General features: G+C 45.1%; 1 protein-coding gene across 1 annotated transcript; it reads right to left on the bottom strand.

Moving 5' to 3' along the window:
* Positions 1-42,201: 42,201 nt before the first annotated feature.
* Positions 42,202-69,422, bottom strand: CUNH2orf42 (chromosome unknown C2orf42 homolog). The gene is made up of 9 exons (XM_088470832.1): positions 69,252-69,422; positions 59,998-60,833; positions 59,113-59,238; positions 57,429-57,521; positions 55,087-55,191; positions 49,220-49,327; positions 48,887-48,987; positions 47,384-47,543; positions 42,202-43,192 (listed from the first exon to the last, which is right to left on the bottom strand). Exons 2-9 carry the CDS (start codon positions 60,818-60,820, stop codon positions 42,981-42,983), a joined length of 1,728 nt encoding a protein of 575 aa, XP_088326958.1. The 5' UTR covers positions 60,821-60,833; positions 69,252-69,422; the 3' UTR covers positions 42,202-42,980.
* Positions 69,423-72,089: the final 2,667 nt, after the last annotated feature.

Here is a 72,089-nt window from a genome sequence, read left to right as displayed (position 1 = left end):
CATTCTGTATGATTGTATTGATTAATACTGTAGATTCTCAACACAGACCTCATTCCTCATCATAGGTTTTGAGAACTTGGATTATTTGGTTTTTAATGTCTTGCAAAGCACATTTCTTTACATACATAATGTGGTCCAAAAAATGAAACTTAAATGAATCCATTTTCCTGGGAAACGAATTAGCCCTTACATAAAAGGAGTACCAATTTCTATTATTATTATTATTATTATCCTTTATTTATATGGCGCCACAAGTATTCCGCAGCGCCTTACATAGTACATAAAACTAATAGGTGAACAAGAAACAAGTAACTTACAGTACATTATAGTGCAGGACAAAGACACAATTTATATACATTGCTGCAATAGTGATTAAACACTCACAATAAGCTGCCGGGAGTTGGCAGTCACGTGTTAGGTGCCCGTATGGGGAGTAAGGAGTAGAAGAAAATGTAAAGATTAGCACATGAGGGAAGAGGTCCCTGCTCGAGAGAGCTTACTAACAATCCAAAATAACAACAGATATGTCTATTGATGTATCAATGAGGGGGATTTGATTTCCCTTAGCTGATTGATTAGATTTGTGATTGGTTGGGTCATAGTGCTACATGCTGGCCATTTAAACTTGCTAGAACTTGTAGTTTTATGTAAGTTCCCTGAAGAATTGGAATCAGTGAAACGCATAGGTTAATTAACTCCACCAACCAGATTTGTATTTTTTGGATAACTTTATTTTTGGTTGATCTTAAAGCAGTCTAAGAATATACCATCACATAAAGAATTCATGAAACATGTCTCCTTGTTAAGGCCAGGGTCAAATAGTGCTCCATTATAACATCTGCTTATTTTAAATTATTATAATGGCAATACGATAATATTTTCAGATATAATGCATCAAATATGACCCCGCTTTTTTTTATATATATTTAATTTGGTTGTTGATTTGAAAGTACATCACACATCTGCTGACAGGAGCCAAGTTCTGGTGAACTATTTGTGAGGGCTTGGGGATCACACAGAGAGCAGACTCTTTTATATGGGTTCTGAACGGGATCCTGGCGGTCAGAATCCTGAAGCCGATATCCCGACAGGGTTAGGATGCCGACACCTGTCGGTTCCGAACCTGCCCCCTCTCCCTACCCCTAACCCTCCCTTCCTGGTGCCTAAACCTAACCTCCCCATCTAGTGCTTAAACCTAACCTCCCCCTCCACTAACCCTAAACCTAACCCTCCCCCATTAATGGCTACCCCTAACCCTCCCCCTAGTGCCTAAACCCTAACGCTAACCCTGACCCCGCTACTTACCTCCGGGATGCCGGTGTCGGGACTCTGACAGGTGTTGGGATTCCAGTGCTTGTATTCTGAGCGCCGGAATCCAAGCGGTCGGTATTATAACCGCATCCCTTTTATATAATGTGTGTTTATTAATATAATGCAGATTAATGTAAGCTGTTATTTGCAATACAACAGTATAAGGAATAACATAGCAAGTTATATACATATATGTATATATATATATATATATATATATAAAGAAAAAAGAAAAAAAAAGATCACTGGGAAGCGATTATTTTGTAGCTAAGGAAAGAAGAGTGAAACACACAGTGAGGATAGTCCCCTCCAGAGACATCACATGTGGCAGGTGCACAAGTGGGAAAATGGGCTCCATGTACAAATTATTCCAGTAAAGAGATTACGTTAGAGTATGGAGAAGCTGTCAGGGGCATATAAAGCAAGGTCAGCAGCACTCAGTAGAGGTCATGGCAGAAAGATCAATAGAGCAAAGATGATATAGGGCTCTGTGGAAAGAATGGTGCAGTGGCTCACACGTCTATATTCTTAAAGGGACATTGCATCATAGGTGTTCTCAGTATCCAGGACTATGTAGGTGTCATTTTCTTGTAGCCAGCTATCAAGACTGAAGGGTCTATTTACTAAGCAGTGTTAGGAGACAGAGTGATAAGAAAGTGATAAGGTGCCAGCCAATCAGCTCCCAACTGTCATTTTTCAAACACAGCCTGTGAGATGACGGTTGGGAGCTGATTGGCTGGCACCTTATCACTTTCTTATCACTTTCCACTGTCTCCTAACACTGCTCAGTAAATAGACCCCTGAATGTAATAGGTGCTCTGGCTGTACTGTAACCTGAAATACTTCTATATATTTTTATTCTTTAACAGAATACCCCTTCCTGCTACAGGATCACAATAACTATAATTATACAAAGTAATCTTTTATTCTATTTGCAAAGCAAAGCGTCCCCGTTAGTTATACATGCTCCATATTAAGTCAGCTGTGTAGATCTACTCTATATCATTATGTTATTTTCTGTAACATATTTCCTGACTGTAAAGCATTTATCACATGTCAGATAACACATAGCATAACATTCTGCTCTCAGGATCCTTCCTGACATATCCGGCCTTTTATATCACAGACCTGTTCTTGGAAGTACGTAATGGAAAAACAAAACAAATTCAATTACATGCGGCCAACATGATATGTCTTAATGTCATCTGCTAGCTTGTGGTCTCCAGGGGAAAATGTAATATACGTTTATATTGTATATGGCGGGCACATAACAGAGGTGCAAAATCTGAGCCCGTGTTTGTTTTGGTGGCTGCCAAATTGTCAGAAATGCATTGGATTATAATGTGAACCAACTACAATGGCATGGCACACTGGTACATGTAGTGCTAGCTAAACGATATAGCTCACACGCACACTATTTACATGTTAGAAATGACAAAAATGTGTAGGACACAACTGATACAGCACACACGTTCAGTGATACAGTAATAAGTGTCTATGGACAGACAGGTCTGTTAAATACATTAGTATCAACAATGACAATGTCGACACCACAATGCTGACAGTTATGATGTCAACATTGTTAAAGCTACCCATACTCAGTGGTGAAATCTTCACCACTGCGATGTCTGGCCGCCCACATCACCATCTATAATGGTAGAAAATCTTTGCTGATTTTTCGGGGCACTTCTATGGGGTGCAAAGGAAAATCAGCACAGATAAATGGTCGTGTAGTGTACTCCACAGCCATTCCGCAGCCACTAGATGCCCATCGCCTGGAATTCAACCACCCCAAAAGGCTGCTGATGTACAAAGCAAGAAACCACTAAGAGTTGGTCATGGTAATTGTAACAAGGAAAAACATGTTTTAGAAGAGAGATAAAGGGCCCATACATCAGTAATCAGACAACCACAATTTAACTATTCTACGATTTTCTGCCTGATTTAATGATTTTTTTAAATCTACCAATCTACACCCATACATTACAGATCTTTTTCAGTGATTTACAGATAATTTTCAGGAAAGACAGATCTGCCCATCATGAAAGGCTCATCATACGGCAAATGAGCTGATCGTTACCATACACTAGAAATCTATGGCCCAAATTGGTCAGTGAAATCCAACATTTTGGACAACCTGATTTACTGATTTTGATAACGTTTTGGTCAGAATTGGCGATTGGTGTACCCCATACATTGCTGATTTTTTTCACCCCAATCCTCTGCAGATGTATGGGGGCATTTAGGGGGATATTTATTAAAAAATAATTGAGGAAAATCCCCCGAAAACACCAGTTTTCAGAAGGTACCCGCAAATATTATGGATCTTCGAAATGTAACAAGGAGGGATATCTCCAATATCTTCTGCGGTCCCTCATTTCTAACTGCAAAGCAGCCCCCATAGCGTAAGCGGTCACTCTGCTTCCAGCTCTCCGCCTGGACAGGCTCTTATCGGAGCCCAAGAGTTCTTTGCTAAATTCGCGTGAACATTTTAATTTTTTTACAAATTTAGGCAAAAATATATTTATCACATCCACATTAAACATGTGGATTGTGGTAAATAGGGCCGTCTATGCATTAAATTTGGCCTTGAACAATTTGTTGCTTCTACTTGCATCCCCTGGTTACATTCATTTACAAACCATGATTTTATTTAGGTATGAATACTGTTGTTTTTTTTTCAGTTTGAAGTCATTCAGAATATCGTCACCATGTCCACATTGTCCGAATGTTGACAGCCAGAATGTCCAGTATGTGGACATTTAATATGTTGACATACTGGACATGTCAACATACTGAACACATCAACATCCTGAATGTCGACCAACATCAGACCATGTCGGCATCATGCGGTCAACATTCTAAATGTCAACATAATATAGCACAGCCGTTTCTCTTGTATAGCATGGTAACTACAGGCCATGGGGCCTTCATAGCTTATTATGTCAGAGAAGAGAAGTTACTTTCGATAAAAACGCATCACTGCAATTCTGGTCTTCCATGGGTGCATCTGAGCTTTTTAGGGTTTCCCCTCCATGTTGCAGAAGGGGATCAAAGTGGACCCTGCTATAAAGGTGAGGGGGCTGTTCAGTGCACGTCTGTGTTCAAGTCTGGATATCCTTAAAACCTGGACTGTTGAGAGTGACGTGAGGACCGAATATGTGAAGTACCGATACAGAGTATAAACATATCTCTGCAGTACTAAGGGTTAACTGAGTCCAAGAGTAAAAAAGAAGAAGACACAGCTACCAGTGACAAGGTCTGAGTTAAAATCAATAAATGTATCCAGAGGCGGAATGGTTCATCGATGGATGAGTGCTACAGGATCCTGGGGGAGTGCAGGGTCTTCCTCAGCCAGTAGCAGCCACCTCCACGGCAGTTCCACCACTGAATAAATAGGAGTTGAGGGGGAAGGGGCTGTAAAAGCCCAGGATGGCTTCTTAATAAATGTTGTGTAAATGCTGTTTAAAAAAAAAACAAAAAAACAAAGAGACAGGTGTGCTGTAATCAGGCTTTGTAGGAGCTGCCATAACCATAAAGTGTCAGCAAAAGAAAAAACAAAATTTGCGAATCAGCTGATTAATATCAAACATAGATGTAATTCTCATACATGCTCATTGTCAGAAGGAGAACATGAGAGCATCTTATTAATATGTTTTCTTTATGGGCCTAAAGTGAGGATTGCCAGATAAATATATTCTATCATTTCAGATCCATTCTGTGATATGAAAGCAAATAGCATTCTCTATTAGCTCTATGTAACAGTGCTCTGGGGATCCTCGGTGAAGGGAAACTATAATTATGCAGCCTCTGACTCTGCAGACTAATTGTCTTAATGATTAAAACAAGAATTGGTTTCTACAAATAAACAGCAATAAACCTTGGGCAAGAAATGGAGACAGTATTGGTCAGTTCTAATTACCATCTGGGTAGAAAACATATAAGCAGTCAGGCACGGGCACTGAAACCTTATGAAAGTGTTATTTGGTGATGAAATAGGGTACAATGAATAGCGGTCGTCTATATCATTGCACAACTACAATGGGTGCAGCTGCTATGGGGACCCCAGAGCACTGAGATGGGAAGTGGAGGGAGTACTACTTACCCGGGCCAGGCAGGCTGGAGGGCCCCGGGTCAGTAGCACATTAGGCAGGAGAGAGAGAGGGGACAGCTGCTTCTCAGTGGTAGCAGTCCTTCTTCCTAGCCCAGCAGACGCTGCTGAGAAGGGTCCAGCCACCTCTCTCTCGCGGTTTTTGACACCTGAAGGTCACACGTGCACATGGCCACCGATCACTCACTGCGGATCCCTCTGGACCTCTTTCCCATATGAAGGAATGGGTGCCTGGGAAAGATATTTGAAGATGGCGTTGATGCTCGCAAGCAAAATCTGAAAACTTTTAGATTTCAGAGTTTGCCCAATATTAAGCGGTCCAATTGGGCCCCTAATAATAAATGTGTAACGGCCTCATTAGTGATGATGATTAGGCCTCTTAACAAACTCACTAAATATAAATAAATATAAATATAGTCTTCATTCTAGCACCCTGCACCTGTCCCCTCCCATGCAGTTCCTCTTTCCTGCCTTGGGTGTCGCTTTCTGCTCTGGTGCTTCTAGACCACTCAGATGATGCAATAAACCTCTGATACACAGACCCTAGTGTGCTAGAAGCAACAGAACAGAGCGCAACACCCCAGGCAGGTAAGAGGAACTGCACTGGTTATGACAGGTGCAGGGTGCTAGAATGAGCATCATAAATATAAGAATACCACTTTTATCTACACTTTATCAAGCAAAATGCTGCTTATAATGTAACACAGTTGTTTAGCAGCTAATAATGGAGACTGTAGTGTTTCTATAACATTTGTGCATTTTACTTTTACTGACCTGTTCTAGAACATTCTAGAGGTCACACATACATGTTAGTTTATTTTAGCGATGGCCATTGGTAACAGATGGTTCACAGACATCAGTGGTTTCAGAATAATGGTGATTTTCATGGGGGTGATGGTTGGTACCTTGCTTGCTTCATGCTGATGGTGGTTTTCCAATATTTCCTGCTGTGTACGCCTCAAGGAGAAATGTTGGTGTCCATGGCTGAGTTCCTTTATGTATGCACAAACTAATTCACTCCGATGGTCTGGGCCTACCAAAAAGGAGAGGCTATGCCCCCAAAATGATGTGGCCTCCCCCCTTTTATCTATACTGCATTACAGCATCTATAGAAAGTGTCAGTGTGGCGATGCCCTACTCTTATACAGTATATGCTGCTTCTAATACCACTTTTATAACAAAGTTCCGGGTTCCAATCCGGATCAGACTTGGAACCTGCCCCATTCATACTGCGGGATGCCGACCCAGGATATTCCCGAGAAGTCACCGTCCACACCGGAGCCGGGTCTGCAGTGACTTGGCTCTTCCGGCGTTGCAGTAGATGCTTGGAGATTATGTAATCTACAAGCGCCACTGAAGCCGGCCAACTGGGTGGCATGCATCACGATCCGAGTCATCGTGACCCGGATTGCGCCGTTTATACTGCAGAGTGCCACAGGAATGACCCGTGGCCAACCCTGCAAAGTACCTGAGTTGGATCCCCAAGTCCCTGGTGGATCCTTTTACACAGACAAAAACCCAGGTTGACAACAATCCACCCGGGATTTTTTGGTCGGCTTAAAATGGGTATAAATTAACAATGCTGATCTGCTCAAACTCAAACAAAAATAAGGCTAACTAGAGTCTCATTTATTCATTAATATAATAACATGCAATAATAATATCAATTCAAAGAAATCACACAAAAAATATATAAAAGATACAAGTAGACTTTAGAACAAATAAACAATTAACCTCACAACTGAGAGCAAAGGACTAATTGAAAATGTCCAAATTGGGAGTATAATGATTAATACTCCAAGCCACAGAGTGAAACCATTCAGTCCTGGAGAAATCCTGGTATTAATTAAAAGGCTTATTAAAATTAGCTTAAATATCCAATGTGTAGAGCCATAGTAAATGCCAATGTTGCTTTAACTTCAAAGAGACTCCATATGGGGATCAACAGCCAAGTAGTGCACCTGTGGTAAGAAAGATGTTAAGCACACTAATATCCTTATAATTATGTGTGCAATGTGCCAATTGTCAGTCCAGAGCATAGACACAGTCAGTATTATCCAGCATCAGTTATTGTGCCTACTCAATCTCCCCTTTAGATAGAAACTGCACCCAAAAGCTGATGCTACTCAGACTCCTTACTGCAGCATCAGCTTGGAGATCCCTCAATAGGAGAAGCTGGAGCCACTAGTAGCGGGAGCTTAACATGTTTCTCCGCCGTTTTCTGGCGGTTTCCTCAGATGTCAAGCAAAAGAGGAATCACGGAGCAAAACATAATGCAGGGACAAGATTTGCAGAAATAATGCAGGAACTAATAGAATTATAGAACTAAAACAATTCCAAACTATAATACAATAGAAATAATCCAAAAAAAGGGTTTAAGGAACTAGGCCAAAGGCAGGCAAATGCATCTACTAGTCAAGGAACTAAATATACTGTATACAATTTTATTAAAACATTTTGATGGTACGAGTTGTTATATCCAAGGGAGTCCAGGAAAGATTGTGCAATAGGCAGGTATGATTGTGCATAGGTGGGTTGCTGTAACCTATTGCTGTAATTGTAGAGTGATTGTCTGGCATTTTGCTTTCTCCCAGGGAATGCTGGCATAAAATTGGTGCTGGCATAAATTTCTGTGCCATCCAAGGTGAGTGCGTTGCTCCTTATTGAGTAATTTAGCCAATATGTCTTTAGCCTCAATGCTCAGCTCTTCTAGGTTTAATGCTTCCTCTCCCATTATTAATCGTACTATCATTTGCCTTGAATCCCACTGGATGGAAACTTTCTTGTTAATATTTTAATAAACGACTCCAAAAGCTCATCTGCTGCAAAGCCATAGGGCTCATTATCTAATATCCCGGGCACCATGTATGATAGTGATCCTACAATTCCAGTGATTGTTTCTGCCCCAAAAGCATTTCCTGCGACAAGACCAAAATAGCATATTCGGAAGTGTCACTTTCTATCAATGACAGTTTCCAGTTTAAGATCTCTATGAATTATTACCAAGTTCTGTAAGCATTTCATCCCACACACAGGGCCTCATTCAGAGGCGGTCGGAGGATGCAAGCGGTCGCTCAGAAACTGGGCGGCCACTTGCATCCTTACCGCCCGCCTCTGTTGCGGTCGTTAGGCTGTGGGTTAACACCCACAGCTCTAACGACCGCTCCGGTGATGGTTGCGATGGTCAGAGACCATCGCGACCATCGGGGCTTACGACGAGACCCTAGGGTAGGGTCTCCCTTGTCGTAAGCCCCGGAGAGCTTCTGGCTCTGTCTGAGCCGGAAGCTCTCCACTGACATCACTAGTGATGTCAGTGGGGCCTCCCCCAAACGGCAGGCGTTCCCATAGGAACGCCTCCGTTTGGGCTGCCACCCCACCGGCCCGCCTTCCAAACGGGGCGAGCTCTCAATCAACATTGACAGCTCGCCCCCTTTGGATCGAGACCTGCTACGACCGGCACTGTCGGTTTTAGCGCGTCTCATGCATGCGCACAACGGCGCCGTCGTGCGCATGCTCTGTGGGGGGCCATCGACCCGGTACGAGCGCATCGGCGCTAACGACCGGGTCTGAATGACCCCCACAATCTCAGCAGAAGATAATAACGTAGTGGTATTGTCCAGAGAGCCCATACTAGTTATATGGTCTCCTAGTGCTCTCCTGCTCAGCTGTTCCATTACTATATTAGCATATTTCATAGTGACAGAGATAGGGCTCTCCGGATGCTGCCTGCAGTAAGTGTTTCTCTCTCGGTGGGCTTTCCTTCTTTTTCTTAAGAATAACTATTACAGCCATCATGATGTTGTTACCTGGGAGAGATGCCGGCATCACACTCACGACTGCACCTCAGCTGAGCTCTCGGTGGAATTGGTACTGGGACACTACCAGTAGTAGAGGCCTTCCCAGTGCTCCATTCTCAGGTGTTGTCTTCTCTCAGTCTTCCTCCGGATTAGTCACTCTCTAGCCTTCTTTTCCCTAGTATACTTCTTTCAGGTCTCTCTGCGATTGTACTCCCCTGTCTGGTCTTATCTCCATTTCTCTTCACCTTCTTATGCCATTTAGTTTCTTTAGTATCCTCTAGTTTTTTGTGACTGTTTTTTTAAATATGATAATGTTCAATACTATTTACATCTCGCCTCCTTCTTACTCTTCCTCTCTGCCCTCCCGAAGGGGAGGCAGAATGCTCTGCAGCTGGCCCCATCCCTCCCCTCATGCCACACAGTGTCACCAGGAAGCAGAGCACTTTTATTTCCTGAGGAGGGCGTGGCCACACCTCCCATGATTAGGTCACGTACCCTGAGAGTAATGGGACCCGGAATGGCTCTCTACGGCGTGCCCATGGTTGGGGATAGGGGGGGAGGCATCTAAACCGTACAGGGGAGTGCCTGGGGACAGCCCAACAGCTTGTTACGCCCACAGAGTGATGAAAATGGGGCGCATGTTGCAAGGCCACGGAGCTTTTTTGACTGCACACCGAGGGCGCATGTAGATGGTCCCTCTCCTCACCTCCCATATGTTGGGAGGCATGCAGTGTGTATATATCTGTATGTATCTATGAAACAATGAGTATGAAGAGAGAGGGAGTGGAGGGTTATCAAAAGCCAGATATGAGTAGAAAGTATATTTAACAAACAAGATCCACACTAAATTTACACATACTGTATGCACATTCAGAAAAGCCAGATCCACTCTAAATATATAGGAAACGTCGAATCCACATAAAGTACATTGAAAAAGCTGGATCCACATCCATACTAAATAAATTGAAAAAGCCACCATGATCCCCTATAGAGAAGAGCTGACGACACGATTCCTTAGCAAAAAAAAATGCGTTTTCAGAGGAAATCTGGAAATCCGGTATCTGATTTATTTGAGCCTCATAATATTTACTCTGTGACCTGCAAAATAATTTCTTAAGGCACACATCCACTAGACGATTAAATAGAGCGATTAAACGATATCATTCAATCGTTCATTAATCGTTCGCAAATTGATAACGTCAGGTTCAGCATGTTAGGAGATGATTGATGTGCCTACAATGAACGACTGCTCGTTCAGTGTAGGCTCATCGCAGACTGATAAATGACTGCACGATTACAATGCTGTAATCGTGCAGGCGTTTTGATGTCTTTTAGTGGATGGGCACCTTTAGTGGTTGGGTGGGGAACTTTTTTTCTGCCGAGGGCCATTTTGATATATATAACTTTATTTGCAGGGCCTGGTGCAGGTCATGCCCCCTCCATGTGACATCTCCCGGGGCGGGGCCATAATCCCTGGTGGTTACAGCAATGCCTGCAGCATCCTGAGGATGCTCTGGGGAGCTGTAAGGGCAGCGGTGTGACCGTCTGAAGCATCCTAAAGACACCTCAGGTGGCACTGCTGCAGGTTCTGGCTGCATGGTGCCTTTCTAGGCACCCTGCTAGCCAGATGAGGCTAGCAGAAAAAAGCTCAGAGGGCCAGACCAAATGATTCCGGGCCCCATCCCTGCTTTAGTGTAATGGTTGTCATGCTATTAACTTGCTATGCCTGAAATTATTTTATTATAAACGTTTTTGTCTGCTATTCTGCTTATTGATGTCATCCATTTTATTCAAAAATTACATTAAGTAAATATTAATGATTATATTATAAAGATTAGAATAATATTCTAGAATAGTATCCTTGTGTGTTTGCATGACGGAAAGGTTAGAGTAATTAGATATATTTGGAATGAATTAAGATGCATATTTAATAATTATATATATATATATATATATATATATATATATATTAGGGGTGTGCACCGGCCACTCTTCGTGTTTTGTGTTTTGGTTTTGGATCTGGATCTTTCTTCGTGTTTTGGATCAGGATTGGTTTTGCCAAAACCACCCTTCCGTGTTTTGGGTTCTGGGTTTTGTGTTTTGGATCTGTATTTTTTTGAAAAAAAGCATAAAAACAGCTAAAATCACAGAATTTGTGGGTTTTTCTGCTCCTAAGCTATTATTAACCTCAATAACCTTAATTTCCACTCATTTCCAGTCTATTCTGAACACCTCACACCTCACAATAGTGTTTTTATGTCCAAAAGGTTGCACCGAGATAGCTGGATGACTATGCTAAGAGATACGAGTGGGCGGCACAAACACGTGGTCCATCTAGGAGTGGCACTGCAGTGGCAGACAGGATGGCAGTTTGAAAAACTAGGCCCCAAACTATGCATAATGCAAAGAACAAAAAAGAGGTGCAAGATGGAATTGTCCTTGGGCCCTCCCACCCACCCTTATGTTGTATAAACAGGACATGCACACTTTAACAAACCAAACATTTCAGCGCCAGGGTCTGCCACACGACTGTGGCTGAAATGATTGGTTCGTTTGGGCCCCCACAAAACAAGCTGGCAATTAATCTGTCCCTGCACAAACTGGCTCTACGGAGGCAAGATGTCGTCCTCATCCTCCTCATCCTCACCCTCTTCAGTGTTGTGTACATCCTCATCCTCACAGAGTATTAATTCGTCCCCGCTGGAATCCACATCCACAGGTCCCTCTGTACGTTCTGGAGGCTGGTCTCCCTGGAAGAGTTGATAATTCATTTTATGAACATCATCTTCTCCACATTTTGTGGAAGCAACCTCCTACGCCTTTCGCTGACAAGGTTCCCGGCTGCACTAAACACTCTTTCGGAGTACACACTGGAGGGGGGGCAACTCAGGTAAAATAGAGCCAGTTTGTACAGGGACCTCCAAATTGCTTCTTTTTCCTGCCAGTACAGGTACGGACTGTCTGACATGCCTACTTGGATGCTGTCACCGATGTAATCCTTTAACAGACAGACGCACGCTTGTCGCTGCTGCTTTGAGGATGCAAGTGCGGCTACAGCCCACACAATTCACAAAGACATTAAAAAAATATTTTTTTATTTTTTGGAGCACTTTGAGAGTTACACCACCCTTTAACAGACAGACGCACGCTTGTCGCTGCTGCTTTGAGGATGCAAGTGCGGCTACATCGCACACAAGTCACAAACACATTAAAAAAATATTTTTTTATTTTTTGGAGCACTTTGAGAGTTACACCACCCTTTAACAGACAGACGCACGCTTGTCGCTGCTGCTTTGAGGATGCAAGTGCGGCTACAGCCCACACAATTCACAAAGACAGAAAAAAAAGAACAATATTTTTATTGTTTGTGTAGCACACTTTGAGGGTGTCACCACCCTTTAACAGACAGACGCACGCTTGTCGCTGCAGCTTTGAGGATGCAAGTGCAGCTACAGCCCACACAATTCACAAAGACAGAAAAAAAAAGAAGAATATTTTTATTGTTTGTGTAGCACACTTTGAGGGTGTCACCACCCTTTAACAGACAGACGCACGCTTGTCGCTGCTGCTTTGAGGATGCAAGTGCGGCTACATCGCACACAAGTCACAAACACATTAAAAAAATAGTTTTTTATTTTTTGGAGCACTTTGAGAGTTACACCACCCTTTAACAGACAGACGCACGCTTGTCGCTGCTGCTTTGAGGATGCAAGTGCGGCTACAGCCCACACAATTCACAAAGACAGAAAAAAGAAGAAAATTTTTATTGTTTGTGTAGCACACTTTGAGGGTGTCACCACCCTTTAACAGACAGACGCACGCTTGTCGCTACTGCTTTGAGGACAGTATCATATGCAGTGACAGTAGACTTGTCAGAAATTGTTAGCACGTCCTTCAGTCCGGACCAGATCTCCAAACCAGCCCTTGACTTATGACACAGGCGCACGCTTGGCGCTGCTACTATGTTGATGCACGTGCGGCTACATCGCACACAAGTCACAAACACATTAAAAAAATAGTTTTTTATTTTTTGGAGCACTTTGAGGGTTACACCACCCTTTAACAGACAGACGCACGCTTGTCGCTGCTGCTTTGAGGATGCAAGTGCGGCTACAGCCCACACAATTCACAAAGACAGAAAAAAGAAGAATATTTTTATTGTTTGTGGAGCGCACTTTGAGGGTTACACCATCCTTTAACAGACAGACGCACGCTTGTCGCTGCTGCTTTGAGGATGCAGGTGGAATCTAGACGGGATTTGGAACCGGGGACACACTACCTCCATCAATTGTCTAAATCCCACTGCACTAATGGCGGATACCGGACGCAAGTCTAACACCAACATAGCAGTCAAGGCCTCAGTTATTCGTTTTGCTTCAGGATGACTGCTGTCGTACTTCATCCTCATCGCTAGGGACTGTTGGAGGGTCAATTGTTTAGTAAAAGTAGTGATGTTCCTACTTCCTCTCTGGGATGATGAACAACTCCCAGCAGCAGCAGCAACAGCACTAGGAGGAAGTGGTTCTTGATCTTTCCCTATTTTATTTTTATCGGAGAAAGTTTGGTCCTCCATTTATGTTATATTGATATATACGTGCAGCTAAAGCGCACACAAACACAGAAAATATTTTTTTATTTTTGCTGGAGAGTAGTGCACTTTGTGGGTTACACCACCCTTTAAGAAATGAGCCAGCCGGCTCTTTACTTATGGGACACAGGCGCACGCTTGGCGCTGCTCCTTTGTTGATGCACGTGCAGCCACAGCGCACACAATTCACAAACACAGAAAATATTATTTTTTTTGGTTTGGACTGGAGTGTACTTTGGGGGTTACAGCACCCTTTAACGGTCAAGCCAGCCGGCCCTTTACTTATGACACAGGCGCACGCTTGGCACTACTTTGTTGATGCACGTGCGGCTACTGCGCACTCAATTCACAAACACAGAAAAATATTTTTTTTTTGGTTTGGACTGGAGTGTACTTTGGGGGTTACAGCACCCTTCAACGGTCAAGCCAGCCGGCCCTTTACTTATGACACAGGCGCACGCTTGGCACTACTTTGTTGATGCACGTGCGGCTACTGCGCACACAATTCACAAACACAGAAAATAATTTTTTTTTTGGTTTGGACTGGAGTGTACTTTGGGGGTTACAGCACCCTTTAACGGTCAAGCCAGCCGGCCCTTTACTTATGACACAGGCGCACACTTGGTACTACTTTGTTGATGCACGTACGGCTACTGCGCACACAATTCACAAACACAGAAAATATAAATTTTTTTGGTTTGGACTGGAGTGTACTTTGGGGGTTACAGCACCCTTTAACGGTCAAGCCAGCCGGCCCTTTACTTATGACACAGGCGCACGCTTGGCACTATTTTGTTGATGCACGTGCGGCTACTGCGCACACAATTCACAAACACAGAAAAAAAATTTTTTTGGGGTTTGGACTGGAGTGTACTTTGGGGGTTACAGCACCCTTTAACGGTCAAGCCAGCCGGCCCTTTACTTATGACACAGGCGCACGCTTGGCACTACTTTGTTGATGCACGTGCGGCTACTGCGCACACAATTCACAAACACAGAAAATAATTTTTTTTTTGGTTTGGACTGGAGTGTACTTTGGGGGTTACAGCACCCTTTAACGGTCAAGCCAGCCGGCCCTTTACTTATGACACAGGCGCACGCTTGGCACTACTTTGTTGATGCACGTACGGCTACTGCGCACACAATTCACAAACACAGAAAATATATATTGTTTTGGTTTGGACTGGAGTGTACTTTGGGGGTTACAGCACCCTTTAACGGTCAAGCCAGCCGGCCCTTTACTTATGACACTTGCGCACGCTTGGCACTACTTTGTTGATGCACGTACGGCGACTGCGCACACAATTCACAAACACAGAAAATATAAATTTTTTTGGTTTGGACTGGAGTGTACTTTGGGGGTTACAGCACCCTTTAACGGTCAAGCCAGCTGGCCCTTTACTTATGACACAGGCGCACGCTTGGCACTACTTTGTTGATGCACGTGCGGCTACTGCGCACACAATTCACAAACACAGAAAATATATATTTTTTTGGTTTGGACTGGAGTGTACTTTGGGGGTTACAGCACCCTTTAATGGTCAAGCCAGCCGGCCCTTTACTTATGACACAGGCGCACGCTTGGCACTACTTTGTTGATGCACGTGCGGCTACTGCGCACACAATTCACAAACACAGAAAATATATATTTTTTTGGTTTGGACTGGAGTGTACTTTGGGGGTTACAGCACCCTTTAACGGTCAAGCCAGCCGGCCCTTTACTTATGACACAGGCGCACGCTTGGCACTACTTTGTTGATGCACGTACGGCTACTGCGCACACAATTCACAAACACAGAAAACATACATTTTTTTGGTTTGGACTGGAGTGTACTTTGGGGGTTACAGCACCCTTTAACGGTCAAGCCAGCCGGCCCTTTACTTATGACACAGGCGCACGCTTGGCACTACTTTGTTGATGCACGTGCGGCTACTGCGCACACAATTCACAAACACAGAAAAAATATTATTTTTTTAGCACTTGGGGGGAGCACCCCTGATGGAGTGGGCACAAGTGCTTTGACTCACCCTGAGCGGAATGGAGGGGATGGGAAACCCTAGTTATAGATGTCCCAGCCAAGGTACCACTGACCTTGGGAAGGGTCACTGAACAGGCTGCAGTTGATGCTGAACTATACAGCAACAGTTAGAATAACTAAGGGGGGGGAACTGTATTCAACATGCGGCATGGGGGGGAGGGGGGGTTATCATGGTGGCCAGGAGAGAACACAGGGGGTAGAGAGAAAAGAGAGTCTAGAAGAGGAAACTAGTAGAAGGGGACACAGATAGAGGCACGAGGGGGCACGAAGATGCAAAGGGGGGTATAGATAGAGGTACAAAGGGCCCAGACAGGGTGACAGAAAGGGGTACAGATTGAGGCACAGAAAGGTAGGAGGGGGAACAGAGTCAGAATGGGGCACAAGTGTGTAGGCTTGCCATATCATACCTTTAACTCAGGATACATGTGGATTACACAGGTTCTGTGGCTGATGAAAACCAGGTGATCTGGGGACTTGACATCAGCCAGCCACAGAACCTGTGTAATTCATGTGTGTCCTGAATTACAGCGATGAACTGGCTAGCCTACACATATAGAAGCACGGACTGACAGAAGGGGGTACAGGTAGAAGGAAATGTGTAATTGGTTGGTTTAGGTAACAATAAATTACTTGTTGTAGACAGATTACTTGACTGTTTTGTTTTAAATACAAATTGGCGTAGGGCAAGTGTTTCTGGGTCGAAACATTACCAACAGGCTGCAGCAACAAAGGTAATCTCCCTGTGCATGCTGTGGGCTCCAACTGAACCGCACCTACTTCTCTGCACAATTGTCACATATAGGTGTATGATCACAAAAAATGGAGGACTGCATCCCCCAAATGTACCTAGGATATCCCCCTAGATACATTTGGGGGATACTGTAAATTTGCAGATGTCTCCCGATAAATGGATGTTTCTTCCCGGGGGATATCCTGCAAATTTACTTTAGTAAATAGGCCCAACAGAAACATTCTATGTTAGTGTGTTTGTGTACGTGCGCGTGTATAGATTGATAGATATGCACCACATAATTAAAATCCTTTATGAAACTGTGTGAGGTATTCAGTTATAAAGAAGATGGCCCAATTCTCCTGGCCAGGACTTGCTAAAGTGTCTGCTAAACATTAGATGCACCTCTAAGAAAGGTAAGTCCCTCAGTGTAACGCTCCTGCTGGTTCCTTGGATGGGTCTCTAATGTGTCCTGTTAGATGCAGACATAAGCTGACATTCCTGAGTAGCTTCCATATTCCGGTCACATCACTGCAGGCATCTGTTCCTGTTGGCTGGTATCTGTGTTTTTGGTAGCCTGTGCCAACGCTAGTCTCTCCTCCCTATCACTAAATCTCTCCTTAGTAAAGACAATCATCCATCTTTACCTGCTAACCGCTGAGAACAGTTTCTTAATAATAAAACAACTTCTATACAAAGATAAGTTATCTTAAATCCCTCTGACACACCAAATGATTGTCAGAAAATGGGGTTTAGTATATTAGGCCAACAGTGAGCATGTTATTCATAAGGTGAACAAGAGAATGTTGACACGGTGATCATGTTTATCATGTCGTCATCGATAAATGTCGACATGGTCATTAGGTTGACAATGCATTTATAAAGTATCCCTAACCCAAATGCTAACCCCTAAGACTAACCTGAATGTCATAATTCTGGTGTCTACATACATTACAAATGTTAACATTATGACTGCTGTGGTGAGAGGGGTTGCCTCTTACCTAAATTACCCACATTCTGGTGGGATCAGCTCCCTCCAAGGGAGATGAAAGCAAAGCCTGTGCAGTTTGCAGCAGCAAGGGAGTTTTGGAACTCCGGGTTTTCAAGGTTGCATAAGCCCAGCTGCAAGTCGTTACTGAAGACAGGAAGAGTTTAAAACTTTTATTTACCCAGTGCTCTGGGCACTGATGCCGAATAACGGCCAGAAAGTAGGCCGAGTGTGACTAGTGCCAGGGACCAACTGAATAGCTGTACTGGGAAGCATGGCAGGAGGTGGCTGCATTTCATGGCAGCAGACTGAACTCTAGAGACTTTGGTGCTGTTTTATTGAGTACACCTGTTTATTTAATTTCTAGGCCTGTTATTCCAGGCTATTATCTGTGTTTGCTAAAGAACAGTAGGCCTGATTCAGAGCCGGACGCTATTTGCGGACGGTCGTTCCAAAAAAGGGGCCAACTATTTAAATTGAGCACTCGCTCTTTGCGGTTTGTTGACGCTTCTATGTCTGAGCGAGCGAACGAAAAATTTGCTCGCTATTTTGTAAAGACGCCCCTTCGCCATTCGCAACACACGTCATCTCCGGTATTTATTAGATTAATCGGGAACATTGAAAGGCATCAGAACTGCTCGCAGTGGTTGTGGTAGGATTTTCCTACAGCAATTACTGCGAGCAGTTCAGGCTAAAAGACAACCAAGTGACGTGGTCGATGACGCTCCTTTACTAATTATGCACTCCCATTAAACGCCCTTTTTACCGTTAGGCACGCCTGCGTTCGGATCTCCACTCCCCCGTTTTCAAGCACCTTCCCGTTACCACCCACAAACGGTACATTCTGTCAATCAAATTAGCAGCACCTCGCTGTTTTGCGAGCGCACGATTTCCGACCGCAATGTGGTTTGCGCATGCGCATTACGACCCATATGCATGCGTAGTTGTGCGAACATCGCTCAGAACGAACGAGCGGCCCTGAATCAGGCCCAGTGTCTGCTTTCATTAAAAGACACTGGTACACTGGGAGCATGCCTGTCGTGTGCTCCTATTTCTCAGACTCGGTTACTCTGTAATGTATACTAAAAAATGTGAATACTGATTGACCTGCATATTTTAGTTTTGGACTATTAGTGACAATGCATGTTTAAAAGACTGTAATAATAAGCAAATTTGATTAGCTGCGGGTTCCATGCCCTGTGCTCGCTGGTTATTATGCTCATGGGACATTTTCATCAAGCGCACTCTGGATTCCCTTGCAATTCATTTAGAAACAGTAAGTCACACATGAACACTCAAAAAAGTGGCAATTAAGTTAGGGTAGTAGAAGGCTGTTAGTAGTCATAAATAAATAATGCAGACAGATACACTGATCAGCTATAACATTAAAACCAGAGTAAGGTGAAGTGAATACCACCATCTTGTTACACTGGCAACTTTCAAAGTGTGGGAAATCTTAGGCAGCAAGTGAACAGTCAGTTCTTGAAGATGATCTGTTGGAAGCAGGAACAATGAGCACACAATGAAGCTCCTCGCTGTCCTGCGTATGCGTCGGTAACATCGAAGCACATCGGCCTGTCATGCACAGCAGCACGTCTGACCCGTCGCAGAAATTGCAAGTCTCGTCGCACGCAGTGAGTACTCAAGCTGCGTATGTGATCACAGTGGCTAATTTATGCACGCCCCTGCAATGGCGTTCAAACGGACCGACAAGCCTGCGTTTCTCCAACCACTCCCTCGTCAGCACCCCCAAAAGCTCACGGCCTGTCACTCACTATGCAATGGATTCCTATGTGCATGCGTAATCGCAGTACACGCACAGTGTGGTGCATGTGCAGTACTGAACAATCGGCCGACCTGCGTACGTAGTTGCAATTGCGCACGCTGCTGAATCAGGCCCTGAGTGTCTTTGACAAGGGCCACATTATAATGGCTAGAAGACTGGGTCAGAGCAACTCCAAAATGGCAGGTGGGGTGTTCCCAGTATGCAGTGGTCAGTACCTACCAAAAGTGATCCAAGGAAGGACAACTGGTGAACCGGAGACAGGGTCATGGGCGCCCAAGACTCACTGATGCACGTCTGGTCCGAGCCCACAAAAGAGCAACTGTAGAACAAATTGCAGAAAAAGTTAATGCTGGCTATGATAGAAATGCAGTGCATTGTATTATGTTGTGTATGGTGCTGCGTAGCCACAGACAGGCATAGTGCCCATGCTGACCCCTATCCACCGACGAAAGCGCCTAAAATGGGCACTTGAGCGTCAGAGCTGTACCTTGGAGCAATTTCAGCAGGTTGCCTGGTCTGAATCACGTTTTCTTTTACATCAGAGATGGGGAACCTCAGGCCCGGGGGCCGTTTAAGGCTGCGGAATCATTTGGTCAGGCCCCCCTTTTTTTGCTAGCCTCATGTGGATAGCAGGGTGCCTAGAATGGCACCCTGCAGCCAGAATCTATGCAGCTGTGCTGTCTGGAGCATCCTTAGGACACTTCAGACAGTCACACCGCTGCTCTTACAGCTTCCTGGAGCATCCTCAGGATGCTCCGGGCATTGCTGCAATCACCAACGATTGTGGCCTCACCCCTGTGTGATGTCACATGGAGGGGGTGTGGCCTGCAGTAGGCCCACAAATAATATTATATATATCAAAATGGCCCTCGGCAGAAAAAAGGTTCCCCACCCCTGTTTTACTTCATGTGGATGGCTGGGTGCATGTGCATCGTTTACCTGGGGAACAGATGGCACCAGGATACTTTGACACATATCAACTACCTAAACATTGTTGCAGCCTAGGTACACTCCTAATGGCAACAGTATTCCCCGATGGCAGTGGCCTCTTCCAGCAGGATAATGCGCCACACTGCAAAAATGTTCAGGAATGGTTTGAGGAACATGAGAAAGAGGTTCAAGGTGTTGACTTGGCCTCCAAATTCCCCAGATCTCATTCCGATCGCACATCTGTGGGATGTGCCTGATCAGTGTAAATAATGTCAAATGGATGATTTTTGAAGCTTTTAAAAAATCAATGGAAAAATGATAGTCAACGAGTGTATTACAGCATTATGGGGACATGAAAGTAGTTTTTAAATGTGTATAGTTTGTAAAAGTTGAAAAACCAAACAAAAAACATTTGCATCTCCAATGTGTAAGTTCAAAGACATTTATCAATACAACACCCATCATTCATGTACCACATCATTTAACCCATTTTTTCTCCCCCCAGATGTTGCAAAACTACATATCCGAGAATGCCCTGCCACAGGTTTGCTAATTGCCCATACTAGAAATGCTGCAATGCATGCTGGGATCAGCAGTTCAACAACAGCTGGAGGGCCGCTAATTGCCCACCCTTGTTCTAATGGTTAGCTGAACCTCTGTGGAGGCTGGCCACACACCCGCTGGAGGCTGGCCACACTCCTAAGTATAGGCTCCTATCACTGTATTCCCCACGGTGGGCCCTTGATTACTGCGGCCATCGCAACAGATGGTTGCAATGGTGATCGGATGCTGTGTTTTCGGACGCAGCACTCAGATCCCAGATGCTGATAGGAGGCATCTTTTTCTTCATATGCCTGCTGCTGCATTACCATACTGTGTGTTAGGATGCAGCAGCGATGCTACCTGGATCCGTCTCTGAATCAGGCCCTTAATGCGAATATCTAATTGAATAGCAAGAAGCCACAGCCGCAGGTTTTTAACCCGTGTTATGCTAATTTTCGGCCAACTCACACTAATTGATTTGCCCATAAACTTGCAAAAATTAACACGTGTGTTCAAGCCCACCAAAGCATGGAAAACTTGGCACAGTCTGCAAGGCATCATGGCCGATCAGTGGTAGTGCCCTCTATTGGTCCACATATACAATGTTAGTTTGTTATGTTATGCATAGAGATATGCGGTCGTGCTACAGTGATACTTGTTTTCCACCTTTCCAGGTCGCCCAATTACAACAGCCATACTGGACAATATCAATGGATATAGACTAGCAGCATACCTCAGCTCTGGACCCCTTTTCCCTTAGTCGCTGTAGTACTGGAGTAGTTGGAGTGAGCACATTGTTCTAGTGAGGGTGTTCTTGTGCCAATCATCATACAATGGCCACACCTCTCCCTTGGGGCCTCCTCCTTTCTGCTTTTGGAATTAAAGAGCAGTCATGAAGAGTAGAAAACCTAATTTTAGAACTATTTTTAAAGAAACCATTAGGAAACATAGGCCGTAGGTTTGCATTGAAGGAAAATAACTCTTCGTTACACAAGTCTGTTCTACAGCTGGGGCAAATAGTGATATCTGTAACTGTATTTACTGATTTTGCTGAGGTGGATGTAAGCTGCACAAAGAACAAATATGAGCGTTATGGTAAAACTTACCTTTGTTAACTCTCTTCCTTAGAAGTCCATAGGGAGACCTTGGAGTGTAAGTGGTGGTTGAAGATCGGGCACCACACAGTTAAAGCTTTCAGCTCCCAGGATGCACTGGTCCAACCCTCTATACCCCGCCCCAAGCCAAAGGCACCTCAGTTCTTGACAAGCCAAAGGCTGGAGAAGAGAGAAGGAAGACTGGTACACACAAGAATCACACTCTCACATAGAAGGAGACAGGAAACCGGTGACCAGAAACATAGCCCATGTGAAGCCAGGTGCTTCAGGGCTGGTGCCTTGTGGACTATGGCCCTCATTCAGAGCCGGACGCAAGTGGCCGTTCGTACGTTCGGTGTACGTACTAAAATATGTAAATTTAAGCGCAGCTAAACTCCCCAAAGTCTACCGACCCCTCCTCTAACTAACGAGCATGCCAAATAGCGAACGTACATCCCCAATGTGGCTTGCAGGGAATGCACGCACAAGTACAAACCGGAAGTGGGCCTGTCAGATTCCGATTACCTGCTCGTTTATTCTGCCTACCTCCCTCAATCGTATCATGCCAATCAATATATCAATTATCTTAATTGCTCGTCAATTTTTATTTTTTTTTGACATGCAATAAACTTTACTCTTGTCCGTGTTTTTGTTTACCCGCAGAATACGTACGGCTTAAACATTCGCTTTTATTTGTCAAAATACATGTTTGAGCCAATTATCCATTTGTTTTCCGTGTTTTTACCCACGCATATTTTACTGGGTTCATTTCTTTATTTAAATTAGCTTACGCATGTCACTGCATCAAGCCTATCATAACTCTCAATAGATTTGTGGCCCTGTCGAACACATGACTCATACACTAACCAATAGAATTGGTCCTGTTAATTACCCAAATACATTAGCCAATCAAATTTATTTTCGGGTCTTTATTAAAATTGTTTTATTAAAAATACACCATTGCCATCATGAGAGCCTCGGCATTCACCAGGCGCGAGCTCATGGTCTTAACCGAGGTGATGGACAGGCGGATCACCAGCCAGCCTCCCCCCATCACCAATCGGGAAAAGCGTTCCGCATATGCGGAGGTACGTGGCCGCCTGCGTTCCTTCGGCTCACGCCGCCAGATCGGCCAGCTGGAGCGCAGGTGGTCCGACCTGCAACGGCGGACGCCCCGCTTGCTGGCATGCTTTCGCATGCAGATATCGGAAAGTACGTTTTTTTGACTGTGGTTTTCATGTTTATCTTTGTGGCCCTAACTGCATGTGCATGTTTTCATGTATGGCCTATTTATTATTTGTACTCATATCTGCATGTGCATGTTTTCATGTATGGCCTATTTATTATTTGTACTCATATCTGCATGTGCATGTTTTCATGTATGGCCTATTTATTATTTGTACTCATATCTGCATGTGCATGTTTTCATGTTTTGATGTTCAACAATTAGCGTTTAACAAGGTGATGTTCTAAAGTAACCTCAATTTGTTTTCCATCATTTAGGGGCAGAGCGAAGACTACGGCGTCATCGCCGTCAAAGACGGCGCTCTCGGCCCCTCTCCCCAACCCCTAGCCAAACATCCTCTCCCCAAAATAACCTAAATTCCCCCTCCTCCCCAGCCTGGCCAGACCCTGTCGCACATCCCTTTGTGCTACTTCCCCTCCATCCCAATTCCCCCTCCCCTCCAACCACCCCTCTCGTGACTACCCCCTCCCCGGAATCACCCCTCCCACCTCGTTGGGGAATGTCGCCACCTCCGAGGAGGACGAGGGAGTTTGTTCTGGCCCAGCCGTCATTTTGAACGGTATGTTTCCCTTTTATCCTTTTTTGTAGTTTAAAATGTTTTGTTCTAATCCTGTGTCTGTGCCTTTTCCTTTATTTGGTTTGTCCCAAGTTTGGGTATATCTCTGTTTGTCTTTACCTTTTACTGCTGATTTCCCCATACACATATCCCACATGGCAAAACAGTTTTGATTCTTTTTTGTTGTTTTTTTGGGTGTCCATTTTTGTGTCCTTTGGGTTTTTTGGTTAAATGTGCTTTTGGTCACACTATTGTCATTTTTGGATAGCTCTGTTTTTTCAGGGTGTTTCTTAAATTTTGTATTAAGCCCCACACTTTTCTAACCCACAGAGGACCAGAGGCGTTTGGCGGACTTAGCCGGGTGCGTCCAAGTGATGCGGGGCCACGTGATTGGCCTGCTGGTGGTCCTTGACCGTATGGCTGGGATCCTGCGTCCCTAATTTTTTATTTTCTCCCACAATTATTTTTCTAAATAAAAATTTTAAAGTTACAGTTCAGACTCATTCCTTGTCTCCAAATCTTAGATTGTGTGTTGTAGATTTTTAGAAAACAGGCACATGAAACAGCTAACAGTAACAATCTGCTTGGGGTTTGTTTTTGTGTTACAATTTTGATATTAGTACATTTTACATGTCCCAATTTTGGGGGCAACCTGCTTAGCCCGAGATTCCAAAGCATACTGATTGTACATAATACCTTTTGGTGTTGGTTTTGACCCAGAAAGCATATTTAAATTTTGATCAAATTGCGACATTACAGGATTAACCCTTAAGCAATTTTAACGTGGGTGAACCTGGTTACACTTGCTTGCAATGTTCAAGAAAATTTGCAAAATTACACTCTCAAATTTATTCAACACATAACAAAAAAACCAATGTGTTGGCTCACAAACAAAACACACAGTGATAACAAAAAGTACAACCCATCAAACACCATATGAAAAAAGTAAAGAAAAATCAAGAACTGGTTGACGAATGAGCATGCCAACATGATTCCACAAATGTGGCGTTGCAATATTGGGTCCAGAAAATATATCCAATGTGTCCCCATGAAGGTTTGTTTTGGGTAGCAGGAAGTAGTCATCGTTTCAGTCCCAAAGATTATGAAATCAAACAGAAGATGGGAAAAAATAAACAAATTAATTAGATGGTCTCCCAAAATCCTTAACACATTGTGTCAAAGAACTTCTTTTGTGCCAATAATTACCTAAAATATCTGGCCACCACATCATCGCGTATGGCCCCCCAAATACTGACCTCCGACCAACCTCGGGCTGCATTGGGACACCACTCCTTATGGCGATGTTGTGAAATATCCCACACAGGACCACAATTTTCGAAACCATATCTGGCAAATACATGAGCTCGCCACCAGAGCGGTGGAGGCATCTGAATCGGCCTTTTAAAAGGCCGATATAGCGCTCCACCACTTGCCTGGTGGCTGTAAGTGCGGAATTAAAATTACTTTGTGGCCCTGGTGTGGGAGCCAAATAAGGAGTGAGCAGCCAGGGCGTGCAAGGGTAGCCACTGTCTCCTGTGAAAAAGAAGTGACAACATCAGGATCACTGTGTATCAAGCTTAACATTGTTATGTACTAAAGGTCTCCACTTACCCAGAAGCCACGCAACACCAGCTTGTAGGTTGTTTAATTTTTGCCTTATCCCTGATTGCCGGATGACGAATGAGTCATGTGCACTTCCGGGTAATTTTGCATTCAGGGACAGGATCTGGAGGGAGGCATCACATACCACCATTACATTCAGGGAGTGATAGTGTTTGCGGTTGCGAAAAATTGCCTCCAGCCGTACTGGAGGCTGAAGTGGTATGTGAGTACCATCCACAACCCCTATGATGTGTGGGAAGCCAGCTATTTGGTAAAAATTGGCCTTGGCCACGCTAAGGGCACCCATATCCAAAGGCATTTGAATAAAATGATGGAGGTGCTTGAAAAGGGCCTCCATCACTGCCCTCAGGATCCTGGAAAAGGAGGATTGGGAGATTTCCGCAACTATTCCCACCGTTGTTTGAAACGATCCTGAGGCACAGAAATGTAACACCGCCATAAATTGCGTAAGTGGTGGTATTGCTGTAGGACTGTCAATTTGCCGCTCAAGATCACTCTCTATTAATGAGAGTGTCTATGATGATTTGGGGCGGAAGACGGTAGCGTCTTAACACCTCATCATCGGGCATTCCAAAAAGGGTGACACGTGTTCGATATATCTGGGGCCTTGCACGCCTACGATGCCTATGCCTGGGACGAGATTGAGGTTGGCCGGCTTCCGGGAGCATGGCCAGAACAATCCGACCAAGATCAACCTGAAATGGCAAAAATTGAATGTAAGGTTTTTTTGGGCCAAAAAATTTGAAACATTACTTATCTTTACGATACAATCCAATGATGCTTACATGCCGGGGTATTGTCATGATTTTCAAAACCTAAAAAAAACAAACAAACAATGCAAAAATTTAGGGTGGCCATTTAGGAATCTAAATTGGGTGCAATACAAAACATAAAAGGGGATAAACACACATTTCGGAAAAGAGCAAAACGACAGTGCGCAGACTACCACAATTTGGGCCCCAAATTCTTAAAGAATTTCTAAAGGGAAATCACAACCAATTTAAATACAGAAAATAAGCAGATAAAAATGCGCTAATTAGTTCGCAATTACAAGACAGAAAATAAGCAGATAAAAATGCGCTAATTAGTTCGCAATTACAAGACAGAAAATAAGCAGATAAAAATGCGCTAATTAGTTCATACATTTAGGAATCACAAAACCAAAGGTTAAAAGTGTAAGGTCAAACAAAGTTGCGTTAAACAAAACATGAACATTTAATAAACAAGTGAAAAAACAAACTTACCAATAGAGGATATATAAGTCACCGGATAAAAAGGTCGTTGGGGCAGAGCCAAAAGAAACCTACCAAAGGAGAATTTGTAAAAAATTAGCGACCCAAATTTAACAAAAAGAAGGATACACAAAGTGAACAAAAGGAAGACGGACAAAAACTTACCAAAAAATGACACGACAAAAAAAAACAACCACACCAAAAAAAGCGAACGGAAAGAAAAACTCCAAAAAGACACACCGAACCAAACTCCAAACACCGCCAAATACAAATCCCGCCAACAATCCACTCCGACCAACGTAACCTCCAACAACCAACACCCGCCACCTCGACTCGAGACGCCCAAAGCCATAAATAGTGTTTATTTTCCCGCAAAAATTAAGGAGGGATCATAGGAACGCACAATCAATGATGCGGACGAAAAATAAGGACGCATGTATAAATACATCACGACCCACAAAAAACGTTCTGGTGTATTGTTTGGAGGTAAGAAATGGCTACAGACCAGGGAAACAATGGCCAAGAGTCGGCCGGTAAGTTTTTCAGGCATTTCCACACAAGGATTATTTAGAAACATAATATAGTGAAAGTTTGCAAGCTTAAATTTCTCAACGTTTAAACAAATAGGTGAGGAGGATGACATGGAAGAGGCTGCTGGGCCCAGTATTCCGGGCAAAGCAGGGAAAAAGAAAAGGCAGCCACAATTCACAAGAAAGGAGATGGAGGTTTTGGTTCAGAAGTGTGTGGACTTCCTGCCACAGGCAGACAGGAATATGGGTGCAAGCCAGAAGTGGAGAATGTGGGAGGAGATAGCCAGTGCTGTCAATAGGGTGGGTGATTATGTCCGTCTAGCCCGGGATGTCAAACGGCGGTAAGTAAAAACTTGACCCCCCTAAAACCAAAAATAAAAAAACCACAGGAATAATGGTTACTTTTTCACCCACAGATGGCAAGACTTCAAATATCGCCTGAAACAAAAAATGGCGGACAGGGCTAGGCATGCAAGGGGGACAGGTGGGGGTCCCACCCCTGTATCATTGGAGTTGAATGATTTGGAAGAGCTGGCACAGGGGTGTGTTTGGCGTGTCGAACATGGATACGGACATGCCAGACTTTGCGGCTCCTCATGTTGTCCCAGGTAAATATTGTGATGTGACCAACTCTGAAATGTTATTGTGCCAATATGTAGATTCTAATGTGACTCTGTTCTCATTTTTCACACAGAGACACAGGCGGATGAGTCTGCTCCAGAGGGGAGCCTTGGCCGCCGAATTTCTGCTGGCTCTGCAGGGGAGGAACCAGTACATCCGGCTGAGGACCCTGCAGAAGCCAGTCCAGGGCAATCCCCCTCGCAGGCAGTGGCACTCCTCACAGAACTCAATTTTAAATCGGATTTCCATACGGAGATTCTGCAGAGGATGGACGCCAGTCTGCTACGGGTGGCTGAGGGCCTGGAGCAAAATGCTGCGGCCAACGTGACCATTGGTCAGGCCCTGGCGGAAAGTACCAGGGCCAACATCCGCATCGCCAATGCCCTGGAGCAGCTCGTTCGCCAGCACATGGTGGAGCCGACCTCCCTTCCTGCCGGAACATCTGGATCCTCCACCTCTGGCACAACATCAGCCAATCCTCCAAATGTGCCTAGCCCTGTGCCTAGTCCAGAGGCCATAACATCTGCCTCTGGACAGGCCAGCCCGATGACATCCCGGACCCGGTCTGGCGCCCTCCCTCCCCCAGCCAAACGGGGGAAAAAACGTTGACAGCACTGGCTACTTTTCCCACACTCCTTCTGTGCTTGCCCCATATTCCTTTCTGGCCAAAACTTCCCTCTCCTTTCTTGTGAATTGTTTTAAATTTTTTGTTTTAAGTTTCCATACCTTTTATGTTTGCCCAAATTATAATTTTTATTGGAATAACACTGCCAAAAAAGTTTGGGCCAAAAATGGGCCAGAAAATGTTTTTAGTTTCCAATAACTTTTGAAAAAATGTTCGACATTGTATTCTGACATTATTTTATAAATGGTTTACAGTTAATCCTGGCCCACAAGGCAAAAACTACCTCCCACAAAATTAAAAAAAAAAAAAAAAAAAAAGGGCTCTTTAAGGAACACTTTAAAAATTACATAAGGATGCAAATTCTCCAGACAAAAGCAAAATGGAAAAATACACACAAACATGATGACATTATTGTTACAATAGCACAAAAACCAAATACAAACAAAAAAAAAAACATACCTACAAATGTACGCTAATTGATTGTGTAATCCTGAAATTAGCAGCTATGATTTCCACCTGCGTACGGTTTTGTGCTAACCAAAAAAACTGTTTTCAAAACACATTACAAGCTGGTTTTCAATTCAAAACTGATTGTTTTTCTGTCAAGCCGTGATTAATCGATGAAACATCGTGGAGGGCCGGGACGGAGGAGAAGGCCATCGCCAATGTGGTCGAGTAATCCAGACCCCAAGCTGTGCGAGCAGTTTGAACGGAAAGAGGATCATCCAGTGACGTATGACTTGGTACGAACACATTTGACGTTCGCATCAGATAATGTATGTACGCCCAAAAAACGCCTCGCCACGCCTGCGTTTTTCCATCTCCACCCCGTCAACGCCCAAAAACGCCCTGTTCTGTCAATCACATTTGACATGTCACTTCCTGTACGCAATTTGACGAACGAGACAAAAAAAGCTCGCAATATGCCGTACGCACATGCGCAGTGTTACACCGACGCATGCGCGGCTTCTCAACATCGGAACACAACGAGCGTACTGCTGTTAACGAGCGGCTCTGAATGAGGGCCTATATGGACTTCGACGAAAGAGAGTTAACAAAGGTAATGCTGCATATACACGGTATGATTTTGTTAAAGATCTGAACGGTAATGATTGTAAAAATCGTTCATATCTTTGACATGTCGGGCATGCATCGACCAACGATATGCGTTCCCGCATGTCAGATAACGATATCTGACATCGACTGTGTTTGCAGTAAGATTTGGACGAGTTCATTAATTTTAATACTGTCAGAAATTGTTCAATTGTTCAGAAAATCGTTCATATCGTTGATGAAATTGTTCATCGTTATCATTCAACGAAATCGATGATCTGACAATTCTGACCGTGTGTATGCACCATTAGTTTTACCATAACTCATTTTCTTCTTCAGGGTCCATAGGGCCCCACAGGGAGACCTTGGGGATATCTCAAAGCAGTCATTCAAGGAAGGGGATGCTCCTGCGCTGAAAGGAGAATCCAGCCGGCAAATGAAGCATCCTGAGAGGCAAATGTATCATAGGCATAGAACCTCAGAAAGGTATGTACAGAGGACCACGTGGCCGCCTTACAAAGCTGTTCAGCTGAGGCGCCACAGTGAGCTGCCCACGAAGGACCCACAGAGCGAGTAGAATGAGCAGTAATAGTAGCCAGTACAGGAAGGTCTGCCTGCGTGTAAGCCTGTGAGATAGTCATGCGAAGCCATCTAGCCAACGTTGTTGGCTGGCCGTTCCTTCTTGTGAAATCCATAGAGCACAAATAAGGAGTCTGATTTCCAAAGAGAACTGGTACGGCCCACTTAGATCCTGAGGGCATGGACCACATCCAAGGAGGCCTCACCTGCCTATAGGTCTGGTGATTGAAAGGCCGGGACTACAATGTCCTCATTAATGTGGAAACTAGTAACAACCTTTGGAAGGAACCCAGGGCGAGTCCGAAGCACAGCCCTGCCCTGATGGAATATCAGAAATGGGGGAACGACAGGAGAGCGCCCCTAAATCTAACACCCTCTGGCAGATGCCAAAGCCAGAAGAAAAAGAGTCTTTGCTGTGAACCACTTGAGGTCCACAAATTCCAGGGGCTCAAACGGAGGACCCTGGAGGGCACAAAGGACTACTGACAAACCCCATGGAGCCACTGGAAGGACAAAGGGAGGTTGTATACGGAGGACACCCTGGAGGAAGGTGTGGACATCCGGTAGTGGAGCCAGTCTACACTGGAACCAAATGGATAGAGCAGAGACATGCACTTTCAGTGAGGCAAGGCGGAGTCAAAGGTCTAATCCAGCTTGAAGGAAGGCCAGGACTCTGGAAATACTAAACACTTGAGGGTCGTAGCTTCGGTAATGACACCATTGGAAATATGTATGCCACACTCTGTGGTAGATCCGAGCACAGGATGGCTTACACGCTCTGAGCATAGTTTTGACCACAGAGCTAGAGAATCTTTTGAACCTTAGGAGGGATGTCTCAAGAGCCACGCCGTCAAAGACAGATGACCCAGGTCCGGGTAAAGACAAGGACCCTGAGACAACAGGTCCGGATGTTGAGGCAGCAGTAACAGAGGGTCGATGGAGAGTACCAATGACATCTGGGCCAAGCTGGAGCCACCAGGGGACAGTGCCTCTGTCTTGTTTGAACATCCAAAGAACTCGAGGAAGAAGTGAGACTGGAGGGAATAGGTATGCAAACTGGAAGGTCCACTTCACTGACAATGCATAGACGAAAGTTGCCTCAGCATCCCTTGTTCTGGACCCGTACACCGGCAGTTTGTGATTGTGTCGGGAGGCCATGAGGTCCACCTCTGGAAGGCCCCATCTGCTCACTAGAAGCTGAAAAACCTCTAGGTAAAGAGACCATTCCCCGGTATGCACGTTGTGTCGGCATAGAAAGTCTGCTTCCCAATTGAGAACTCCCAGAATGAACAACGTAGAGATGGCTGGGAGGTGACCCACGGTCCATGTCAGAATGCGTGACACTTTTGTCAGTGCTGCTCAACCGAGTGCCTTCTTGATGATTGCTGTAAGCCACAGTTGTGGCATTGTTAGACTGTACCTGTACAGGTTTTCCCTGAAGTATGTCCTGGGCCAGTATGAGGGCCCTGTAGACAGCTCAAAGTTCCAATCTGTTGATTGGCAGGGTTGATTCGACTGATGTCCAAAGGCTCTGGAAGGAGTGTTGACCGGTAACAGCGCCCCAGCCCTGGAGACTAGGGTCCGTTGTTAGGAGTACCCAGACCGGGATTCAAAAGGAACGACCTTTGGTCGAGATGTCTGTAGCCACCAAGAAAGGGACAGACGCACCTCTGGAAAAAGCACCATTGTCTGAGCTTTGACCCGATGGGGTAACCCGTTCCACCTGAAGAGCATCAGCCTTTGCAAAGGCCTGGAGTGGAACTGAGTATATGTTGAAGGTGGATACTATGTATCCCAGAACCTGTATTGCTGAGTGGACTGACACTCGGCGACTGTCTGATGTCAGAAAAATTATCTGATCTTGCAGGGCTCCCAAATGAATCATTCTTTGTGAAGGATTCAGAGAGGACTTTTTCCAGTTGATTAACCATCCGTGCTTGTGATGGAAAGCAATGGTTAGTTGCAGATGGCATTGAAGCACCTCTGGGGATCCTGCTAAGAGCAGAAGGTCGTCCAGATATGGTGGCAGTCGGACACCCTGACCACGCAGGTGGGTCACCATGAAAACAAGAGATATGGTAAGAACTTACCTTTGTTATCTCTGTTTCTACGAAGTCCATAGGGTCCACAGGGTTGACCTTGGGGTATAGGTTGGGAACCAAATCCGGGCACCACGCAGTTAAAGCTTTTAGCTCCCAGGATGCACTTGGGTCCACTCTCCCTATAACCCCACCCCCCAGCCAGAGGCACCTCAGTTTGTAAGTAGCCAAAGGCCGGAGGAGGAGAGAAAAAGATAGAGAAAACTGGAACACTCTAGAACCATACTCACAGAAAAGGAGACGGGAAACCGGTGACCAGTAACACAGCCCATATGAAGCCAGGTGCGTCAGGGTGGGCGCCCTGTGGACCCTATGGACTTCGTAGAAACAGAGATAACAAAGGTAAGTTCTTACCATATCTCTTGTTTTCTACTTCAGGGTCCATAGGGGGTCCACAGGGTTGACCTTGGGGATGTCCCAAAGCAGTTCAACCAAGGGTGGGGACGCTCCTGTGCTGAGAGAATCCGTCGCCAAAAAGGAAGCATCCTGAGAGGCAAAGGAAACCAATGCCTAGAACCTTAAAAAGGTATGGACAGAAGACCACGTGGACACCTAGTAAGGCAAAACAGCCGAGGCGCCACAACGAGCCACCCACGAGGGTTACATGGCCCGAGAAAAAACGCCTCAATGACAGAAATGCCTACCCATGGGTAGGCCCCTGAGGAAGACATACGAGGCCATCCAGCCAACATTTCATTATAGGCCGGCCATCGTTTCCTGTGAAAACCAGAAACCGCAGACCACCAATAAGGAGTCCGATTACCATAAGGAACTTGAACGGATCATATAAAGCCAAAGAGGCCGGACCACAGTCAATGAGGCCACACCAGCCGAGAAGACTGGGGACTGAATGGCCGTACCATAAGTTCCAGAATAATATGGAACCTAAAAACCACTCTAAGAAGAAATACAGGGCGAGAGCAACTCACACCCTGACATGATGCCCTCCAGAAGAGGGAGCCACATGAGAACGCTCCCAATTCAGACACTCTCCTGGTTGATTTAAACACCCTGAGAGAGAGAGAGCTTAAACAATAGACCATGTAATGGCTATCACAACCAGCGGTTCCATTGACTGTCCCCGGAGGGAACAAAGAACCACTACTAACTCCCCAGGAGTCCCTAGGGAGGACAAGTGGAGGCATAATCCAGAAAACACTCCAAAGGATGAACTGGATACCAGAGCGGAGCAATTCCATATCTTAACCATACCGACAGTGTAGAGATCCGCACTGTCAGGAAGGCCAGGCCAAGGGTGAAACCCAAGCCAGCCGGAAGGAATGCCAGAATATCTGAAAATCCTGGACACCGGAGGATCATATCGCCAGGTACGATACCATAAGAATTATGTATGCCACAGTCCGTGGCAGATCCCAGCAAAGTCTGGCCTATCTGCTCTAAACATCTCAATGAAGACAGAGCCAGGAAAGCCCTAGGACCACAGTAGGGGCGCAGTCAAAGACAAACGATCCAGGTCCAGGGAAAAACAAGGACCCTGAGACAACAGGTCCAGATAGTGAAGCAGTAGGAACGGAGTATCGATGAGGAGACTCCGAAAATCTTAGTACCAGTGATGTCTGGGACGAACTGGAGCCCCCAGAAGGAAAGCCCCTCCGTCTCGAATTAAACTTCCGAAGACCTCGAGGAAGAAGGGAGACCGGAGGACACAGGTACACAAAGTGGAAGGACCACTTCACTGACAAAGAGTCACTGAAGGTAGCTTCAGTACTCCTGGAGCTGGACTGTAACACCGGTAATGTGTGATCAAGTCAGAAGGCCATGAGGATCAATCCCCTCAGGGAGGCCCCCTCTGCTCACCAGGAGTTGAAACCTCTCTTGGAGAAGAGACTAGTCCCCGGGATGCACGTCGCGATGGCTGAGGAAGCCCGCTTCCCAATGGAGAGCTCCGGGAATAAACACTGCAGAGTTGGCCAGGAGAAGACCCTTGGACTATGTCAGAATGGATGACATACCTGACATTGCCACCCAACTACCAGTGTTGCCTAGATGGAAGTCACTGTTGTGACACTGTCGGACTGAACCTATTCAGGTTTACCGTGACATATGGGTTAGGCCAGAGTGAAGGTCCAAGACGGCCTAAAGTATCAACAAGTTAAGTGGCAGGGCAGAAACGACAGACGTCCAACTCCCCCGAAACGAATGCGGACCAGACACTGTCTGTAGCAAAGAACACCCTGGACGAGATGGCCATAGCCACCCGGACAGAGACCAACTCGCCTCCGGAGAAAGTATCATCGTTCGAACAGCGATCCGATGGGAAAAACTCGATCCATCTGGAGGGGAGTCAATTATGGCAAGGCCTGGAATGGAACTGAGCACATTCCACCCTACCAAAAGGTAGACACTCTGGTAGACTGCGCATCACAAAGAGTAATGACATATGTCGAATGCGTAGATATCCGCACACTCCAAGTTGAAGAGTGGAGATCTTGTCTTACGCCAGAAAAATTCTCAGAGTCTGAGAATCCAGCAGTGCTCCCAGATGAAGAAAACTCTGTGAGGGATGTAGGGAGGACTTTTTTCTCCGTTGACTAATTATCTGTGCCGAGAAGAAGCCACGGTTATCCTGACCTGGCGGTAAAGTACCTTGGTGATCCTGCTAAAAGCAGGAGACCGTCCAGAGAAAGGAGCATTCGGATACCCTGAACAGGTGAACTGTCAGAAAATCCATAAGGCTGGTAAACCCCGGTGGAGTTGAGGACAGTCCCAAAAGGCAGAGCCCGAAACTTACAAGTGTTGCTGTGGCACAGCAAACCTGAACTCATGCTGATGAGAGGTCTCTGTATGTACCCATAGGTACGTATCCTGAATACTCAGATATACCCTAAAATCCCCAGGTTCCAAACGTCGGATGATGGAGCATGGACGATTCCACCTGAGTCCAGGCACCGTTGGAATCTGATTCAGGGATTTGAGACAGAGTATAGGCAAATGAGGACCAGTCGGTCACCGCCCCAGAAAGAAAGTAGAACAACCAGTCCCTCACTGAGATAGTGAGGTTGGCCGAAATAGCTCTGCTTACCACAAAGACTGTATAGCTTTCTGGGATTGTAAGGCCCTGATCAGGTCTGAAGAAGGGCCCGTGTAACAATGCCTGTGAGGAGGCTGCCTGAGCAATGAGAGGCCGTTGAGAATCAGTACCTCACTCTGGAAATTCCCCAGATGTAGACCTGTCCCGTCAGGCTGAGGGTATATCCTCAGGTGTAGAAACAGGGTCGTCCGGAAGTCCAGGACTGCTCGGTACTGGATATGGTGGCCCCCATGGAGGCCGACAGCCTAGGAAAAAACAGGCCTTTAGGCTGACCCTGAGGACAAAAAGACTTTACAGAGTTAGTCCGAATGTAGTGGGAGTAGCTAAAGACGGTATCTCCCCATTAGTGATACTGCCAATGATGCAACGATCTTGTGAAGGTCAGGACCAAACAAGATCTTCCCCATGGAAGGAGTGTGCACCTCTGCTTTCCCATAACGCAGCCATAGGGTACTGCGGCGGATACAGACGCCGCCGAAACCCTGAAAGTTAGAAGACCGCCATCCCATGAGGTAATCCCACATATGACCACTGCATATTATATGTGAGCGGCAAAAGATATTTGAACCTCAGACGTGTTGGAGGGGAAAAACGTCACAAAAGCATCACCATGCGATGGCCATGGTAGGACGGGCAACAGGCCCTGAAAACGAGTACATTGATTTCAGGCAAAGTTACCACCTACGGATCCGTAAAATCCGTCCAGGCCGGGATGGGAGGCGTATTAATGCCTGTAACCCGATGATTAACATACAAATCCATCCCAGAAGGGGATTTCCATTACTTGTGAGGACCCTCAGGGAATGGGAAACAGGAGGCCTTTGTGACTCCTCGTATCTGGCGACAGCCAGACTCCCGCTATGAGATCCACCCGCTGGGCAGAAAACGGGAGATGTATGATACAGGTGCAGGATCGACATTCTCTATATCCAGAATGAACCTGGCTACCAGCCCCAAAGCAGGGATAATAATACTTGAAATCGGCTCCCCCCATGTGAGAGGGAAAGAGCCGAATATACCATCCAGTACACGGCAGAGCCACTGGTCAGTAACCACAGGGCGTATATCACGCCAATTAGTATTTCGTATAAAACGACATCCACCAGGGTGGCCGTTGTGGTAATCCCTGCAAGGGGAATGACAGACCGATGTGGTATCGGAGGTAATTCATGTACTGTGAAAAACCCCGGCGGGGAGCGACAGTCTGTTGCACAGGGGTAAATTGCAAGAAATTGCGAGATACCCCGAGTTCAAAAGGGCAGTATGGTGAAGTAACTCCAAGCAAGTGACGACAATGGGGCCCGCCCGGCGATCCTCAAAGGAGAGGATCCTGAGAAATAAACCGCCCTTTAAGGGGGTCGTGCAAGGGGCCCCGCACCAGATGGTGCCGCATACATAAACCTTTCTGAGTTAAAATCCTCCGCACTAATTCCTGCAGGCTATGACTTGCAGGATAGCAATAATGGGTGCAGTATCGTGTGCAATCTCCTGGTCAGATATATCTGACTATCTTGACGGAAATATTAAGCAGCGCCATACCGGTCCTGACTGACGCTAAGATTAGCTGCAGGGACCCATTATCAGCGTATGCAACTCACAGTTCCATCTAAAATATGGCAACGTGCAGCACGCAACAGTATGTGACAAACCTCACAGATATTAACAAATATATATATGTGAGGTCTCAGAACCACCCCAGGTACACCTGTATTAGGGCAGATAAAGAAAAGGGATAGATATACACTGACAGGTGAGAGAAAAAGCAGACAGTCAGCACTAGCATAAGTCACATACAATGCAGAAAAATATATATACATACATAAGCATGACATATAATATACTGCACAATATCGCTACATTCAACTGCCCAGATTCAGTGTCTGGGAAGGCTATAGCGCTGTGTACACTCACCCAAAATGGCCAGGTACGCAGGGGGACTGGGCTCACTGACATCCTAAGAGTTCTGCAGCACCACAGAGAGAAAATGGCCACTGGAGACCTCAGAAGAAGCATGGCCCGCGGAGGAAGCAGCTCAGCGACGCCAGACTGTATTATTGAAAGGCGCGCTGAGCTGAGGGGAGGAGCCGCTAGACAGGGAAGGCTTCCTCCCCTGGCTAGCAATTAACCCCCTGGGATGCCGGCTCCCGCTGCCGCTATAATCCCTGGTGGGCTGTGGACACGCGGGGTATGCCTCCATGGAGGGGGAGCCCGCCGCCACCGCTAGCGCCTCCGGTCTGTCCCCAGAGACCGGAGGCATAAGGCTGCATATTCACACGTGGATCACCGCAAACGGTGACCACGCGACTTACCTGTCCCCGTCGATCCGGCAGCAGCCCAGGGATTCCTCCAGAGCCCGGCTAGTACAGACTCTGGGGTCCCGCTGCGATCCCCAGATCTGTACTGGCGTCGCAGCGCCGGCGGGGTGTAGGAGCGGCAGCTCAGACGTCCATTGGACAGTCTGATGCTGCCGCTCTGAAGAGTAGTAAAAAATAATAAAATAAAACTCTTTTAAGCTTAGGGGCTGCTAAGCAGCCCCCCTGCAGTAACGGTGACCCAACTCCGGCCGGGCACCAACTTAAACTGAGGTGCCTCTGGCTGGGGGGGTGGGGTTATAGGGAGAGTGGACCCAAGTGCATCCTGGGAGCTAAAAGCTTTAACTGCGTGGTGCCCGGATTTGGTTCCCAACCTATACCCCAAGGTCAACCCTGTGGACCCCCTATGGACCCTGAAGTAGAAAGCTATAATTTTAGTAAATACCCGTGGAGCTGTGAATAGTCCACGTGGAGCTGTGAATAGTCCAAAGGGCAGAGCCTGAAATTTGAAGTGTTGCTGTAGAATAGCTATAGGGCGCTATAGGTACATGTAGGTAAGCGTCCTGAATATCCAGAGATACTATAAAGTCCCCAGGCTCCATAGCTAGGATGATAGAGTGTAGGGTTTCCTGAACCTGGGTACCCTGAGGAATTTGTTCAGGGATTTGAGGTTGAGGATAGGCCGATGAGACCTATACGGCTTCTTAACCAGAAAGAGTACAATAATAACCGATCCCTCGCTGGGATAGCGGGACTGGCACAATTACCCCTGCTTGCAGCAAGGATTGTAAGGCTTTCTGGATTTGTAGGGCCTTTCTTGGGTCTGAAAGAGGGCTTGTGTAGAAAAACTGGTGGGGTGGCAGTCGTAGAATGAGAGGGCGTACCCGTGAGAGACCACTTCTCTTACCCAAGCATCTGTGGTGGTTTGACACCAGCACTGGGCAAACTGAAGAAATCGGCCTCCTACTCTGGGGTCCCCCAGGAGAAGGCCCATTCTGTCAGGCTGAGGGCTTGTCCTCGGATTTGAGCAGGGCGTCTGGTGGTCCAGGCCTGCTTGGTCCTGGGCTTGGTGGCCCTAGTGGAAGCTGACTGCCTAGGAAAGGACTGACCTTTAGGCTTTCCTTGAGGACGAAAGGACCTAAAAGATGTAGTCCGAGGCTTTGTAGTAGTAGTCGCTGAAGGCAGAAATGCAGTTTTTGATGCCGCCAATGTGGTTACAATCTTGTCAAGGTCTGGGCCAAACAAGTAGGGTAATACTTCCAGGCCCTTCTTGGAATCCGCATCTGCCTTCCATGAGCGTAGCCACAGGGTACGGCAGGCAGACACCGCCGTGGCTGAGACTCTGGAGGTTAGGAGATTGGCATCCAATGTCGCTTCTCCAATATAGGAAGCTGCATCTCGTATGTGAGCAATGAAAGCCATCTGATCCCTAGAAGCATCTGAGGGAAAAGTCTTCAAGTGTGTCAGCCCAGCTCTCTATAGCTTTAGCCACCCATGCAATAGCCATTGTCGGGACGGGCAACAGCCCCTGAAAGAGAGTATATCGATTTAAGGCAAGATTCACCCTTTCTATCCGTAGGGTCCTTCAATGAGGATACTGTAGGGATAGGTAACATAGCGCTATTAATTAAATGCGTAACATGTGAATTCACAGCAGGGGGAGACTCCCATTTTGAACAATGGGCTGCAGAAAATGGATAACAGGAGGTCAGACGTTTTTGGGGATGAAACCTCTTACCAGGCATCTGCCAGGCTGCTGCCATATGTTCAGCTACTTGATCCGATAGAGGGAATTCTGCTGAAGCCACTTTCTGACGTTTAAACAGTGGGTGCTTTGATTTTGGGGCTGACTAGTCATCTTCTATGAGTAAGATGGAACTAACAACTCGCACCAAGCCAGGAATATTAATTTTAGACCGACCCTCTTCCTCCCCCGGAGGGGAGTCTGAGTTATAGAGAGAGCAGCATCTTCTGTCTCCTCAGATGACACTTCAGAATCTGAGAGCTGCGTGGACTGTGAGGATAACACAGGACGCTTAGAAGTTTTACTGGGTAGGGGACATAGTTTGAAAGTCTGTAGAGGTAGCCACCAGACTATCTACTGAGCTAGAGAGTACGTCTACCCATGGAGGGAGCACAGGAGGTACCTGTATAGCCTAAACCTGTTGTGGAAATCCCAGAGGGGAATTAGAGCCGGTACCGCTAGGCGGTCCGCAATAGTAGCCAGCACCTGAGAAAAGGAAGCCCAGGGGGCTCTTGTGCAGGAGCTGGAGGGTCTGATGGGCCTGGTGGAGTGTAACACTTAGCACATAACCCATCTTCTATCAAATCCTCCTCACTTAAGCCTGCAGCACATAATTTGCATGATAGCAGTATGGGTGCAGAAGCCTGTTTGTTACTCTTGCCTTTGCTAGACATAGCTGTAGAGTAGTATAGCACACAATATGGCACTGGATATTATGCAACCACTAGGTATGTAGGATACTAGTAGGAATGCAATATACTGATCCTGTCTTATGCTTGGGCAAGCTGCAGGAGCGCACAGCACAAATATGGCACAGCGCAGTAACCAACTGTATGTGACAACTCTCACAAATACTTTTGTTGTAGAGATGTGAGGCACAGGAAAAACCCTGAATACACCTGTATGTTAGGGCAAAGTAAGAAAACAAGGAAAAGATATATACTGACAGTATAGAGAAATATACAGACAGGCAGCACTAGCATAAGTCACATACAATGCAGAAATATCATATAACTGCAGAATGGCGCTAAAATCAACTACATAGATTCTGTGGTCAGTGACTCAACATCTGGTAGGCTATAGCGCTACATACACTGATTCCAGGGAGGTATGTAGGGGACCAGACCCAGCATTTCCCTAAGAGAGCTGTTGCTGAGCCTGGAGAAAATAACCGTCGGAGACCTCTGAGGGAGTGTGGTCGTCGGAGACCAGTTCAGGGAAGCGAGACCACAGTGGAATAGCGCCCTGAGCCGAGAGGCTGCTTTAATGGGGAAAGCTAACCTCCCCATGCCGATATTTAACCACCGGGACGCTGGATTTCCGCTCCATATGTACCTTGGTGGTCTAGTGGATCACTGTGGACAAAGCCTGAGCTCACTCTCAGTGTCTCCGGTCTGTCCCCTGAGACCGGAGGAAAGACTGGCAATCCGCGGGTCACCACGAGCTTACTTGTTCCCTTGTGTCTGGGCTGCAGTCTTGGTCCGTCCGCGGGGCCGGCTTGCGAGGACCCCGGGATGCCGCCGAAATCCCCAGCCGAAACTGGCGTTGCGGTGCCCGGAGGGGTGACGGAGTGGCAGCACAGACGTCTTGTGGACAGTCTGCTGCTGCTCGCTCAGTAGATAAAGTACTAGAAAAAATTTTTTTTTTTAAAATAAAAATAATAATAATCATAAAAAGATAGCATAATGGTGACCAGACTCCGGCCGGGTACCGACGAAACTGAGGTGCCTCTGGCTCGGTGGCGGGGTATAGGTGGTTGGACTAGTGCATCCTGGGAGCTGAAAGCTTTAACTGTGTGGTGCCTGGTCCTTAACCATCACCTACACCTCAAGGTATCCCTGTGGAGCCCTATGGACCCTGAAGAAGAAATTAGATTTTCAAGGACTCCTTCAGACCAGCGATTGTTCAGATGTTGCTCAGGTCAGTTTTCTACTACTGTAAAAATCATGGCTGCTCCAGCATTTCTAATCACAGTGCCTGCACCCCACTCCTGTCTCCAGGAGCAGCAGTATAAACACTGGCTGTATCTGTCATGCCAGAACATTACACATGATCTTACACCACTTTACCCTGACCCACAATTGACACGGCAGCCTGTGAACAGCAGAGATGTGCAGGCATCATGGTAATGGATGCATGTAGTGCTTTCCTATGGCAATGTGCCCTGAGCCGTCTCTGTAAAGCACTAGAGTGCACTGGATTATAGAAAATTAGGATTTCCATTTAGTGTCTGTTCTACTGACAAACCAGAGAAATGAAAACAAAGCCAGCCATGTGTACAGGGCCTTATTGCAGTGAGATAATCCTCTTGCTACACAATAACGTGCGGGCAGTGATGTGTGAGACTTTGGGGGAGGGTATGATGTAATTGGGGCTGTGGCCATGTGCTAAAAAGGAACTCAAATATGACAGAGCATGAAAAGGAATAGGAAACACATGGGTGTGGTATAATACAGCTACATAAAAAAGGTCTACAATGTCTAGACGGACCCCTGATGTTAGACAGAAAAAAAGGTTGTCATGGACAAAAGGATGACAGGGACTAAAGGTCGACATGTAAGAAGGTCGACGGGTACAAATGGTTGACATGAAAATGGTTGACACGTGTTGTTTTTTTTTCTAATCCTAATGCTCCCTCCTGATGCCTGACCCTATCCGCCCCTTCTAGTTCCTAACTCTCCAGTAAGAGCCTAACCCTAACCCTCTGGTAAGTGCCTAACCCTAACCCTCCGGTAAGTGCCTAACCCTAACCCTCCGGTAAGTGCCTAACCCTAACCCTCTGGTAAGTGCCTAACTCTAACAAAAATGTAAAAATATTGTGTCAACCATTTGCATGTCTACCTTTTGACCCTGTCGACCATTGGTACCTGTCGACATTCTTCCATGTCGACCTATTGGCTGTCTAGCATCTGGTGTCTATCTAGACATTGACCTTCTTTCATGTAGATCTATAGTCCGGCATCCGAAACACATAGCCTATTCCCACAAGTAAGTACACAAAACTGTGAAGAGTATAGTATTTTTAAGTTTATATGGTTAAAATGTTCACATTCAGCATTCACGGGTACTATACACTCCTTTTCCAAACTAACAATTACAGTCATTCCATCAGAATGATAAACTACAATTTCGCTCACTATGTTAAATACAGACACTTGTCTATAAAGGGGTATGAGAAGGAGACAGGTAAAATGTACAGAGTGAAAATGTACAAAATCTTTTAGGTAGAGGGAATACACCTGACTTCTGTATTGTTCTCTCACATTAAATGATAAGAGATATTGATGATTCATCAGCATTTAATATCTGGAACAAGCTCTTAAGTCCTAAATATTTTACCATGAATGATTGCCAAACCCATGAGAGAAAGCTGTAATATTGTGAATGGAACGGAGCCATTGGCCAAGAGGACTTAAAGTTCATGTAAAACATTGCTTTTTAAAGTCATAGGTGCTTGTACTGGCAACATTTTAAAGCATCTGTCATATTATTAAACTAGCAACCTTAAATTATTCAAAAAAACAAAACGAAATATGAAGACAGATACTTAGCTTATATACAAGCACAGGCGCGTGCACAAGCACACAACTGTATATCATAGCAGCAAATAAGATAAAAAAGAACTGCATATTACTGCACATGAGAAATGTTACGGTCCGGCAGTCTGTCACTGTGTCAGACTAAGTTCCTTTGGCAGCTGAATTACTAAAACAACATGGCGGCTGTTGCGCACCATATTGTGTTAAACAAGCTGCGACACTGTCATCTTGGTAAATTTGATTGTACCCGAATCAGTCAAATGTAATAGTGGTGAGAGGGGTAATCTCCAGGGTGTGTTCCAAAGTGTGGGGAGGGGGCTCCTGGAAATCTGGCAAGGGTCCGTTACGGTGGTGTCCATATTCAAACTTAATGCGCAGCTCGCCGATTTTGGACAGTGGTAAGATGTCTGGGATCCACTCAATGGTGAAGGGAGAAGGCTCCTTCTGTTCTGGAGTGGTGATACCTGGAACAGAAACACAAGGTTAGAACAACAGAGCGAGACGGCATTCTACTCTGATACTACACATCAACCACGTGTGCATACAAATGAATATTATTAGTACATTTATACAGAAGTATTAAAGGGGGATTTTTCTCTGATTCCATTGGGGAGACACTGCAAAGTCTGAAGTACTGGCACCTTTTTTTTGGAAAGCGGAAGTTCTTCTACCATCATTGGGCCCGATTCATTACGGATCGCAATACGCAGGCCGGCCGGCGGTGCGTACTGCGCATGAACCGCAGTGCGCGAGTTAACATTGTGATCACTTATTCAGCTACAAAGCCATCGCAGATCGAGGGACGTGACGTCAGCGTTTGGGGGTGGTCGGAGAAACACAGGCGTTCCTGTCCGTTTGAACACGGTTTCCTGGGTGCGAATAAATTAGCCACTGTGACGCAGATGCAGATTGAGTACTCCATTTCTGAGTAAGGTCAGACCTGCTGTAATTCTGCATGAGGGTCCGATGCTACTCGATGTTACCGATGTACAAGCAGGACTTGTGAGGTTTTACGGATGTGAGAAAGCGATAGCGGGCGTCTCTATGCTGGGTGAGCAGTTGCAGACATTAGCATATTTCCGTGGAAGAACTGCTTGTGTAATCTCACCTGCGATCGGTAGTGAATCAGGTCCATAAATGGTATATATTGAGACACTCCTTCCTACATTTCAGCTACTTAATAGACCAGGGAGACACTTACCTGGCCACATATATTTCAGCAGCTTAGGCGAGTACAGTTACCATTATTTCATAGTACAGGTACCAGTTTGTCATAGGAAAAAAAAAAAAGCACCAGTGGTAACACAGCAGTGTCCTCCGATGGAATCTGAGAAATCTATTTATTATTTTATTTCCCTATATGGGGGACACTGCTATCTAAAGCTGCCCCTAAGGTACGGGCTCAGTTACAGCTGTGCACAGAACTTCCCATTCACGTCTAGCCTTCTTGAATGGAAAATAAAAAACAAACAAAAAATACAGAATTTTGTAAAATTATGGACAGAAGATCAGGTAGGCGGCCAAGTTAGATGCTCAACCTAGGCCTCATGCTGCTCCATCCAGGAGGCACCCACTGACCTGGTAGCAGGATCAGAGGTGTGTATCGGTTTTGATTGCTAAAATTGAGATAGCCCTGCTGAGTTGCATTTGTCCCTTTAGTTGGTAGCAAACCCCACTTTTAGATGTATGAAAATAATCTGTAATCCATGTTGTCCAAGTAAATTAAGAAACCTGACTACATCCAGCAAGAAAAGCTAATCACCCTAGGAATCAATAAAAATGAACTGCGCTTATCCATGAGCTATTTGTATGAAAAAGATAGTAGCTAAGATGCCAAAAGTCATATACTGGATATTTCATTATTAAAAGGTTTATTTTATGCGCACTCTACACTGAAGTGCCAAAAGTCATGGGATAGCAGTATGTAAACAGGTAACTAAGGGGTGCCACCATGCTTGGAAATGCCCAGACCTGCATCAGTTGCAATCTGACATCTCGTGAGTCAGTTTGAACACTGGCTAGGCTGCTCATGGCAAGGCTAAGTGAGTTATCAGAGCTCGAATGGGGCATGATAGTGGGTGCCCGACGGATGGGACATTCCATTTCGGAAGTTGTGCGGACATTCAACATTCTTCGATCTACGGTGTCGTGTGTACCGAGAACACCTCATGGAATGTATTACCATCCACCGTGGACAGAACAGTGACGGACCACTGGTGCTTAATGATTGTGACCTGCGGTGTCTGGCCAGAATTGTCCGTGGTAACAGACAAGCAACACTGGCTCAAATCACATCCACATTCAATGCAGGATGTAGCAGAAGCATGTCCATCAGGTCATTGCACCGTTCCTTAGCTTCCATGGGATATGGGAGCAAAACACCCACCAGAGTGCCCATTATGACCCTGGACACAGCGCTGCACCTAGTCTCATAACACTAATTGGACCCTTGAGGACTGGCAACATGTGCGTGGTCTGATGAGTCCCAGGTCCAGTTGTTTCGGGTTGATGGTAGGGCGCAGACAACATGTGGTCATGGACCCCAGTTGTCAACAAGGCACCGTGCAGGCTGGTGGCGGTTCCATAATGTGTGGGGTGTGTTAACGATGCATGGGTTCGATCCACATGAACATGTAATTGGCCAGTAACCACTACGTCGCATTGCTTGTTGACCATTTGCATCCCTTCATGGACTTCATAAACTGCTACAATGATGGAATATTCCACCATGATAATGCACTGTGTCATTGGTTCCAAGTTGTTCACAATTGGTTTGAGAAGCATTCTGGAGAGTTACGGTGAATGTGGCGGCCAGCACATTCGCCCGACATGGACCCAATTGAGCATTTATGGGACGTGGTGGAGATCATCACCTACACCTATCTGGGAGCTGTGTGAAGCTATCCAGACGGCATGGGTCAACATCTCTCCAGAGGTCTTCCGTCCACTTGTTAAATCGATGCCACATTGAGTTGCTGAACTTTGCCGGGCTAGAGGGGGTCCTACACAATACTAGGCATCTATCCCATGACTTTTGGCACTTCAGAGTATAAGCACATATAAACAATGTATAAAAACACAAGGGAAAAAATCCTATTTACAGATTCTATGGACATCTGTTATATTTCTAAAAAAGCTAATTAAGGGCCAATGTAAAAGATATAGCAGCAAGTTATTGAGACGTCTCTACTGGACTGCTGTTAATATTGGAGATGACTAGAGTGAGTTACAGGTGACAGCCTAGAGCAGGGATGGGGAACCTCAGGCCCGGGGGCCGTATAAAGCCTGCGGAATAATTTGGTCTGGCCCTCTGAGCTTTTTTTTCTGCTAGCCTCATCTGGCTAGCAGGCGCCTAGAATGGCACCCTGCAGCCTGAATCTATGCAGCAGTGCCGCCTGGAGCGTCCTTACAGCTTCCCGGAGGCTCCTCGGGAAGCTCCGGGCATTACTGTAATCACCAGCGATTGGGACCCCGCCCCCTTGTGATGTCACATGGAGGGGCATGGCCTGCACCGGGCACGCGAATAATGTTATATATCAAAATGGCCCTCGGCAGAAAAAAGGTTCCCCACCCGTGGCCTAGAGGTTCCATCAAATTCAGGAGCCATGGTTCATGTTTAACTACTTCCCAGTACAAGGACGGACCTGAAGTTTTGGTCGGCTCTCCAACTTCTTTTTCCACATTTATCCACCCCTTTATAGAATATATTGTTTTCATGTTGTCTCTGTATGATCTCTAGTTAACCAACTTATATAGGAGTTTTTTTTACCCAAAGGTGTATTGTTGCTATTCAATACTTAGGACAGTCCTCTTGTGGACTGTTACTTTTTCAGTAGTTGATATTGTCTGTAATAGTTGCAGTGTTAAATAATTTATTTTAAACCAACCAAAAAAAAAAAACACCCGTGGGTCTCGCCTATTAGAAAGTAAAACACTTAATATACAGATATGTCCTCATACACTATTGTTGCTCTCGCGCCAAACAGACCTTCGCTTCGTGCCAGATCCAGGGCGACTCGGCTTGCGCAAAGTGTAATTTTTGCTCGATTATGCATCTTAGTCACAAATGAGACACATCCGTGTGCAAAGAAGTCTGAATCTGTATACAAAGTACTACGATGCAGCAGCCGCAGCTTTTTTCTCATGCAGAGCTCCGTCTTCGCTTCATCTGCGACTTTGTACATATTTAAAACGAATTCACCTGCAGTAAAAGGCGCAGCCCGACTGATAAACGGCTTCATTTGCTCCAACTGTGATTGATAAACAGCTTCAAACGCTCCTGCAAGACTCAGATGTGGGGACAATATAGTATATTGGTCCCATCGTCTGAATCCCATTTAAGAGCTGAATGGAAAGTACACACCGAGGAAGAAATTGCTCTAAGTGTACGGGTGCGCACCGATCCGATATTTACGTCTAAGGTACAGCAGTATATAGCTTCCCATCACTAAGGACCTTGTTTCAGAGCATTTCCTGGATCGGTGGCACCCTTCGGGAAGTGTGTACTTGGCTTTAGGCACCAATACTTCCTGTGTCTATATATCATGTAGGATTTATTTATAAGAAACTATATTGTGTGCCTGCACGTAATTCACTACATTGCTGGCTTTTCATTCTGTATTGCAAATAAAAAAAATAATAAATCCACGACATACCAACTTTTAGAAAAGTTTTTAATTCCAGGGGCCGGATGGGCTGCTTTTCTAGTCGGCCATAAGTTTCTGCAATGTTTTCGACCTCCACCTTAGGGCATTTGAATAGATCAAATGTTCCATCTCTGTTCTGAACAAAACTGCGGGTAATTTCGAGCGGCATCTATGCGAAGAAAAACAAAACGAATAAACTATTATAAAGACACTATAAAACAGTAATAACCATAGTGTTTGGGTTTATCTGTGTGGAGTGCGTATGTCCTCCCAGTGTATGCGTGAGCTCCCGTCAGGTGCTCCAATTTCCTCTTACAAACCAGAAACATACCAGTAGGTTAACGGTCTGCTGACAAAATGGTCCCATTCGGGGTGTATGGATGAGAATTTAGCATGAAAGCTCTGCTGGGACAGGGACTGATTACATATTTTCTCAATCCTCACTCTTTCAAGCACTCACCCAAAATCCACCTAGAGCCTATCCTACTTCCATCGGACATTACTCCCCCTGCCCGTTCTACAAGATACAGTCCCACGTCTACTCCGCTACCCGCTAGCTTCTATTTTCTCCGTGTAGACTGTAAGCTCTTATGAAGAGGGACCAAACTACCCTCGGTCTCATGTTCGAATTTTCTACAATCGCCCTAATAGTACATTTTGTTTTTAGGTTTAATTTGTATTTAAAGCAGTGGCACTACCACAACAAAATATACGTAGGGATCGGGCCTACTTTTGAGCTGGACTCTAGCTCTGCATTGACCAGCGTGTTTTTGGGACATATTTACAAGTCAGCACAAGGATTTGTATGGAGACTACAACCGGTGTAAAGCTAATTTTTGCGAAAAGATTCCGGATCTTCACAAGAGTCTGGTAATACCCGTCTGTAATCTATGCTCGGAAATCTGCAACTTTCACCTAGAATAGACTTATTAAATCTTTAAAATTGATATTTAATCCTTGTACCATTTCCTGATTTGTCCGACATAGGACCGTCGTGTCTGATGAATTTTATCAAGAACATAAGATCAGATCTACAGAACTGTAGGAGCGTGCACACTCTTACAATATCTGAAGAACAGGTTGGGAATGGCAAGATCGGCCTGATAATTGTAAAGGTGTGTACCAGGAAAAAAGGTTATACATGGTGACACCCGGTATCTAGGGATAGCAGACACATTTATACATTGTTACCACAGGTATAGGACTGATAAAGGGATATATTTAGTTTGCATCACTCTTTTATTCTCATTTATTGAAGTAATATATCAGTAGAATCATACCAGCTTCCATAATCTTGCATCTATTAGTGCTGCCTAGAGGAGTATACCTGAACCGGTCCTACAGCCAGACCAGCCTTCAGCCAGGGAAATAGAGAGGTTGCAGACATAGGTCAGAAGAGGTACAGGAATAAATAGCCGGCATAAATCACAAGTATTTTCATGTACTGATCCCAACACGGGATTTACCCCCAATGATTAACAAAACAAGCATGAATGCCAGCTAGCCCCTTACCTCTGGTGTGTCGAAGATCTGCTTAACATGTAAAATGTTGGTTATGTGCCAGGTGTACTTGGAAAAGGTCCCCAGGGGCAGGGCATCTTTTCTCACAAAAGCTGGAATATAAAACCATCCAATTATACCTACCCTGACACAATCCCACGATTGAACAATTATTATCAGTCTGCAGCATCCATCCTCTGCTTATATATTGCAGAGAAATAGATCTGTTGTGTTACAGCTGTTACATTGGTATATGCAATGGATTTAAGTAAAGCTATATTTTTAATAAAGAAAATAAAACTATAAAAAAAGACTGCCATAATGTTGATGTAGGACTTGCAGTACCTGTGGTGCAGTTGGGTAGCCGCATCCGTGTATTACCCATGGACAGCCTCTGTGAGAGCGCATCAAAGAAAGATTGGGGAATGTGGAACACCAGAGGCTCCGGCTTACCTAAGAACATAAACAAGAGTGACATAAAGTTGGGAACATAAACAACAGTGACATAAAGTTGTTGGGGGCAAGATCAATAAGAGAGAGATTGTCTTCCCAAACTAAACTGTATGCACAGAGGAAATGATGTAATTAATTTGTGGCTACATAAGCTTATTATGGCCTTGGATGTGGCGGGACAAATCCCAGAGACCTGGTAGCTATATAATACCCATAGATGAAGGTCTTTCCTGGCTCTAGAACAGATACTTCAGTCTCGTAGACTTGACTGATCAGCTCCTGAATTTGCCATTATTTGAATACACTTTGAACACGGTCACTGGTGAGCTACTGTATGTATGCTGTAATATTACTTTCACAATCATTTGTTTTGGGTACTAGTGAGTTGCAGTCAGTAGGGCTAATTTAGCAATCCTGCAGATGCAAAGTCTGTCTGTCCAGCACGTTAGACAATGACTGACTGCACTAAGCCACCAACACATATTGTGCATAAATGTTTGTAAAATGAGCCTTAGTGATCAGAGAACACTGCCCCTAGTTACCTGTCTATGCAGTAGTTGCTCATCTCTGTACGCGATACATAGTGACAGGGGGTTGGAGTATTAAGAAATGACAGAAGACAAACAAGTACCTCTATGTATGTTGCCAATATATAGAAAACTGAATTGTTTTCCATGCAATATAGCCAATATAGGGGCAGATTCAATCAAGAGCGGAAGCCGCTGAAACGTTTCCATGCGTTAACTCCCAGAAACGGATTCTGCACGCAGCCTATGGCGGTGTGAGGTGCAGTTTCAATAGAGAAATACAAAAAATAATCCAACTTCTTATGTTTTTGCGTTTGCTATGGATAAACTGTTAATCTTCCTAAATAGTGAACCAATGTAGCCCAGTGACCTGCAGGGATTATGGTCTGTAACTGGTGAACTTGAGAGAATATTTGTACTGAGGGCCTAATTCAGATATGTACACAAACCCCATGGTTGGAGATCTGTGTATGTGCAGATGCTGCATTGCAGATCTCGTTCTGTGCGACCGCACACAGTTCCTCCGAGCAGCAGCATGACTGACATGCCGTGGCTGTTTGGGGTGTGTGGACGGGACACCTATGGCTAGCGTTGTCGAAAATGGGGGCGTGCCAACCCTGTTTTCGAGGCGTGCCACAGCCAGTGTCTGTGTCTTCCAATGCAGCTTCACTGGCCCCGGCAGTGTGAAAATACCGGCCATTCTGAGGGTTACTCAAATGATCGATGGTCGCGCAGATGATTCGATGCTCCATCTTCGGATGCACCAGCAGATCAGAGAAGCGGGCAGGAGTCGTCTATTTACACGAGACGCCTCCTGCGTCATTAGCATATTATTACACAGCCACTGCAGACAAAGCAATATCGGCCATCTCTGAATCAAACCCGTAACCTTTTTTAAATCCATTTGGAGGACACAGTTAACCTTAAGTAATAGAGGGTGCTGGTGCAGGACTAGACCAATTAAAACTTGTTTGTGTTCGCTACCCCTCCCCCCTATACCACTTACCCAATCAGGGCTCAATTTTCAGTCTATCAAAGTCCATAGGATAAAACACTATGAAACAAATCAGACAAGAACAAAACTCAAAGACAACAGAGCAAAAAAGGGGTGAAAATGCAGTGTCCCCAAATGGACACAGAGACATGAACGGGTAAGTGCAAAAATCGTGTTCTTACTCATCCTATTAGGAAGACACTGCTACCTTGGGGAAATGCCAAAGCTGCCCCTATAGTAAGTTACACACAGACACTGCTGCACAGAAGGCTGGCAAAGGCACTGAAACAGTAGAAGTTGGTAAAAGCATGGACACAGGACCAGGTTGCTGCCTGGCACAAGTGTTCAATTCAGGATCCATGAGGCGTTAACGGATCGGAATGTAGCTTAAACCTTCTTGCTCCCATCTAATTTGTTGCTGACCACATCCTTTCTTATGCACGTCATAAAGAACGAGTAGGCTATTTGTCCTATGGAGGGATGACTATCTATGGAATTTTGACACAACCTTAAGCTAGAGCAGTAGTTCCAGCTTGGTGCAGCTCAGATCTTGTGATAGATCAGTTATGGTGAATCTGCAATATATGGCAGCAAAATCAGTCTCTAGTCTAGCAGAGGCAAAAACTAGCAAACAAACAAACAAAAAAAAAAAAGAGGCCTTCTAGGTTAGGAACTTAAAATTAAGGGATTCAAGATGCTCGAATGGGGATTTCTGTAACGCTGAAAAGACCAAGATTAGGCTTCACAAACAATTAGCAGAACATGTGATAGTTGAATATAAAGAACACCCTGAAGAAAGGTCTGAACCTCAGGTATGCTAGCCAATGTCCACTGGAAAAAGATAGGCAGAGCAAAAATCTATGCTAGAAGAGAGGCTTGCCAAATGAAAGGATGAAGTCTGACACATGTCTATTTTATTTATATGGTGCCACCAAGTGTTCATAGCACAGCACAGGGAAAATTGCAAAACAAAAAATATAGTTAATGTCAAACAGTACAGTGGGGGATAATAAAAGTAAATAATGAGATAATTATACAACTGCCCCCATTCAAACAGTCACTGACTGTGACTGGGGGCACACTGGAGACAAGGATAGTGCAGAGTGAGAACTAATAGGAGGGCCCTGCTCGTGAGAGCTTATAGTCCAGATTTATATAGGACGAAGACCTCCACACGCTATGGTCATTTTTTGATGAGCACAGTTTCCTAGCCCTGATCATAGTTTGAACGACTTTCTAAGATAGCCCCTTAGCTCGAAGAGTCACTGCCTCAACAATTATGCCATTAGAGCTAGGCAAGCAAAATGTAGGTGGTAAATAGACCCTGACGTAGAAGGTCCTCTCTCAGCGGAATCTCCATGGAGGTTCTACCAACATATTATGGATGTTGATGTACTTGATCTTGCTCAGTTCAGTGTTGCCAGACTTACTGGACACCCTCTTTCATGGCCTTCTTGAGTACCAAAGAAAGCATGGGTATTGCAAGGAAACGATACATTAGTTGGTATTGCCAGAGCACTGTCATAGTATCCACTAGGAATCCTTTTGGATTCCTGGTTCTTTTGCAGTACTGAGTGGCTTTGGGGTTCAGTCAATAGGCCATCATGTCGACCTCAGGTTGATCCCACCAATCCATAATCTAGTTGTAGACATCCAGATAGAGGGACAACTTCCCTGGTTGGTTGGATGGCATGACAGCTCACTATGTCCGCTTTCCAATTATCCGATTCTGGGATGAAGAATGCAGGTATAGTTGGGACAAACATCTTTTTTTTCTCATAAGATTTTAATATGGTTAATGTATGCCACAGTTATATATCATACTGAGCTTTTCTAGGGTCCAAACACCCTGCTGGTGAAGGGTTAACGTCACCATGCACCAATCATGTAGGCTTGCATTTGTGGTCACAACGGTCCAATCACAGATGGAAATGGGGCAACCCCTGCAGAGATTTTGTCTCTACAGAAATGACTGAAGAGTCTCACAAACTGCACATCAGATATTTAGTTCCAAATGTCCATTTGGTAATATTGCATTTGAACCGTGAAGTTTTTCACCAAACAGCCTGGTATCTGAAAAAGTCCCTTTTTCTTATATAATCACAAAAGAAGCAGAGTGAGAGAAACTGTGGAAGACAACCTCGTAAGTGAAGAGTGAACTTACAGAGCAACATTTTATAAAATCACTAACCCCCCTAATTTCCTGTGTTTTTTTTTCTCCAATATTATTACAGCAATAAAGGTACACTGATTAACGCAGTCATATGGTGCAAAAAGGATAGCTGTATGATGACACATCAGTAGAAAAGAGGAGGGCACAGAAAAACCACCATTCAGGTACGATTAATAAAGAATCCATACGACATTGCATAGAGCAGCTCGACAAATCCCGAGGACCAGGTCGCCATGGCGACCAGATTTTGCTGCCTGGCTACCAGATTCTGCACGGAGGGCGGAATCGTCAGCCCCAGCGGAGATTCGTGTCTGTAGTATTGCGGCAGTCATTTCATGCACAGGAGTGCATCTGCCTCTCCGTGCCGGCCTGCGGCGACTGCTGTGCCGCTCCATCCCGGCCTGCGGACTGGATTGCCTCTCCGTCCCGGCCTGCGGCTACAGCTTTGCCTCTCTGTCCCAGCTGTCTGCTAACTCCGGCTGCATAGAGCTCTCTAGTAAGAGGGTCTATGCGTGGCCTGGGATTGCGGAACGGCTTCGGAGGGATAGTGGTGTGACCACGAGGGGAGGGAAGTTGGATGGTTCCGGAGAGGTGGTTTGCCAGCGGGTACCCCCCTAGTTGTGTGGCCATTGGTGTTGGTTGCCCAGTAATGTGGCCACGGGGGGGCCGGGGTAGCTGCACAGCAACGAGGCTGCGGAGGGGTGGTTTACCCACAGGTACCATCTTATTAGCGTGGCTGTGAGGGTTGGTTGCCCGGGGGTGGGTGCTCCTCAGGAATGTGGCCCTGGGGGTTGTAGTGCTTTCTGGCACCATTGTTTTATGTGCAAATGTGGTCTGTTATTACTGGAGGGGGGTGGAGCAGGGAAGCTGTGCAGATCAGTGAGGGGGTCTCCATTTTACTATATCCATTCAACTGCGTCCATTTTGTGGACTACTATAAAGTGTATAACAGTTGCATAACACACAGAGCTGTGCTCCTCACTCACTCCCAGAATTTTTTTGGGGGGGACAGTGGTCTAGCTCCTACACTTTCATCCTGAGCCCTAGATTTTAGAAAAATGTGTAAAGCCCTGACATAGATGCACAACAATTCTCACAGTCAGAGCAAGCTCTGCATTGCTGACGTATGGGTGACCCAAGGCTTTCCTGCCAGCCAAGGAGGAGATGATGCTACTGGGGAAAAACCATTTCCCTCTAATGGTCCAGTGCAGGCATGGCCTGCCCACTGTCATGTCTGTCCCTAGTGTGGGGCTCATCCAAGTTAATGGCCCTCACCTGACCAGGGCCCCAGCTACTGGTGGTCCAGCAATGTCATAGCTGCCAGAGTTCCTGAAGTGTCATCCAGCACACTTGGTGCTTGGCACTCAGTGCCCTGGGGTCCCCTTGTACCAAATTTCAACAGACTTAGTGACCCTCCCCATAAGAATGCCAGTAGAAATGGGGGCGAGAGTGTTGGAGATCTCGCAATTACAAAGTTAATAAAGAATAAAATAAAAACGTACATGCTGCCCTGGTAGCTGAAAACAAGGGGGCCTACACTTATGGGCACTAAAATAAAAAAAGGCGCTCCAATAGGGCAAGGTGTGCAAGGCGGAGGAGCCACAGTACAAATAAATGTAATGCCTACACCTGAACCAGCGCCCTCTATACCCTAAAGTCACCAAATATAATGAATAAGATAATGACTATAGTATATACACTCAAAAAGCTTTTTTTTGAAACCCGCTGTGTGCTGTAATTAGGGTGACTAACAGAGTCAAACCGACAGGCAGCTATTATCATTTGCTTTCTAAAAGGCTGTGTAGAGTTCTAAAATCACATCACTGCTGTTTACAGTATATATAGTGGGCAGTTCATTAATCATGCAAGGAAGTCTATCCAGCATCTGAATTTTAACAACAAAATATATAAATTAGCAAACCCAAACTGTGTTACCTCAGCACTGTTATCACAGTGAAATAACAAGCCGCTGTTCCAAATCCTACTCAGATCACTGACTGGCCTCCCATATTCATAGCTGTATTCAAACTTGGTTTAATCCCTTCAAGTGCAAGCAGCTACATACCATCAAACTGATAATGCATGGTCTGGTGGATTCTCTCGGTCACACTGGACAGCCAGTCTATGAAGGTAAGGGACACCTGAGTCTCGTCCGTCAGTTGACTACACGCTGAGAAGAGGAAGCAACAAGCACTGGATCACCTGGTTTTGTCTTTGCACATAAAGGTAATCAGACAATGTAACAGATATCAAGGAAAGCAGCAAAACTGTCTGATCGATGTAGCAAGTTTAGTGATGTGAGTAACAGGTTTCTGAAAGGAGCATTTATTAAAACATAGGAATCGTATGGAAGGGTTTTACTGCATGTGAGCAAGACACACCAAAGGAAAAAATTTTACTTATTTCCACAACTGCCATCCAATAGCACTAATACCTGTCACAGGTGTGTGCATTGTGCAGCTCACAGCATACTCTGGGCCTGATTCAGAGCCGCTCGCTCGCGCTGTGCGTTCGCAAGCGGCCCGATGTTCTGCATACGCTTCGTTCTGCGCGTGCACGAACTACACACTGCGATTGCAACCCTCTCGCTCGCCCAGCAAAGGCAGCCCAGTGTAATGAGTGACAGGAGAGACCGTTTGTGGGTAGTAACAGGGGCAGGACACTAATAACGGGGGGGTTGGAGATGCGAACGCAGGCGTGCCTGAGTGTTTCAAAGCCGTTTTAGAGGCATGCATAATTAACAGGCAGCGTCATAGTACACGTCATTTGCCTTTTTTTTAGATCGATTTCCTCGCAATGCTTGCGGTAGGGTAAAGCTACCACAAGCACTGCGTTCACATCCGATGGTGCTCGATGTACCAATGTTTTAATACACTTCCTGGAGATGACGTGTTGCTGGTGGGCGGCTCTGCCTGTGCGATTGGGCGTACGCATACACAAAGTGGCCGCTCGCTAAGACATGGTGGGCGTTCTTATGTCTTGGCGAGTGATCGCTTCCCGTGGCGTCACTTTGACAAAATTGCATACGCATCCAGCGAGCGTACGCAGATAGCGAATGGGTCTGAATCAGGCCCTGTGTTTGAATGCATACAATTGTGTTTCTCATACACGGACTGTATTGAAGTCAGGAAAGCAGTATATAAAACACATACATTTCCATTACTACTCCATGCGACAGGTAAGATGCAATTCCATATCTCCTGAAGTCAGCACAACTTGTAATGTGTCAATAAAAGAAAACATAGGAGTGTCCAAACCTTCTGTCATTGTTGCAAAGCATCTGTAAATGGAATCGGTACATAATGCCAACTGTAGGGATGCCTCTTGTCAAAATACCGACAGCGGCATCCAGATGGTTGGTATCCAGACAGGGGTCTGGAAAGTATACTTACCCTCCCCCCTTCTCCCCCTAACCCTCCCTTCTTGTAGTCTAAAGGCCCCCATACATCAGCAATCTGAAAACCACAATTGAACAATTTGAAGATTTATTGCCCGATCTTAGGATTTCCCAATCTAGCTATCTGCGCCCATACACTACAGATCTTTTTCAGTGATTTGCAGATCGATTGCAGCAAACACAGATCTGGCAATCTTGAAAGGCCCATCATTTTGCTAGAAATGGTCTGCAAATCTGCTGATCATGTCCACACACTAGCAATCTACAGCCCCAATCGATCTGTGCAATCCAACATGTTGGACAATCTGATTAAACAATTCCAATCACTTTTTGGTGGCAATCTGCGATCTGTGAAGCCCATACATTGCAGATTTTTATACACAATCGATTGCAAATTGCACGATTGCTGCAATCCATCTCTGATGTATGGGGGCCTTTACCCTAACCCTCCCCACCCCGCACCCTCCCTGTTAGTGCCTAAACCTAACCCTCCCCCCCAGTGGTGCCTAATCCTAACCCGCTCCCCCCCCCCCTCCAAAAACCTAACTCTAACCCCGCTATGCTACCTAAACCAAACCCCCTCCCCCGTTGCTAACAGCTAAGGGCATCCCAGACTTACCTCGTTCGGGCTGGCGTCCTTTTGGATTCCGGCATCAGGATTAAGAAAGCCTATCTTAAGTCCCTTGTCGGCTTTCCCCCGTCGGGATTTAGACCGGCGGCATCGCGGCCGCCGGTTTTATAACTACATCCCCTGTAAATAAGTCACATTTTTGCCTACTAGCCCAAAAATAATTCAATACTGCCCTCAGTAAAATAAGAAATCTCTCCAACAATCAGACCCATAGCAAATTGTGAGCCCAAATTATGGGCCGGTTACCCTCTATACTGGCGAGAATCCCATTTTAGATATATTTCCATAAGCCATAGGTCAGTACACAATAGCAGCCATCAGCAGGCATGATTACATTGCAAGTGGAAAAGAGTGTCAGCATTGGCAGCCCTGTGTGTACCTGGTTTCTTTGCAGCAGAGTTGATACCAGTTTTTTTCAGCGTGTTCTTCTTCAGACAGTTGATGACAGTATCTTGAACTGTGGCGTTTGCTCCTTAAACACAAAATGAGACGTCGACCATGAGCTTAAAATTACAATTTACATCTCGAAAATAGCATTAACAAATAAAAAAACCATTAGGGACATTTATTAACTGGTGAAAGGACAGAAATGGCATATAAACCCCAATGATAAATGTAATGTTTGCTGTCATTTCTATTTTGTTGCTGCAGAATAGACATAAGAAGATCCCATGTGTTTATGGGCTGGTGAATCTGTGATCACTATATTCCCATTCACCTCTTACACTGAACATCTAGGAAATGTACATATTTTAGAATAGTCTCAGGAAATGCCTCAATGCTGTGCAGTACTGATTATGACATCCTTTGCTAAACATAAGGGAAGTGGGTACAATGTGTGTTTCTATGTATGCCTTTATATAACCTCATAATCAAAGCAACAATTTGAAATTCACCATTTCACTACTTAGAGCCACAATAAGTTTTGAATAAATTGAGATAGGCAATGCGATAATTAACCACTAAACTGGCGCGGTCACACAGCCAGCTAGGCTTTTGCGGACACGGGGCCTGATTCAGCAAGGACCGCAATTGCAAAGTTGAACACAGGCAGCTTTGCAATCCTTCCCATTATGCAAATGTAGCAGGTGGTGTATGACTCCCCATGCTGCATTTGCGATCCTAGCACTGCGACAGAGGTCGCAGGCTGGGATCACCATCGCGACAATCGGTGGTCAGGATGGTGGACGGCGTCGCACCTCCGGCCAGCTGAGTAAGCCTCAGCTTACTCAGACTGGCCAGCTTGCGAGCCTAGGACACTGCGTTGATCAACGCAGATCCTGCGCTGGCCATTCCTGGAAAATGTGGCGGACACGCCCCCGTTACTGCGAACGACAGACACCCCTTAATGCCTCTGCCTGTCAATCAGGCAGAGGCTTTCAAGGGTCTGCGTGTGACTACGCAGGACCCATTCTGCACACTCCCAGAATGGGTCCTGCGCAATCGGGAATCTACGATCAGCAGTGCACTTGAATCAGGCGCATGGTCCTTTGCAAAATTTTAAGTGGACATTTGTTCTACACATGTGCAGAATGGATTTCCTCTTGCAGTGTTTGTGACTGCTACAGCACTCTGAAACACATGTGCACACTCTGCATGTGGGGGAGGGGTAATGTCCCATGGGGGTAGGGAGGAAGGGGGGGGGGGAATGTTGATGCAAATGGGGAACTCTATTGGCATCTTTTACCACTAGGGGGAAGGGGCAATGCTAATAGAGAGCAATTGCCGCTAGGGGGGGGCTATTGCCAATGGGGGCCTATTGACACGGGGTGGTGAGAGAGACCTCCTAATCATATATATATATTTTTTTTTTCCATAACATATTTAAATTCATTTTTCAAAATTTGTTTTTTTACTTACAAATATTGTAATTTAATATAATATATTAAAAATAAACAATTTTTGAGACCCGCTTCGTTATAAAAGTGGCTACAAAACAGCAGCTTCTCCTCCATAGATTTATAGTTCACGTCACAGCACCAATAGCACGTGCTGATCGGTACCCGGAACAGTACAAGACATTTCTTGGTTTAAGAGAAAAGAAAAACACTTAAGTATTCTACCTGGCGAGTCATCCTTTCTTGGTTTCTTGGGTTTCAGCATTGGGCAGGATTCTTCATGTATCTGTACCACTGTTTCCACCGTATCCATCTTGCTATCTGTTTCTAACACTGTTATCTCTTTAAGACCTGTAGATTTCAAAGGATGAACAAATTAACAATACATTAAAGTATTGCAGGTTTAGAGGATCCAACTAAATGTGTGTGTGAAGCTGCTTGTGTAGTGCTGCGCATCTTAAGGTGGGTACACAATGGACGATGAGTAACGGGACGACATAGCGTACCGCGGGTACACATCAGAACGATGTAATGAACGATGGAGCGGCCACATGAATGAGTCCGCATGCGATGTTGTCAGGTTTGATGTGCAGCACAAACTTGACAATGTTGCATGCGACCGCAGGAGCGCGCATATCGTGTATACACACTGCACGATATGTGGTCACGGTTTGGCCAAATCGTAACCGCATCATCCCAGTGTGAACCCGGCGTAGAAAGTGCATCCACAGCTCATAGTGATCTCTCCAGCTGGATTTTGTGCTCGGCCGGGGAGGCGCTATTTTCACACATGAGCAGGCACAGAGCACAGGCTGAGCTGGTCACAGGCAATACACAACAAAGCAACTTTTACACTGCAGTATTTGTTTGTCATAAATATATGCTATACCTTAATATATTTATAAGTAGAAAAAAAATAATAATAATGTACATCTGTAATGGGAACTATGGTAAATATAAAGGTTCTAAACAAATAAATACCAGTATGAGAAAATAATAATGCCTTTTTATTTCTAGAAGCAGATCCATGGTACTGTACCCCAATTTGAAGGGAAACCAATGAATACATTTTTACTGCTAACAATTCCCTGCGCTGTGCCATTCCCTTACCTTCAGACATGACATAAAAATATTCTGTGAATTCCTCAGTAAGGCTGTCATCGCTAGCAAAAGCTCCCAGGCAGGTGTAGAAATGCACACATCTCTCCTCACTTTCAGTCTTTGGTGCGGCTCCCTTGGATGCTTTGTGGGCCTCGCAGGAACAAAGGAAGAGGTGGCTTGTTCCTTTCTGTGGACCTGACTTCTGCGTGAAGTACACATGAAGGTAGCCCAGGCTGTTCTGCTGGCTAGTTTTGCATCGCACTACCAAGACAGATTTGGTCACCCTCTGGACGAGGGGTCCCATGCACTCGCTAGCTAGCAACCAGATATCCTGCTTGATTTCTGTTGGGATCTGCATAGCATTTAATATGGAGCTTTTAAGTGGCAGAGGCTCAGCCTCAATTTGGCAGTTTAAGGCCAGTTTTATGTGCTGGCACTGGTTCTCCACTACCCCTCGAGCTGCAGCTTTAAGACAGGATGGAGCAAAGCAGCGGCCGGAACTAATCTGAGTGATAATTGTCCCCTCAGCTGTCTGTATGGTGGTCTCAGAGATACCCAGTACCACCAGACATCTGTGGTCAGGTCCTCTGTCTCTTTGTCTGACCGAGAAGATCTGCATGTCCGATCCGGTAAGCACCTTCACTGCATCCTTGCTTGGCTGTTTATTATTTCGACAACGGAATACGGTACCACAGCTCTTGTTTTTGCAGCTCAGGCCACGGGTTCCATTGTAGGTACCGCAGCGGGGACATTTCCGAACACCTCGTAAAGTGGGTTTTCCTAAGTTGGAGAGGAAGTCAGGGACTTTCGGTTTAGCAGGATTAGGTTCCATGTTTATTTACAGCCTAAAATGACAGATAATGAGAATTAGATTTGCAGACACTTGCATCCTCCTCTAGCATCATGAGTCTCCTACCCAAGGCAACAAGCAGCAAAGCCGATACTATCCTTCTCCCGTCACGTTTCTCTAGTCTGCTCACAAATAACCGAGACACACTTATCGCAAACAAATACATTTTTGACGGATGGCACAAGTGATATCATCAAACATGTAACATAAGTAATGCGGACAAACAAAATTATTTCAGAGCAGATACTGCATATATAAAGTTCACACACACAATGTAAAAAATGATGAGTGAAGCAGGTCCTATTGGCTCGTTCAGCACAGATACAGCGCTGCTGCACAGCATTTTATGGGCTAGAAGTACTTTGAAACGGCTCCTGCAAGCTGCAGATCCTTGATCGCTTTGGACCCTGAAATATCAAAGCAGCAATAATATTATTGATGTTAAAAAAAAAAAAAAAAAGAAAACAGAATTTAATACTATTGCCATTTTACATTTTGAGGTCAAAACCACAGAGTATCAGCGTCGTGCAAAAGCCGCTGCTTGGTAAATCTAGCCAACTTGTGTAGGAAATTAAATTACAATTCTGGACACTGATCATGATGCATGGGTCAGGAAATGATCACACATGAGCAACAGTATGCAAATATAGGTTTTGGTTGTACAGATTATAAAATGAGCAATATACATATTAAGATAACCAATGATGGCACATATCAGTACACAAACAAGATCCACTCACAGGTAACTTAAGCAGAGCGTGTATTCAATCTTGAAGGTCTTGTACCATATATTCCATGGTTTCATTACAAATCAGAATGTTTTGTGAAACAAATATTAAGAATAATTTCCATCTGTCTATGAAATTATATATATATATATATATATATATATATATATATATATATATACACACACACACACACACACACAGTTCTCCCCAGAAATTATTTCCAGCCGGGTGGCATCAAGAAGTACAAGAAGTAGCCGGTTGGGGGCCTCGCAATAATAAAATGTTTTAAACCCTGACTTTATATTGATTTAAACTTGAAATAACATTTTATATATTCAGTCTACTTCTTATTAGAGGCCCAGTCGTCTGATTATGAAAAAGCTGCATATAGGATCTGTTCCTTTTTATACAGCTCCCAGATACTGTCCCCACTTGCAGTTCCCCAAAGTGCCCTTGTCGGATAGAGAGATAGACAGATTTTATATATATATATATATATATATATATATATATAGATAGATAGATAGATAGATAGATAGATAGATAGACAGACAGACAGACAGACAGACAGACAGACAGACAGACAGACAGACAGACAGACAGACAGACACACACTACCAGTCAAGAGTTTGGACACACCTTCTCATTCAATGGTTTTTGTTTATTTAAATTATTTTCAACATAGTAGATTAATACTGATGACATCAAAACTATGAAAGAGCACATATGGAATTATGTTGTAAACAAAAAGTATTCACCAAATCAAAATATGTTTTATATTTTAGATTCCTCAAAGTAGCCCCCTTTTGCTTGGATGACAGCTTTGCACACTCTTGGCATTCTCTCAATCAGCTTCATGAGGTAGTCTCCTGGAATGGTTTTGAAGTAACAGGTGTGCCTTGCCAAGAGTCAATCTGTGGAATTACTTGCCTTCTTAATGTGTTTGAGACCATCAATTGTGTGGTGCAGAGGTAGGGTTAGTACACAGAGGACACCACTATTTGACTACTGTTGTAATCCATATTATGGCACCAACCACTCATCTCAGTAAAGAGAGACGACAGTCCATCATTATTTTAGGACATGAAGGTCAGTTGATACAGAAAATTTGAAGAACTTTGAATGTATCCTCAAGTGCAGTTTCAAAAACCATCAAACGCTAGGATGAAACTGGCTCTCATGAGGACCGCCCCAGGAAAGGAAGACGTAGGCCCGTATTCAATTTGGGAGCGAAAAGTCCATGCTGGGCTTTTCGCTCCACATCGTAGCTTTTCCTGGGATAAAGTATCGGGCGAGCGCCCACTTTTTCCCCATATTCAATTAGGAAGCTGCAAAAACAGGAGCCTGCGGAAAGGTAAGTAACGCTAAAAATTCTGGAATTTGCGGGTTTTGTTCCTAGGAGCCCCCTAAAGATGTCCGGACATGGGGTTTCACTCTGGGCACCCCCGTTTAGCCCTGCAGAATGTGTTCTGCATTTGTAAATAGCCGCGGCAGGTGTTTTTTCCTGACATTAGAACAAGTGATGCAGAAGAGCACTTAGGTTTATTTTTTTCGTTTTTTTTTTTTAAGTGGTCACATCAAATTTGGGGTACATGAAAATGGGTACTAGCATATTTTAAGTCCCTAAACTCATTTTTTTTTAAAAAAATTGGTAAAAAAATGCACCTGCCTCTAATAGCCTATTCTAGAAAACACCTGCCGCATACTGACAATATCCCTGAACCTATTGGGCTATTTTTAAACACTGTTCCCCCTTTTTTTTTTTCTTATTTTTGCCCCAAAATTGTAATAATTTTTTGGGGTGTCCCTTTTTTTTTTTTTTTACGGGCAATTCCCAGGGGTGCAGGCTATTTTTTTTTTAAGCCTGCACCCCTAAACTCCAATTCTACTTTTTTTCGCCATATAAAACATGGTGAAAAGTTATCCACGTGTTTTTTTTCCAAAGACTTTTCGAACCTGTGAAAAGTCTTTGAAATTGAATACAGGGCTAATTGAAATAGGCGAAAATGACGTCATTGGCGACAAATTATCGCCGATTCTGACTTTTCGCAGCCTAATTGAATACCCCCCCCCAAAGAGTTACCTCTGCTGCAGAGGATAAGTTCATTAGAGTTACCAGCCTCAGAAACCGCTACTTTACAGCACCTCAGATTAGAGACCACATAAAGTCTTCACAGAGTTCAAGTAGCAGACAAATCTCAACATCAACTGTTCAGAGGAGACTGTGTGAATCAGGCCTTCATGGTCGTATTGCTGCAAAGAATCCACTACTGAGGATGAACAAGAAGAAGAGAATTGTTTGGGCTAAGAAACACAAGGAATGGACATTAGACCAGTGGAAATCTCTACTTTGGTCTGATGAGTCCAAATTTCAGATTTTTGGTTCCAACCGCCGTGTCTTTGTGAGACGCAGAGAAGGTGAGCGGATGGTTTCTGCATGTTTGGTTCCCACTATGAAGCATGGAGGAGGAGGAGGTGTGATGGTGTGGGGGTGCTTTGCTGGTGACACTTGTTGATTTATTCAAAATTCAAGGCACACTTAACCAGCATGGCTACCACAGCATTCAGCAGCGCCATGCCATCCCTTCTGGTTTGCGCTTACTGGGACCATCATTTGTTTTTCAACAAGACAATGACCCCAAACACACCTCCAAGCTATGTAAGGGCTACTTGACCAAGAAGGAAAGTGATGGAGTGCTGCGTCAGATGACCTGACCTCCACAATCACCCGACCTAAACCCAATTGATGTGGTTTGGGATGAGTTGGACCGCAGAGTGAAGGAAAAGCAGCCAACAAGTGCTCAGCGCCACTGGGAACTCCTTCAAGACTGTTGGAAAACCATTCCAGGAGACTACCTCATGAATCTGATTGAGAGAATGCCAAGAGTGTGCAAAGCTGTCATCAAAGCAAAAGGGGGCTACTTTGAGGAATCTAAAATATAAAACATATTTTGATATGTTGAACACTTTTTTGTTTACAACATAATTCCATGTGTTCTTTCATAGTTTTGATTTCTTCAGTATTAATCTACTATGTTGAAAATAATTTAAATAAACAAAAACCATTGAATGAGAAGGTGTGTCCAAACTTTTGACTGGTTATATATACAGTCAGGTGCATAAATATTGGGACATTGACAGAATTTTCATATTTTGGCCTCTATTCACCACCACAATGGCTTTGAAATGAAACAAACAAGATTTAATTTGAGGGTAATTACATCGAAATCAGGTGAACAGTGTAGGAATTACAACGGTTTCTATATGTGCCTCCCACTTTTTAAGGGGCCAAAAGTAATGGGACAAACTAAACAATCCTAAATCTAGCTTTCACTTTTTAATACTTTGTTGCAAATCCTTTGCAGGCAATTACAGCCTGAAGTCTGGAACGCATAGACATCACCAGACGCTGGGTTTCATCCCTGGTGATGCTCTGCCAGGCCTCTACTGCAAATGTCTTCAGTTCCTGCTTGTTCTTGGGGCATTTTCCCTTCAGTTTTGTCTTCATCAAGTGAAATGCATGCTCAATCGGATTCAGGTCAGGGGATTGACTTGGCCATTGCATAACATTCCACTTTTTAGCCTTAAAAACGCTTTGGTTACTTTTGCAGTATGCTTCGGGTCATTGTCCATCTGCACTGTGAAGCGCCGTCCAATGACTTCTGAAGCATTTGACTGAATATGAGTATATAATATTGCCCGAAACACTTCAGAATTCATTCTGCTGCTTTTGTCAGCAGTCACATCATCAATAAATACAAGGGAACCAGTTCCATTGGCAGCCATACATGCCCACGCCATGACACTACCACCACCATGCTTCACTGATGAGATGGTATGTTTTCGATCATGAGCAGTTCCTTTCCTTCTCCATACTCTTCTCTTTCCATCACTCTGGTACAAGTTGATCTTTGTCCCATCTGTCCATAGGATGTTGTTCCAGAACTGTAATGGCTTTTTTTACATGTTGTTTGGCAAACTCTAATCTGGTCTTCCTGTTTTTGTGACTCACCAATGGTTTACATATTGTGGTGAACACTCTATATTCACTCTTTCAAGCCTTCTCTTGATTGTTGACATTGACACATATATACCTACCTCCTGGAGAGTGTTCTTGATTTGGCCAACTGTTGTGAAAGGGTTTTTCTTCACCAGGGAAATAATTCTTCTGTCATCCACCACAGTTGTTTTCCGTGGTCTTCCGGGTCTTTTGGTGTTGCTGAGCTCTCCGGTACGTTCTTTCTTTTTAAGAATGTTCCAAACACCATGTCCCTCCCAATATATTTTTCCCCTTCTTTCCTTCTCTTTCTTTTTCCTCTCTTTACCCCCTACGTAGTTCTGCTTTCCACGTATATTTTTCCAATATTTTATATTGCTCTATATGATCTATTCTACTTAGATTGAATTGTTGATATATGTGCTAACATAATATCATATTGTTTTGTCGATCTGAATATTTCATAAGCCTCTTTATTGGCTTATGTATAGTTGTATTATTTTACTTCTGTAAAATCTACAAATAAATCTGTTAAAAAGTAAAAAAAAATGTTCCAAACAGTTGATTTGGCCACACCTAATGTTTTTGCAATCTCTCTGATGGGTTTGTTTTGATTTTTCAGCCCAATGATGGCTTGCTTCACTGATAGTGACAGCTCTTTGGATCTCATATTGAGAGTCGACAGCAACTGATTCCAAATGCAAATGTCACACCTAGAATCAACTCCAGACCTTTTACCTGCTTAATTGATAATGAAATAATGAGGGAATAGCCCACACCTGACCATGAAATAGCTTTTGAGTTGATAGTCCCATTACTTTTGGCCCCTTAAAAAGTGGGAGGCACATATAGAAAACATTGTAATTCCTACACCGTTCACCTGATTTGGATGTAATTACCCTCAAATTAAATCTGAAAGTCTGCAGTTAAAGCACATCTTGTTTGTTTCATTTCAAAGCCATTGTGGTGGTGAATAGAGGCCAAAATATGAAAATTCTGTCAATGTCCCAATATTTATGCACGCGTGTGTGTGTGTGTGTATATATATATATATATATATATATATAGCGTTCCCGCTTGGCTGTTTTAGGAGGAGGGTAAAAAGCGCCCTGCCCTAACAGCCTGCGGGAGCTGTTCTCACCCGCGGGAAGCAGTGTCCCGCGGGTGGAGAAACATGCGGTGACCCGGTCACCGCCGGAGAATAGACGCCGGGAGCATGCACCCGGCATCTATTCTCCCTTTCTGCAGCGCTTGGGGGCTCCCCGGCATGTCCGTAAGCGCCGGGCACGCCCCCAAGTATGACGAAAAGGGGACGCGTCTTATAGACACGTCCTCTTTTCATGACCACGCCCCCTTCGGCGCGCGCACAAGGTTGCCCTCTCTAGCTCCGGTGCCCTGCCTGCCGCCGGAGCTAGAGGGAACATATATATGTGTGTGTGTGTATGCTTTTTTTAATGTTTTCCCCCCATACACCCAAGAACGGATTGTTCGATTCTGCGATTGGATACGTCGATCCATCAATGTTCTCCAATCCGCTGGAAGATCGTTGAAACTCTCCATGTTAAATTTCACCGATTTGCAAATCATGATCATATCTTGATCCTCCAACCCGACATCTCTCTATCGCAGGAACGCGACAATCCGTTGCTAGTGTATGGGGGCCTTTAGTTGGTGTTCCAGTGTAAAACCACCCCTTTTTACAACATCTGTGACTTCTATTTATAACCCTGCATTCTATATTTTGTAAGCCATCTTCCAAAATGTAACAGCGTAGGTGCCTCCTGGTCCTGAAGTTCATGAATTCTCCAGTGTTCCATCTGTAGTCTAGAAGGCAAATACATAGTTTCACTCACTTTCTAATGCAGAGGTTTCCATACTCCGGCATTACAGTCCATGTTTTAAGGATATCCATGCTTGAGCACAGGTGAATTAGTACCTCAGTCAATTTGATTTAACCATCTGGACTCAAGCATGGATATCCTTAAAACCTGGACTGTAATGGTGGAGTTTGGGAACCTCTGCTCTAATGCATTCTTCTTCCAGTGGAGGCGCAAAAGGGCCGATTCAGAGGTGGGTGCTAATGCTGGGGCGACTAACTTTTTACCCAGCACGACTGCATCTTTATGCTAATGCCGCAGCCAATGGAACTCATACAGAAACGCCCTTTCTGCTGCAACGCTAATCTACCACTTTGCGTGAAACGTTTGCACCATCAAACATTGTACCAGTCCTATGGAGGCGCAGAATTTACATCTGAACATGGCCGCTGGAATCAGTGCAACTGCGTAAAAAGTCGCAGTCACTGGCCAGTCACCCCATGTTATCACACAGAGACTCCCACCTCTCTGCGACCAAATTCAGTTTGCGTCCCTGGCGGTAATCATCAGGACTCATCGGCAGGCTGAAAACATCAGCAGCTTGCTTCCAACATAGACACTACGTCAACCACTAAATCTGTGGTTCCCAAACTGTGCACCGTGGCACCCTGGGGTGCATTGGGACACTTGCAGGGGAGCCTCTGGTTGGTGGTCCAGCACCAAAATCAAATTATTTTTGGTCAATGTAATGTAAATATGTGATCAAACAGAAGCACAAACCTGTCCACCGCCACCTAACTGAACCTAAGGATGACAGGTAAGCACAATTTACTTCACTTTTTTACTAAATTTTTTTCTGAATTTCTCAACAACAAACTTAAACTTAGGGGTTCCATGAAAGTAATGCTGATACTCTAGAGCGCCGTGATTCAGAAAAGTTTGGGAACCACTGCACTAAATAATGCTCAAAGCTTTCAATGGAGCCATTACTCATTGATGATCCCCCCCAGATCTATCTTTTGGTTCTTGTGCATCTTTCCAAGTGACCAATGACTATAATACGTCTATTTATTCATCTATTTTCCTGTTAGTCACTGTGTACAATTTATCACAGTAAAAAAAACTTTAAAGGGGCCCTAGAGGTTTATTATAATATAACCATGAGCTACTGCATAGTATGAAAAGGCTGTTATTAAAGTAGTGCAAAGCTTAATGCTATTAATGCAAAGCACAACAGAATATGCTGGCGCTATACAACCCAAGTAAACGTTAACAAGTGGAAAAATCGTTAACATTTATTACAAGTTACATAACGCACATATATTCCGCAGCACTTTACAGAGGATATTTCAGTCATTCACATTAGTCCCTGTTCCAAAAGAGCTTACAATCTATGTTCCCCATCGTGTGGGCACACACACACAGGGAATACATATAAACTGCACAGCAAATTTTATAAGGAATTGAGCAGATGACTGTAAGACAGTAATGCTATCCACTACGCCATTCGTACTGCTCACCATTCATTCAGACCTGTTAATGACAATAAATAATCAGGTACGAGTGTAATTGGGAGGCCAATGGGTGAGGGAACATAATGCAGCCATTAGGCCACTTGCCAGTGCGTGAGGGGGTTATAGAGCGCCCCCTCCCATTTGGGTACTGTATTACATCGCCATAACATAATAAATAACTGGAGGACAGGTGTTCTTGCTGCATCCACACAAAGCCCCCATGTTACAGAAGTCCTAGGCCCGCCGTGACGTCACTTCCGGCAACCGTCGCCCGGTATGTATGGGTCGACTGCCGTTATGGACCAGGCGCCGCTCTCTCCCGCAGACCAGCAAGGAGCTCCTCCTCCCGCTTACCTTCAGCATGCACACTGCTGCCTTTTGCCCCTATCTTCCAAGCCGGGCCCTCGCCTCAGACCCCTCACCGGAGCTCCTTACAAACGGGGCGAACTCTGTAACAGAGGGCGTGATTGAGTGGTCCGGGTCACGTGGGAAACTACGTCACTGAGGGATGACGGGAAATGTAGTTCTGAGGGTGCAGAGAACATAGGACTGCTTTGCACTGACTGACTGTTATCTCTCGTTGCAGAGGAAAGGTGGGCACTGGGCTGGCAATGTGGTGTGTAGCTACAAGTCACAGGATGCTGGCTCAGCCAACTATGAGCCTGATTCAGAGCTGTACACAATGCTGTTTTCGCAATTGGAGCGTCTGAGTCGCCCTTGCGCGTGTGTTGAGGTCACGGTGCATTACCGTAGTCACACACTATAAGTCTCTGGGCCTGATTCAGAGCCGGACGCTCTGAACAAGCGCCCGCTCTGAATCAGGGCGTTTTTTTTTTTTTTGGAACGTCCTCCTGGACGCTCGCATAGCTGTGGGTTACCACCCACAGCTTATGCGAGCGTCCATGATGATGGTCAAGACCATCGCGACCATCGGGCTTGCGACGAGACCCTGTAGTAGGGTCTCGGTGACCGCAAGCCCTGGAGTGATTTTGGCTCTTTCAGAGCCAAAATCACTCCCACTGACATCACTAGTGATGTCAGTGGGGCCGGACCCAGGCGGTAGGCGTTCCCATGGGAACGCCTCCGTCTGGCAGCCACGCCCACCAAAGGGGGCGTGCTGTCACTCAACATCGACAGCACGCCCCCTTTGGTGCGAGACCCGGAGCGACAGCTTGGCTGTCGCTATCTGGGTCTCGCGCATGCGAAAGACGGAGCTCCCTCCGTCGTGCGCATGCGCACTAGGGCACCATCAACCCGCTTGCGAGTGGGTCTGAATCAGGCCCTCTATTCGTAGTGGACAGGCAGGGAGCGTTTGGCAAGCAGCGGGGAGTGTCGGCTAAAAGCACTGGCATGTCTCGACTGTTTCCTGAGTCTGCGATCCCGTGCGCAGAAAACCAGTCACAGCGGCCATTCTGAGTGACAATAGACTCAAGGAATTGGTTTGCCCGAGCTGCGCACGTGCACGCAGTTGCAGACAGCTGCAATGGCTCCAGTGGGTGTCTCAGTACAAGTCCCGGCAGCAGTTCCATTAGCATACTTTCACAAATCCTCAGCCGAAAAAATTACAGCTGAGGCAGCAATAGTGTACAACTCGGAATTAGGCCCAGTACTCTGCTTTGCCGGGTGTGTGATAATCACAGTTACATAAGTATGAGTAAAATACAATTATATATATAAAAAATATATGGTGGGGAGGTCAGGTAGTAGTATTGTTACCAGTTATTTATATGGTGCACATATATAATGCAGCGCTTTACAGAGAATATTTGGTCATTCACAGCAGTCCCTGCCCCAGTAGAGTTTACAATCTATAGGGTCTGTGTAAGCCTTGGAGAGCGATAAAGTGAATATTAACAAAGTACCAACCAATCAGCTCCTGTCACTTTACAGTCTGTATTTCCAAAATGTCAGGGTCTGATTGGTTGGTACTTTATCTCCATCCACTTTCTCCAAGGCTTAGTACATAGATTCGAATATGTCCTACCACATCTGCAATCACACAGTAGGGTTATTTTTGCCAGATTCCAATTGACCTAGCAGTATTATTATCATTATTATTAACTTTAACTTATTATTATTATCCTTTATTTATATGGCACCGCAAGGGTTCTGCAGCACCTTACACAGTGCACAAACAAATAAGCACACAAGAAAACATATTAACAGTACAAACAATGCAGGACAGATACATGATTTATACATTGCTGCATAACACTTAGATAAGCAGCATGGTGTCTGTAACCAAGGCCTGGGTGCTGTTGTAAATTAGAGTATAATTAAGTGAAGGAGGGGGGGCGTGGCTTGGACGCCGAGGAAGATGGCAGCATGGAGTCAGAGCTCTGCTCATCCTGACTCTGCCTCACCAGATCTGCTCTCCCCACTTAGCGCCACTCGACTGTTCTGCCGCTACAAGTCGATCTAACCCCCCAGAGCGGGTGTTCCCGGTGTTTCGCGGGGTTACGGTGCCCGGCCACGGACCACCGGATCACGCGGCCTAGCGCCACAGCAGCCGCGGCCTGAGGTATTGGGACTGGATCCCCGTCACCTCCACCTTACCTGTAACACCGGCGGGACCTGTAATACCCGCTTGCGGAATACATCCAAGGCGCGTGCAGCCTCCGGAACACGTGGGGACAACGCTGGTCGGGTCCCTGCAGCCGCAGACCTTCTGTTTGAGAAGCAAGTACACAGCAGGATCCCCTTGGTGCATATACCTGCTAGACGCTGGAGCCATTTTGCAGCCACAAGCTGCTAAGCTACTACACAGTATCATATCAGCCAAGCCATTACAATACAAAAGGAAGGGGACGTCACATAAAAAAAACACAGAAAGCTTGTATATGCTTAACCCATCCATCCTATTGCATATAGCTGAATGTGCTTTTGAAACTCCCCATATTATATATATATATATATATATATATATATATATACATATATTCACTTTCTCTCTGACCCTTTTTGAGGAACTGTAACAATATCAGTTTTCATCACCAGCTGGTGCTATTACCCATTCCTTCAAGTCTCTTCAAAACCAATTGAAATGTAAAATCTCCCATACACGGCCATTTCTAAGCAACATCTTTCATAATACTAATATATTGCCCTGGTGAAATTCACTAATTTAATCTACATGGATAAATTCATGGCTCCACCGCCTACTCCTAAGACGCCACGAGCCAGGGGTAACAA

Source organism: Taudactylus pleione, unplaced genomic scaffold, assembly GCF_031769625.1.
Source record: "Taudactylus pleione unplaced genomic scaffold, aTauple2 ptg000105l, whole genome shotgun sequence".
NCBI lineage: Eukaryota > Metazoa > Chordata > Amphibia > Anura > Myobatrachidae > Taudactylus > Taudactylus pleione.
This window is presented reverse-complemented; position numbering and strand designations above follow the sequence as displayed.

Coding starts and splice junctions, on each gene's coding strand:
- CUNH2orf42 (XM_088470832.1), bottom strand. CDS start 60,820: ATGGAACCTAATCCTGCTAAACCGAAAGTCCCTGACTTCCTCTCCAAC. Junction 48,988..49,219: donor GCTACCCAACTGCACCACAG/GTACTGCAAGTC, acceptor TTTATATTCCAG/CTTTTGTGAGAAAAGATGCC. Junction 47,544..48,886: donor AGATCTTCGACACACCAGAG/GTAAGGGGCTAG, acceptor TTCTTCGCATAG/ATGCCGCTCGAAATTACCCG.